At 34.3% G+C, this 72089-nt stretch overlaps 4 protein-coding genes across 5 annotated transcripts in view; 3 read left to right on the forward strand and 1 right to left on the reverse strand.

Moving 5' to 3' along the window:
- LOC110110266 (GPI transamidase component PIG-S) overlaps positions 1-8170 on the forward strand; it is a 47716-nt gene extending 39546 nt beyond the window's left edge. Inside the window, exons 11-13 of the mRNA XM_020841663.2 lie at positions 6959-7031; positions 7165-7268; positions 7807-8170. Of these exons, the coding sequence (XP_020697322.1) occupies positions 6959-7031; positions 7165-7268; positions 7807-7926 (297 nt within the window). The 3' untranslated portion in view covers positions 7927-8170. The remainder of the gene's footprint in view (positions 1-6958; positions 7032-7164; positions 7269-7806) is intronic.
- An 8965-nt stretch (positions 8171-17135) lies between these two features.
- Positions 17136-17690, reverse strand: LOC110110217 (probable calcium-binding protein CML41). The gene has a single exon (XM_020841599.2). The coding sequence runs from the start codon at positions 17688-17690 to the stop codon at positions 17136-17138; it is 555 nt and encodes a 184-aa protein (XP_020697258.1).
- Positions 17691-29500: 11810 nt separating this feature from the next.
- Positions 29501-38697, forward strand: LOC110110518 (RPM1-interacting protein 4). Its single transcript, XM_020842035.2, has 4 exons — positions 29501-29711; positions 37753-38070; positions 38194-38388; positions 38464-38697. Exons 1-4 carry the CDS (start codon positions 29706-29708, stop codon positions 38494-38496), a joined length of 552 nt encoding a protein of 183 aa, XP_020697694.1. The 5' UTR covers positions 29501-29705; the 3' UTR covers positions 38497-38697.
- A 16823-nt stretch (positions 38698-55520) lies between these two features.
- LOC110110280 (uncharacterized RING finger protein C548.05c-like) lies at positions 55521-71120 on the forward strand. Of its 2 annotated transcripts, none has more exons than XM_020841685.2 (5): positions 55521-55771; positions 56504-56761; positions 56981-57059; positions 67731-67852; positions 70557-71120. In XM_020841685.2, exons 2-5 carry the CDS (start codon positions 56567-56569, stop codon positions 70779-70781), a joined length of 621 nt encoding a protein of 206 aa, XP_020697344.1. In that variant the 5' UTR covers positions 55521-55771; positions 56504-56566; the 3' UTR covers positions 70782-71120. The 2 variants fall into 2 exon arrangements, with proteins under 2 accessions (XP_020697344.1, XP_020697338.1); XM_020841679.2 differs by having other exon boundaries at positions 55522-55771; positions 56497-56761.
- Positions 71121-72089: the final 969 nt, after the last annotated feature.

Raw genomic sequence — 72089 nt, forward strand, 5'->3', positions numbered from 1 at the left:
AGGTGATTTAGGTAACATTAAATGCTAATGAAACCCAAACATTTCAGAATTTTGAAAACTGAAATAGGATGGAAATAGGGGTGGCGGCTGCAAGGAGGGAGGGGCCGGTGGACTGGAGTGGCCGGCGGCTGCTGGGTGGGGGTTTGGGCCGGCGGGAGGGAGACCTGGCTGGGGCCGGCGGGAGGGGGTTTTGCTGGGACAGGATGGCCAGTGAGGCCGGCGGCTTGGCTGGGACGGGATGGCCAGTGAGGCCGTCGGCTTGGCTGGGCCCAAGGGAGGCGGCACTAGGATGGAGGGGAAGGGAAATTTTGAAGAAATCTGAGAATTTCTTCCAACGATTTCCTCGCCTCGAATTTTTGCTCAACTTCACCTTCACACTACAAGCATGATTAAATCTAGAACTCACGGAGAGATCTAGTTCTACCTTTGAACTCACTAAGAGATCAAAGGGAATGCACTCACAAAGAGAACAAAGGAGGATAATTTTCATTTCATCAAAAACTAAAAGATTACAATGCATAATGCCTAAAAGAAAAGAAAAGACATAAACGCCCTCGGGGCTACATAAGTCAAACAATGCCCTCAGGGGCAAACTAGGAAAACTAAGAAAAGAATACATGACATAAGCTGTAAAAACTCAAAAGTAGAGGCTCTGGATCGTAGCCGTCAATCTGCGCCGTCGGTTATGGTACACGTGTCGAAATCTGATGTCCCCATCACATTCTTGTTAGGTGCTTACATGAGATGCTAAATTGATAAGAAACACTTGTAGATTTCAAGTAAATCCTATCAATATCAGAAAATCGGCTAGAAACTCTTCCAAACTCAAAAAAAAAAAAGGAACACAGTAATTTTATTGCAAGAATTAAATAGATTAGAAGAAAACAACAAGATACAAGCGATCCTCTATTCGAGAAGAGGATCGATCTCTCCCAATCTCTAGATGAATCTAGAGCCCAAAACCTAAACCTAGGAGATCCCAAAATCAACCAAATTCAAGATGCCCTAACCCTAGGAAAACAAAGTAGTTTATGCATACAAATCAAAAGGAAATCCCTAAACAGTCCCTATATTCAAATTCCCTCCTAAACTTTCATAAAAATCCTTCTTAAATCAGCCCGTTGGAGGTTTGCGGTCCGCTCGGTCTCCATGGGAGAGGCGGAACCTTGGCTTCTATTTGCTTGGGCCGGTCCCGTGTGGACCGGCTAGACCTGTCCAATGGACCGGTCTAACATAAATATATTTTATGTGAATTATTTACATCTTTTTATTAATGTGTCCTTTGGTATACTCATTTTTCTTTGTACCCTGACAATTACTTTAGCTGCCTGTCTTAGTTATGGATGTTTTATTTATTATAATGCACCCAACTAACGGTAATTTTTCTCCACTATATTTAAAATAGATGATACTCCAACTTCTATTTAAATTCAATTATCATGTATTTGAGGTCTTAGATGTAATAGGATTGCAACAACTCAGTAACGCAGAATTTCATTGAGAGCATGACCTTGGCCAGTTCTGAACATTTAGACAACATAAGACTCGGCTCTAGTATTTCAAGTAAATTAGGGTCTTGATTTGATTATTATGTTTGAGGCCTTAACAAATTTTGACATGCAACAATTGACTTAAACAAAGCCTTACGAGCCAAACCTAGACCTGCTCTGAGAATTATTAGAGGTAAAACATGATAATAAGAGCCTTCCAGCCTGGCCATTTCAGTAGTATTTTGGTTCAACCAAACCTTAATCTTGTTATTTATTGAAATCTGGTTTAGCCTAAACTTTCTCATTGCAGGCACTAGCAGAGATTTTAAGGCCGATGTTCAATTGCACAATTGGGTATTGAGATATTTTTCATTCGTGGGGAGTTGCATAAGCTAGCCTCAAGGCCTTTTGAGGCATAAGGCTCAAAATTAAGAAATTGCGTAAAGTGAAAGTAATGGTTAAAAGTTATTTTTATATAATACCCAAATAAATGTTAAATGATGACATTAATTTTCTATTAAATTATGAAATAACAAATTGACATACTTATAAAATAATAAATTGCATAAATCGTAAGGTGGCAAGCAATAAATTATGTGAAATATAATTGAATTTCAAATATTACAATGGGAAAACAACTTAAAATATAAGAATTGCGTATAAGTATCACATAACATTAAGTTCAACTCTAAATTTCTTTCTCAGTTCCCTATTCATTTATATTTAATTCTTAAAAATGATGAAATAGTTGGCAACAACTTAGAAATCATTTGCGCTGTCTCCCTAAGGGGGTCTTTATTTGAGTCGTCGTCATAACAAATTGGTCTCTCCCCTACTTTATCCTGTGGAGTCCAATGTCTCCCAATCTACTTCTTATTCATTTATTTCATTTATTTTCATCTTTCATAAATGTTTGTCATCATCATAAAGATGAAAATAATACTTCAAAATTTTTAGAGAAGAAGATGGTGGTGGTATGTGGCTTCTAAGTGATCCTCACAACGAATATGACAGTGGTGGCTGTGACGAAGGCTGCGGGTTGGAGGTCAAGGCAGCTGAGAGGGAGCTACTGCCACTCGTGGGTGCATGAAGCATGATTTGTTAGGTGCTTTAGTTTAGGATTTATGTTAGTTTTGATAAAAAATATATAAAAAAGGTGAGGCGTACGCCACTGAGGTGAGACATGCCTCATAAAAAAAAGCCCGAGGCATAAGCCTTGAGAGGTTTTTCATTGGAATTGTGTTGAGGCGGGCGTCATAGTGAGCCTCATATTGCGCAATTTTAAACAATGCGTGAGGCCTTTGCAAGAGATTTTTGGAGTGCAGTCTGGATTGGCTCTAGGAATTTCGGAAGCATTGCAGCTGATGGAATATGCATGTGTGACCATGCTAGGTTTTAGAGCAATGTCTAATATGCCCTTGATGTTTGATGCAGATGATGTTGACACTCGTTAGTATTATTGAATACTCTTGCCAAATCCAGATGGCATGTGGCTGATATCTACGTAGCTGGGTCCTCCTTACTCGATTGACACTTTAACTTGAGCGAACTCATGAATCCTTAAAGGCATATTGATGATTGACCAAACAACAAATGCGATGCGCTTCTATTGATCTGTCATAGTGGATTAAGAAGTGTTTAGTCAACCTAGATATCCCATTTTAGCATGCTCACTAAACTATTGTGAAATTGGCAAGGATTCGTGTCATAACACGGCGCAATAGATTTTCCCTTAGAGAGGGGGTATAATTCATAGGCTCTATTTAGCACTTTTTGTGCAGTGTTATGTGACTGATTAAAGTGAATAATTGTTTTTTTTTTAATTATGATCTACAGTGTTGTAAGAGACGTTATTTGATAAAAAGTTATGTGATGCTGATATGAGTGAATAAATGACTAAACAAATATTATTATAAATTATATTGTAGTATAATATGATAAATTAATAATAAATAATATACTATTAATTTAAAATAATAAAATTATTATTTTTATTAAAATAGAACAACTAAATTTCATGATAGTGCTTTTCTATGAAGCCATAATATAGAGCTTCTGTGATATGATATAAGGATTAAATGACTAAAATAAATATTATTATAAATTTATATCATTATAATAATGATGAATTAATCATAAATAATATATCAGTAAACTACAACAACAACATCAAGCCTTTATCCCAGTTCGTGGGATTGGCTACATGAATCATTTTTCTCCATTGTGTCCTGTTAATAGTCAAATTCTCATTTAAATCTAAAAAAGAAATGTCATTTCTAATATTTTCTAACCAAGTCTTTTTAGGTCTACCTCTACATTTCTTAACATAAGCCAAATCTAATACATATACTTTCCTAACCGGGTCATCGAAAGGCCATCATTTTATGTGACCAAACCATCTAAGGCGACTCTCCCTAATCTTATCTTCCACTGGAGCTACTCCAACCTTTTCATGTATATACTCATTTTGTATCATGTCTCTAAGAGTAAAGCCACTCATCCACCTAAGCATCCTCATCTCTACAACACTTCACTTAATATTATGGTTCTCTTTTAATGACCAACATTCTCCACCATAAAGCATTGCAGGTCTTACCATCATCTTATAGAATTTTCTCTTGATTTTGAGGGGGGATTTTCTATCATACAACAAGCCTGATGCATTTCTCACTTCAACCATCCAAATTAAATTCTGCCTATAATATCCCCTTCTATTTCACTATCACTCTGAACAATAGACCCATGATATCTAAAACGTGTACTCTTGTTAATGACTTGATCTTCCAAAGTCACAAACCCTCCACTAGATTTATTATTGCTAAAATTACATTTCATATATTTAGTTTTAGATCTACTCAAATGAAAACCTTTTGACTCTAAGGTTGACCTCCCTAATTCAAGTTTACCTTCAACTCCCTTTCTAGTTGTATCAACTAGAAGAATATCATCAACAAAAAGCATACATCAGGGTACAACCTCTAGCAAATGTCTAGTGAGAACATCCATGACTAAAGCAAAAAGATATGGGCTTAAGGCTGATTATTTATATAATATAACATAATAAGAAGAAACTTGGTCAAACCACCTTGTGTTTGAACACAAGTAACAACACCTACATATATATCCCTAATGACTTGAATATAAGCATTATTAATTCATTTCTTTTCTAGAACTTTCCACTGCACTTCTCTTGGAACTTTATCATATGCTTTCTCTAAATCAATAAATATCATATAAAGATCCTCCTTATTCTCTCTATGCTTCTCTAGCAAACCTCTCAAAAAATGAATAGCTTCCATAGTAGGCCTACCCAACATGAATCCAAATTGATTTTGATCAACATTAGTATCACGTCATAACCTATGCTCCATAACTCCCTCCCAAAGTTTTAAAGTATGACATATTAGCTTAATTCTTTTATAATTACAATCTTATGCATCATGTTTATTCTTAAAAATAAGAATCAATACACTCATTCTCCCCTCACCTGACATCTTTTTAGTTTTCAAAATAATATTAAAAAATTTAGTAAGCCAAGAAAACTCCATCTCCTAAAGCATTTCCGCATCTCTATTGGAATATCATCAGGTCCAATAACTTTTTCACACTTCTCTCTAACTTCGGTTTTACTAATACGTTGATAAAAACAAAAATCTTTATTTTCATTTAGGATGTTAAGGTCACTAAAGTCAATCATATTCTCACAATCTTCATTGAAAAGTTTAGCATACTATCTCATCCACCTTTGTTGAATATTTTTAAATAAAAGTACTTTTTTAATTTTCATCCTTAATGCACTCCATTTGCACTAAATCCTTACTACTCTTATCTCTTTGTTTGGCTAACTTTTATCTTTCGCCCTCCTTAATATCTAATTTATTATATAAATTATTAAAGCTAAAATCTTTGCATCGCATATTGATTTCTTACTATTTACGAGCATCTTCATATCTTTCCCATTTATCAAAGTTTTTACAACTAAATTATTTTTTATAATAAATATTTTTATTTTTAATATTTTCTTGCACATTTTGATTCCAATTTTTTTTTATTATTAGGAGCTTTTCCCTTTAATACTTTAAGCACATCGTTTGTTTTATTCTTAATATAACTAGTTTTTTTCACATAGCATTAGCTTTCTCATGCACAAACAAAATTTTAAAATCTAGAATCTTACTTTCAAAATTATTTTTGTTAATATTTTTCAAAAGCCCCTTTCTAATCTTAGAATAATACAACAACAACAACATCAAGCCTTTGTCCCACTATGTGGGGTCGGCTACATGAATCTTTTTTCGCCATTGTGTCTGGTTAAAAGTCAAATTCTCATTTAAATCTAATAAGGATAATCTTAGAATAATGTTTTACTTTATTTTTCTTATAAGAAAATAATAAATTTGAGTTTTATTATATCTATTTATAAGTGATTAAATGTTCATCTATTTTCTTAAATAAAGTATTAGCAATCGCGGACTCATAAGCTATTGAAAAATTTAATATGATCTTACTACCTTTATTAGTCACTCCAAACTCATAGCCACCATAAATGCTTTTAAATCATCTATCTCTCTACCAATCATAGCATCAAAACAATATATCAGTAATCTAAAATAATAAAATTATTTATTTATTTAAATAGAACAACTAAATTTCATTAAATTACTCTTATGAATCGGTTGGGATAGAATTTTAGAGATTTGCTGACACGTATCACATTTTTATCTGGCTATATATATATCTATATTTGCTTTTCTGAATTTTTTGTGGTGAGATGTATAACTGTTAGCTTTAAGTAAGGTGTTGCCTACTTATTTAGAAGGAAAAAAATTTATACTATTGGTAAACTTTCAAAAAATCACTTTTTTGACAACAATTATACAACTAATTTTAGAGACACTTGTAGTCTCCCCCCAAATGGATCCTAACTGACCGGTAAAAGAAAGCTGATTTTCAGCTTGGTGCGACAGAACTTTATATCGCAACACTAGTTAATTTGTTTAAACAAATTAGCATTTACATATGAACAATCTGATGTCCATGGACCTGGAAAATGAAAGGATCTTAGGAAAGTGAAAGGAAAAACGGAAACACACGAGTCCTTCCTGATTGTGTTTTTTGCAGAAGAGCAGGTGTAATTAATTGATTGAACTTACTTTATAGTTCGTCGTCAATGTAACGATAACCTTGAATTTGCATTAAGTTAAAATTTTCTAGACAATCATTGATAGCTTCATTGAAGCAGGTTACGAACAGGAAATTCAAACTATTATATGTTAGCTGTGTTTTTACCCCTAATACATTCTATATGGTAGTTGTTCAGCCATTTGGAAATTTCTCTGTCCTCGTTATAAGATATTCTTATCATCCTTGTTTACGGAATACTGAATGCAGTATCTACTCTTGCAAGTCATACTTTGTTCAATTAAAATATGTCTCGTTTACTCGCTTCATGTAATCTGCTTACCCAGGTAAAGTATTCTCTTGAAGCTGCAAGTCTAGCTGAAAATAATGCATCTCTTGGGATATATGATGCTTCGGCAGGTAATTGCGGGAACAGATCTTTATTGCATTATACAGTAAATTTAAGATGACAATTTTACTGATTCGTTCAATCCTAATTTTGATTTAGCATCTTCTCATTTTACTGATTCGTTCAATCCTAATTTTGATTTAGCATCTTCTCTCCAAGCAAGATCTTTAGCTGAAGATGCATTCTTCCATCCGTCAATTATGTCAATTAGTTATTCATCTCTGGAGCATTATTTTGCTATATACATGGTAAGCACTCTACTCTTTTTACCTCAAAATCCATCCTTTTCTCAATTGCATATGTAAACTTTCTCTTGTTGCTCAGTGACCTTATGATTGCATCATTTATATTGACTTTCCAGTTCAATATATTTAACCAGATTTGAATTTTTAGTAAGGAATGCACCCAATAAGTTACCCTAAAGAGATATACAAGTGCCAGAGCTGCCTTATGTTTTATCAGAAAAGTACTTTGTTTAACAATCAAGTTTTCTTACATACGTAGCTTTGCCACTATCCTTAAGAACAGAAGAACAAGTCCTACAATTCTCAGAAAAGATGGCTGAAAGGTATTTCACAAAATTTGAACACTGAATAGCAGATAGAGAATTATAATAACTCTCCCAACTGAAACAACATATAAGCTTCCATGAACGAAGATCAAGTTTATGTGTCTATTATAACTAAACCCAGTAAACTTGAAAACTTTTTTTTTTTTAAGTTCAGTATTGAGCTGCAATCATAATTTCATGAAGTGTAACTTACACCTTTTTTATGCGTTTTGTAGCCATTTTTCGCACCTGTATCATTGCATTTGATCCTGGCAGTTGTAAGAGAAATAGGACGGTATAGGAGAGAGCGGGCGAAGTATCTGTCATTCATGGCAGAGCAGGCCAAGACTTCCTAGTTAATTAAGGCACTTGCAGACCCGTTTCTTGGATCAAGATGCTGCAGCAGAAAGAAGTTTACAGGCACTCTCTTTCCACACATTATATCTTTGACAGTTAGGAAGAACCAATGTTTTATGGTAATTTTTACCCAACTATATTTTCGATGTCTAAGTTAACATATGATTATAACTTTGTGTAGTAGATAATCACTGGTGGATTTTTTTTTTCTTAATTTATTTTGTTTTGATTGTTTTTTTTTTTTTTTTTTAAATTTTTTGTTAATTTATGTGAACTATTCTTTTTTTTATTTTATGATGTTATTTTTTATAGGCCTCAGGAAAATGTTAAATAAGCAAACTGATATTGTTGCGATGTCATTGCTGAAGAATTAGTTTATGTTGATATTTAGATTTCGTTTGAGATAAATTCTTACTTTTTTTTAATTTAAAAAATTTTTGTATTAGAAAGTTGTTTTAGACAAATATAAGATAGCTATATTCCAAACGAAGTCTTAATCAATTTATTTTCAATGTGTTACTATTATTGATATATATATTTTCCGAGTTTTTGAAATTTTAGTAATTTAATTTTAGTATTTTACTAATTGTTTTGCAAAGGATCGCAAATTCTAACATTTTTTCAAAGTTTTGTGATAAATTATTATGTTTTCTTATAAATATTAAAATGATTATTTTTTATAGAAAAAGGAATTATAAAACTATTTTTTTTTTTAATTTTTATTTCCTCTAGAAGTTAGAGTAGTCGTTTGATTAGAGAAAATTTAGTGTATTAATCGTTAGATAAGTTAGAACATAATGTATGAGTAACCGTTTAATTAATGATAATTAAAGAGAATAAGGTGTCAATTAATTATAATTATTATAAACAATATCTTTTATTTATAATAGTTATAATTTAACTTTGGCTAGTGGTTGCTACGAAAAAAGGTGTTTAGTTATTGCCTCAGGTTACCTGAAGTCCTGAAGTAGGAACAATTATTACGTCCTCCGATTGGATGCAGAGAAGCATCCGGTCGTAGGCAAAAAAAACTCGGTACCGAGGTGTCTCCCTCCGAGCCAGCCTCGAAGACTCCGGCTCCATCTTGAACACCTCCTCCGACACCGAGGTTATCCTCCACCTTATCGCCAACTCCAACTCCCGTCCTTTAATCTCCCGCATCGTTGATGCCTGCGAGGCCCTCCAAGGTGCCTATTCCCTCGTCTTCCTTGCCAAAAACAAGCTATTTGCTGCCCGCGACGAAATGCCGCAAATATCGATCAAATACTGAGCAAATACCGAGTAGTACCTAGCAATACCGAGCAAATACCGAGCATATTCGTTCCGGGTTGGGTCGTCGGGCCGCACGGTAAAGAATAAGAGCACGTGACGATATATTATAGGCTACCTGATGTATCTCAACGTCAGGTAACCTGAGGCAATAAAAATTCCTCACAAGGATGCTGTCCAATAATATCACAAGTGGAGTAAAAATCAAATGTAAGCCCATCTGGGTTGGGAGAAGAATTTTTGAAACCCGAGATAACAATTACTTAAATTTCTACATTGGTTTTTACCCAAAAAAAAAAATTTCTACATTGGTGCTGAGTATCTCGCAGGAAGTCCATTGGCGGTGGTAAGGACACTCACATCTAGTAGGTCTCATAATTGAGCTCACCTGAGAGTTATCATATTTTACTTGTCAGAAAGCACAGAAGGAAGTCTTTGCTCAAGAGGGCAATCAAAGACCCTCACTGATATGCCACCATAGCTTTTTTTTTTTTATCGTCCATGAATCTCGAGGTATATTTAAGTTAGAAATTTTCAAAATTCAATTCAAGGTCATATAAACTCAAATTTTAATCAAACTTATAGTCAAAATGAACATCTCAAAGAGATGAACTCAACGACACCAAAATCAATCCAATTTGAACACCAATGGGTCCAAATCATGGACCCGAAGATTTTTTTGTTTGGAAATTTCAAAGTCTGAATTGGATGACCAAATGATATCTAAATATGACATGTTTATAGTCGAATCGAGCGGCTCGGCGATACGAATCCAAAGAGCCCAAGATAGTTGAACTTTGACATCATTAAGACACTTAAACATTTGAAACATGCTTTATGATCGGGGGAGTCAATACTGACCATCTGATGGATCACTTCGAACATGCCTTAGATCTTATCTATACTTATGGGGCGTGTCACTCATAAAAATCTATAAATAAACCTCCACTCTCTGCATGAGGGATACCTTTGGATGGAGAGTGGAGATTGGAGAAAATTTGGATGAAAATTGAAGAGAGCTCTAAGGCTTCAAGATATCCAGCAGCATCACCGGCAAACCTCCGTCGGCCGTCGCGGGACCACCAACCAACCTTCGGACTTTCACTTGACCACCGACTATTGCAGGACTTCCACTTGGCCACCGACCATCGTCTGACCACTGCCCCGGCCGTTGACCACCACGGTCGAACTTTTGCTCGACTATTATTGGACTATCGTCGGTCCGCCCACCTTCACCATCTATCAACTGCAATCCCTCCGGCCTTGATCGCCCGCCGACTACAATCCTTTTGTCCTCCATTTCTTGTTGACTATGGTCCCTTAGATCTCTGTCGCTTGCTGCTATGATCCCTCCGACCACTGTCGCTCGCTGACTACGACCCCTCTGTTCTAGGTTGCCCATCAAGTACTGTCCTTCCGACCTCCGTCTCCCACCGACTACAGTCCCTCTGATCCCACAGACTACCATCAAATCCAAAAACTCTCTTCCCTTCTCAGACATTCACCCTCTCATAAACCCTTCTTCTTATACCAACCATGCTTGCCACCATCCCAACCTTCTCATTAAACTATGATCTTATCTCTTATGTAGTTTCTCCTGTGGTGCCTCATAATCTAATTTAAAAGAATTTTTTTTAAGTTACACAACCAGAGCTATCAAATATTTTTTATCGATATAAATATAAATGAAAATAAAACTATCGATCAAAATATCAATCTTCACATCTTCATTCATTTCCCAAAATTATGAAAAAAAAAAGTGTAATTAAAATACTATAATATCAATTCTATGAGGAAGATGGTTTGTGATTTGGATTTATATTGACTCCATAAAAAAAAATTTATTTGACTGGGTTAAAATACAAGCTATTATAGCTCCTCCCACATCCAATTGTTCAAAGCAAATTTCTAAAGCAATTAATCATATAATTATCAACTTTATCTCTATCTACTTTGCTATGGATATGTCATCCTCCTAACCTCTCTCAGACATGGGAAATATTGGTCAGAAGTCTCCTATAAACTTTAGTAATACCAATATCTCTTTTGATCCTCCTAATCAAGGCCACAACTCCTCATTCTTGCACAACCCAGGCCTATAAACCCTTATTTACTCTATCTCTTTTGCTCCCAAAGTGAGAAATATAAGATAAAAGAGGGAGAGGGGGCCCTAAAAGTAAACTAATCTCTTGTGTTTTTTCCTAACATTAGTGCTTGGAATGTTAGAGGATTAAATGATGACGCCCTATGAATGATTACCAAAGTTTTATTAGAGATTACAATTCATATGTGCTTTATCTTACTAAAACCAAATTTAATGAGGATTCTATTGAGGGTGCTTCTGGTTAAAGGAAAAATAATATCTTCAATCAGAAGAATAGTTTCAATGTCTTTCATATGGCTTAAAATGGTCACATTTAGGCCAATTGGGATTCCAACATTATCAACTTCATCACTTTAAAAGATTATCCACAATACATTCATGGTCAACTCATTTTTATGTTAATTTATGCAAGTAATAATACCACTGAGAGAAAAATTATCTGGGAGGCTCTTCTCAACATCTCCATGAATATATCATAAGGGGTGATTTCAAAGATGTTAGAAAGGTTGAGAAAAAAATGGAGGAAATCTAACCCCTAAAATTAAGCTCTGGGATTTCAATAATTGTATATGCAATGTTGGTTTGACTGAGCTTCTTCATAGTGGTTTATCTTATATTTGGTACAATATATAGATTTTCAATCCTATTAGATGCTTGTCGAATTGTGCTCTTTGTAAAAGTGCCAGGATGACCACATATTCTCTATCACATTACAAAATCCCGAGTCCCCTCTACTCATATTACTCTTCTATTCTTCAATTAGGCTCCCTTGTGAATAGTTACACTAAATTTATGTACATCATATCAATGGACATCCTATATATATATATATATATGATCAAATAAAGAGCAAAGTGTGTTTGGATATTAAACAGGGAGTATGATCTTAAGTTTCTTTATAAAAAAAAAAAAAGGAGAGCCAATGTAAACACCATCAAATAAATCAATAGAAGCAGTGGCCCTATAAACTCCCAAAAAGGCATTTTTGATGAAGCCATTAACTACTTTTATACCTTTTTCAATAAATTTATTATCTCATATCATGATGAAAATATCCCCTTGGGCCCTAAGTTCACTTTAGAGGAAAGAAATTATCTAGTTTAGAGGAAATAAATTATCTAGTTCTCCATTGAGCAGATCAAACATGCTCTATTTAAAATTGATAATGATAAATCTCTTACACCAGATGGTTTCTCTCCCAGATTCTTTAAATATTCTTTGAATATTATTGGGAATTATTTTATTCAGCATATCCATCACTTCTTCTAAAATGACTCATGGTAAAGTGAAATATAATGCTACCACATTGATTCCCAAAACTTTAAGCTCTTTTACCATGGCTAGATTTTGATCAATTTCTTTATGTAATGTGACATATAAGTTCATTTTAAAAAAATTGGCCAATAAACTAAAGAGACTCATGCCTAATTCAATTTACCACTCCCCATCTTCCTTTACTAATGGGAGAGATATTGCAGACAATGTCATTCTAGCTAATGAAATTTTGATGTTTCAAGCAAGACTCCATCCCTAAGGCTGCTTGTGTGAAGATTGATCTACAAAAAACTTACAATGTAGATAAAAAGTTTCTATGTAACAAACTGATTAATTTGTACTTCCCTCCAACTTTTGTCAATTGGATTAAGGTCTGCACTGCAAAGTTATCATGCTTTGATATCATCAATTTGGAGATGTAATTATGTTGACTACAATTAGGGCCTAAGACAGGGAAGTCCTCAATCTCTTTACTTTTTTACATTCATCATGGATTCTTTTTTCTAGATTAATGGAGTCATCTTGCTCAAATGGGACATTCTCTCCCATTTCTAAAGCAAAAGTTGAAATTTCGCATTTAATATATTTAATTTATTTTTTGGTCTTTCGGCTTGCTAACATCAATACTTCATCACAATAACATAATATTCTATGTACTTTCAACATGAACACTAGACTATCGGTGAATCCTACCAAATCCAACATCTATTTTTCTAAATCTATTAGCTGTTAAATGTTGGTTCATTTCCATAGTGCTTATGGTTTTAATGTCAAACCTCTTTCATGGAGCTACATGGGGATCCTTAGTAGCTTTCAAAACTAATCTCTCACCTTATACTCTTATATTGGAAAAGCTTATGGATGGTTTGGTGGTTAGAAGCAAAAAATTCTCTCTTTTGCTGGCATTTTTTTATTGGTCTAATCCACCCTTTTGAATTATCTTTACTATTGCATGAGATATGTTTGTCTTTATAAGAAGCTTATAAAGAAGATTACAAGCTTGATTAATAATTTTCTCTATGCAAATGAAACTGACAATAAATTTCATATCATCCCTTTCAATTTTATTACTATCACAAGGGATTACGGGGTTTGGAACCACCATCTATTGACACCCATTAAATTCTAGTTAAAGTATAATCATTTGGAAACTCTGCAACTCTCAATCCAATCTTTCTAGCTAGCTAGTGCACTAAAGTTTATGGTAACACCTTTCCAATCATTCTTCCCCCTTTGGAAATATCTTCAAACCTTTGCTTTAAAATTAAAATATTTGATGGAATTATTTAAGGTGAATTTTGATTGTAAGATCTCCATCTTTTGGGGCCATACTAATTGTTGCGGGCTTGAATATACGTGGCGATAGAGTTTTAATTATACGTCTTAGCTTTGCACGGATATCCAGCACACACACAGAGAACACAAGATTTTTACGTGGAAAACCCTTGAAAGGGGAAAAACCACGAGGCCTAGCCCAGTTGAAAAATGATTCCACTAGAATTTGTGTCGGTTACAAAAGACTAACTCGCCTATGAGGGCGATCAGATTACAAGTAACAACTGCTTGAAAGAAGTCTTGGCGTTGGGCATTGGTCTGGCAAATCTTCTGACCTTTGATACTGATTTAGTGAAGTCAAAGGCATCTGGCGAAGATGAGGGCCTCTGGCGAAGGTGAGGGTCTCAAGTGAGGGCCTCAAGTGAAGGTGAGGGCCTCAAGTGAGGGTCTCAAGTGGTGGTGCGGCAAGATTCCGGCGGTGGTCCGGCGAGATTCCGGCGGTGGTCCGGCGAGCTCCTGCAGTGGTCCGGCGAGATTCCTACGGTGGTCCGACGAGCTCCTGCGGTGGTCCGGCGAGGTTCCGACGGTGGTCGAGGAGGAGCTTTCTCCTTCTCTCCCTTCTCTTCTCTTCTTCTCTTCTTCTTCTCTTTCTTCTTCTCTTTCTTCCTTGGATCCCCTCTCATGAGAAATGAGGGCTTTATTTATATATTTTCTGGAGTGGCATGGCTCGTAAATAGACGTGAGATCAAGGACGAATAGGGAGTGATCGAATAAGTAATGGAGAATAAATTAACTACTTTTATGGCCTTTTCAATAAATATATTATCTCATATCATGATGTAAGAGTAGCAGTTTAATTAATGATAATTAAAGAGAATAAATTAACTACTTTTATGGCCTTTTCAATAAATATATTATCTCATATCATGATGAAAATATCCCCCCATTGGGCCCTAAGATCACTTTGGAGGAAATAATATCTTGTTACAGAGTTCTCCATTGAGGAGATTGAACATACTCTATTTGAAATTAGTAATGATAAAGCTCTTACGTCAGATGGTTTCTCTCCCAAATTATTTAAATGTCTTTAAATATTATTGAGAATTATTTTATTCTGCATATCCATCACTTCTTTCAAAATGACTAATGGTAAAGTGAAACATAATGCTACCACATTGATTCCCAAAACTTTAAGCTCCTCTATCATGGCTACATTTTGATCAATTTCCTTATGTAATGTGACATATAAGTTCATTTCCAAACTTTTGGCCAATAAACTGAAGAGACTTATGCCTAATTCAATTTACCACACCCTATATCTTCCTTCACTAATGGGAGATAATTTGTAGAATGATTTGACATTATGTTGGCACTATGAATGGAAGATATAATTCACTATGAAAAGGAAGTTGTTGAGATTTTTATGGAAGGTGCCGAGAAAGCCGAATTGTTGAAGATGATAACTAAGAACATATTCCAAGACGAGGAGAGGAGGAGAATTTGATATTTAATTTTTAAAATATATTTTAATAAATTTACGTCAAAATTCAATTTGGATGGTTGAAGTAGAGGAATGCAATGGGGTTGTTGTGTAATAGTAAAGTGCCTCTCAAACTTAAGGCGAAATTTAAAAGATGATGGTGAGATCTGCAATGCTTTATGAAGCAGAATTTTGGCAATTAAAAGAAGTGGATGAGTGGCTTTACACTTAGAGATATAATGTGAAATGATTATATATGCTAAGAGGTTCGAGTAGCTCCAAAGATAAATAAGATAAAGACTTCGTTTGAGACGACTTTCTTACTGCTTCTCAAAACATCTTTTTAGTGGAAGATTTTTCTTTTTTTTTTTATTAGAAACTGCTTTAAAAAGCAACAAAAAAAGCTGTCCCAAACTAAACCTAAATTTGGTCAGCTTTCAGTTTTAAGACATTTTATTTTTAATATTTGAATTTTTTTAGCAATGGTGACTAAAATCAAGATTAATGATGCCTATTCTGATTAAAATCTAGAAATCAAATTATGCCTAGTATTAAATTTATATATTTAATTATTAGCATCAAATGTATAATTAGTTGGGCATAATTAAAGCTGCATCACAGCTCGAACATGATAAGAAAATTTATCAATAAGCATACGAACGTATTTAAAACTCAGATCATATTATATTGCATGTGAGAAATTAATTTTAAAAGAGAATTTTTTTTTTTCCCTAGAAGAAAGCTTATAAGCTGCTAACTTCTTCCCAAGAAGAAAAAATGAGTAAAATAATTTTTTTAAGCATAAAAATCTATCCTATATATATATATATTTTATAATGGACATAGGTCAAATATAAGAATTAAAAAAATGTTTACAAATCATTGATGAAAAATAGACCACAAATTCAGGCATAGATGGACAAATTTAATAAATAAAAAAAAAGATTTATATTTTTATCCTTAAAAAATAAAAAATTGTATCTAGCTGGCAACGACTGGCTCTTTTAATATAGTCGGTCAGCTGACGTGGCGTGGTGAGCCATATGGAGAGGCGACGATTGGCGCGAGTTGTTCGGAGAGGGAACGACTGGCTTCGCACGAGTAGTTTGCCTTAAATTATTTTTAAAAAATGTTAAATATTTTTGTCTACATAAAATTAAATAAAATATATATTATATTAACTAATTTACTTAATAAAAATAATGGAACATAATATAATAATAAGTTTATTCTACCAAAAGTAATAAAAAATATTAAACAAAAGGAATAATTTGTTTATCACAGAAAAATATAAATTATAAAAAAAACATATATTCATAATTAACTTAATTTCTCATAGCTCTACTTAATTTCATGTAGCTCTTCTGAAAATTGAAAAAATTATCAAAGAAAACAATTGAAAAAAAAAAAAACTCTTACTATATAGTTAAAAATAAAGCAAAAATCTCCCACAAGATATAGATATTAAAATACATATACGCGCACATAATCAACAAGAAAAGACAGCCCTAAACAACAATCGAGAAATTATTGTGTATGGAATCCGAATGCATTCGGAGACTAATTCGGATGCGCCATGTCACCGGATGCACTGGGCCCGGTGACATGGCATGCCCGAATTCACCTCCAAACATATTCGAATTCCGCACACAATAATTTCTCCTAAACAACAGCTTACTATATAACCTCCTAGCAACTAAACTTTCCATATCACGATGCTCTCATGCACATCCAATGACTGCAGAGAAGCTCAGATCACATTAACAACCAACGAAAAGCTTAAAATCCTCACCAACTACAAAAGCCTAACTCATCATCCTGCGAAACTCATAATAGTCAAGCACACCATTGCCATCAAGGTCATAAACCCTAATCATGGCAGCACACTCCTCCTCCGTTCTCTTCTCCCCAAGCCTTGCCAAAACCCTCTTTAACCCATTCGGTGTGATGCACCCCGCCCCTTCCTCCCCTCCGAACATCTCGAAAGCTCGTTGGAGGTCTTCCTCATGGTCCCTTTCGCCTATGTTTTGTCGGTCGCCACCTCCCACGAGGCGGACAAATTCTTCGTAGTTGATGAGGCCATCGTCGTCTGTGTCGAGGTCTTGGATGAGGGATGCCGCCTCGTCCGCCGAGAGACGGTCGCCGGCCCAAGCCAAGAAGGACTGTAGCTCCTCGCTGGATATGCGCCCGTCGCCGTCGGAGTCGAAGCGGCGAAACATTGTCCTGAAGCAGTCATGGGTTTGTACCATGGCTGGCGCCGGAGGCTTCTTATTTGGGCGACGAAGGCGGTGGAGGCTTAGTTTCATGAGTGCTTTGCTGGGAAACCATTTGGAGTTCTTGACAGGGCTTGGGTTTGCCATAGTGTGGAAGAGAGTGAGGGAGATAGAAATGAAAGAGGCTAGAAGCTATAACTTTTGGTAAGTAGATGAAATGAGTGTGGTGGTATATATAGTTGTTGAAAGTTGAGAGAGGAAAGAGGGGGAGGGGGAGGAGAAGTTGCAAGGATGTTACGTTGAATGAAAGTGTATTGGAGTTTCTCAACGTGCATGGGAGTACGAGCACTGCGCAATAACTTGTGCAGGAAATAAGGCTGCTTTAAATATCAAAGGTTTTAAAACTCTATTTCATTCTCATCCGGATATGTGTGAGACTTTTTTTTTTAACGGGTTAAAGATTAATTATTCTGTGTTCACACCAAACATCATCTAGAGACTAATTAAAATGCGTCACATCACTTTTTTATTATGTTGAGGTTCGGTACTGCTCGGTGCTACTGTGATGTGGCTGCTCCTGATTCGCCTCTGGATGTAGAGCTGCGTCTGGCCTTCACACAGAAAAATTTCTTCCTTAAATGAGGCACATAGCAACATAAATAATCTATCGGTGGGTCTACCAGCAACCAACCCCATAGGCGAAGGACCACACAGTTATTTTATCCCATTTATGCATTTTGATATTTAAGGTTTTTTATTTGTAAAAGTAGTTCTTTAGTTAAAAATTTTTTCTTAGTTCAAATTTTTTGTATATATTGTAATTGTTTTAAAAACCGATAAAAAAAATTATGCCAAACTAAGTCTTAATTAATTTGAGATTCATGCTTAGCTCTTATTTCCATTATTTTTTATTACTAAGTATTTTTTAATAATCAAAACAAAAATATTATCAATTTTTGGAAATATTGCAACTAAAATTGATCTGAAACTACCCTAAAATTGATTTGAAACACCAAAAAAAAAAAAAGGTTAATGTATTATAATATAGTTTTGAAAACTTTGCAAGACATTTTTTTCTTAAATTTTTAAAAATAATTATATTATAGATATTCTAAACACTATGAGATATCATTAAGAACTTCAATTAATACAATTTGTTCAAAATTCTATTATATTCAGAATAAATTGGTGCATTGGACATTGATAGATTGGCGCTTACAATTTGGCTATTTGAGGGTGAATGAAACATGAATATATTGTTCTTTGTGATGACAAAAGAGAAGATGCACATAGAAAGAGCGAAAGGGGGGGACTAAGAAATTAACTAAGGAGGAAGGATGGGATGTTGCTTCCAACAACAAAGAAGTTTTTGTTCATAGAAGGAAACAAAAAGTTGTGCAAAAGATTATGAACTGTGGGACTTTTTTGGAGGCTTTGAGGAAGGATAGAGTGTTCCTTCCATGCACCAAGGAAGCTTTGTCACTGGCAATAGGAGCCAGAGCCAGCAGAGAGGAATTGTTCCAGCAAACATAATCATTAGAAACTCTACTTCTTTAAATATTATATGATGAAGATTGCTTTTCTTGTTTGTGAATGCTTGAAGTATATTTTATGTAATGGTTCTTACTTTTTCTTCATAAGCAAGTCCTAATAATCAATTGAAGCGGCCATTTCCTGCTGATTTAGGCTTCGTTTGAGACGACTTTCTTAATACGTATTATAGCAGCTTTTTAATTAAAAAATTTTAAATTTTAAACTAGAAAACTGAGTTAAGTAGTAGTAAAAGAGCCAGCTTTCTTACTACTTCTCAAAATAACTTTTTAGTACAAAAAGTTTTAATTTTTTACTAAAAAACTATTTCATGAAGCAATAAGAAAACCGTCTATCCCAAACAAAGCCTTAATGGAACATCTTTTGTAGAGCAAAAGCAGCACAAGTGGATACATGCATTTACATTCGTGCAAAAAGACTAGTACAGGTCGTCCATGCAGGATATGCCAAGATCAATAACCAAGGATGCAAGCATACAAGAAAGCCCCCCACACTTGGAAGCTACCTAAGATTTTGGTACTTCCTTCTAAGTTTCTTTTCAAATAATTCACTAATTTCAACGCATACTGTAGTGCAAACAACAGTGTTAAGCCCTTTGCATTTACTATTGTTAGATTGTACAGTTTTGGATTTTTTGTTTGTAAACTGCCAGCAAGAGAATATCTTAGTAAAAATGGTTTTAATTATTAGATGTAACAGTAATTTGATTAGTTTAATCTATTAAATACTGCTTCTATTCGAAGTTTCTACTTTATATATTAAAATAGATTTGTTTCCAATCCCAATAGAAATACATATATTTAACACATTTGATAATGGTTGGTTTTAGAACAAGAAAATTGTTAAATAAAAAGGCACAATTGACATTGAAGTGTTAATTTTAGTAGAATATAATTAAGATTAATTTAGATTTGCTGAGTATAACAATTAAAAACTTGGGCCAGGTCACTTTTATATGTTATTTAATTTGCTTATCAATAAATTATGTGTTATTATTATACTTAATCATGGAGAGTATGAGTTAAGACTATATTATAATGGACATGCAATTCTTTTTGTACATCTATTTGTTCTTGATTAGGTTAACCAAAGTTTTGTGAGGGTGTTAGCCAAGTTCAAGAAGTTGCTCATTGAGAATTGGTTTGAAGAGTTTGTCAAGGGAATTGGCTCTCAATTTGAAAATCACCTAAAGTTCCCCTGCCTATTATGCAAGTATAGACCTAATTTGCCTATTATGCAACTAGCTAGCCACAGCAAGTATAACCTACACATTCTTCATGTAGCAGCAATGGACACCAACCATGATTCTTGCTTATAAATAGAAGTTTATTTGTTTAAAATAAGCATATTGAATATCTATTACAATTTTTATAGAGAAATCATATAAAATCTCACTAGCATTATCTATAGGGCTGCAAACGAACCGAGCCGAGCCGAGTATGTGAGTGTTCATGTTTGTGTTCATTTAATATCAGCTTGTTCAAGTTTGGTTCATGTTTGTTCGAGCTTTACTGTTTGTGTTCATGTCACAAACGAGCTTTAATCGAACCGAACAACGAGTAGCTCGTCGAACGTTTGGTTCGCTTGCAGCCCTAATTATCTATGAAATCACTTCCTCACTAAAATTTGCCTTTATAGCTTGGTAACACTCACCCTTTTTTGTTTAGAGGTTTTGAACAATTTTTGTATAAATCAATCTTTAAAGAGATTCATTGATTCTTAGTTTCTCTCTCTCTCTCTCTCTCTCTCTCTCTCTCTCTTCACTTTTTTGCAGACTTCATATTTATTAAGTAAAGTCACTGCATGATCTCCATAAGAATCTTCACTATAGGAAAACCAGCTATTTGTAGCACCAAAATCCTCCACAAAATCGGAGAAATCCATCGCAAAACTTGATTTGCGGCATTTTTCGATGGATATGATTCCAACAGTAAAACTTCCGTCACAATATTTTTGCGGCGGATTTGTGACGAAATAATTGAAAATGAAACGACAGTTTTTTTTTTTTTGTTGTGTTCCGCAGCAAATTTTGTCATGAATTGAGTCAGATTTGCAAAGGATAATCCGCTGCAATTGTGACAGATTGTCTCATCAAAAATCTCGATACCATAACAACGTATCAACATTTGCGCCATATTTTCCACCTCAAATATGTAGCATAACAAAAAAAAAAGCTCCTACAAACATTATTTGGGCTTTCCAACATTCACAATCCAAACAGTTATAAAAAATAGTTATGCAAAATAAATATAATCAAATAATGCTATGCAAATTGTGCAAATTAATGAACAAACAACCATATTCAATAAAATTCAACAATAGTTATAACTCTATTACAATTTCAACATAACTTATACATCAAATGACATCAAGTGTATCAAAAGCCATCTTAGGCGACAATCTAATCAAAATATGTATGCTCGTTGTCTTGCTCAGCCGATGGAGGTGCCGGTTGAGTTCCGCTAATCCGCTTGCTTAATTTTTTAAGCTCCTCCAATATCAAAGTGTTAATGTCTACTCAAGTTTTTCGAAGATTTTCTAACTCTGCTGTTAAGTTAGCCACCTGTTGGCTAACTAAACTCTTCTGGTTTCCCACTGAATGGCTAGTGGCAAAAGAGGATTGCCCCTCATATGCGGAGGCTTGTGAGCCTAATTTATAAATATTTGCCCCTTCTACATTCCGCCTACCATCTACATCTAATTGTGATAGTTAGAAATATTTGTTGAACCCGCAGAGGATCTCTCTCCGGGCTACCGGCTAGATCTCTCGAAGCCGTGTATCATCATCCTATGAACAAAACATAATACAAGATTAATCTTCTTATAATCGTCGCTTACAATATTTCTGTAAGTATAATATTTTCATATGGTTACATATGCCCTCATGACTCGCACATCTACCCACTTCTGATCTTGCTGACGCCTATGAGTGTGATGTATAACTCAAATGTCGTAGTTTTTTTACCGCGCATGTCCTTATGCAATATATTTAGATTAGAATGTATATACAAAGAAATTATTAAAATATATTAAAGTTCTTATCAATCATCATTTATGCTTAATGTGTGGAATTGCTGACAATAAAAATTGGCCAACATTTCAGTACTGCTCTCATAGGTCCCCAAGATAGACTCATTAAACCTTAGTCTTGCAAATGATTATATATATATATATCATTTTCATTAATTTAATTAATTATATATAAAGTTGAAATAACTTGTCAAAATACATACTACTTTTTAACTAATCTAAAAATTCAGATTACACTCTCTTTTTCTACTCTAATTGTGATATTGTATTCAGCCCTTTAATGAACTTTCAACAAAAAAATTTGAATTTAGGGTCTTTATGTATGAGTCCATAGAATGTATAGAATTCTAATTGGAGCTTACTCGAGATATAGCAGAACTTCAGCACAACTAAGTAGTGTGTACGTGAAAACTCTCATCTTCTTATCTGTCAAATAACACATATTACAAGTGCTTGTTGCCTCACCACTTCCGATGTATACTGATATGTTACTGGTTGATGAACATATATTTGGATTACCCAAAATTTGAGGTTAAGAGTAGTCCTTGTCGAATCTAACTCTGTGCCAAAGTAGTATGAGCAAAATTGAGTAGTCACATATATCAAGTATGATTCACATATTGATCCTTCGGGATGTGTTTTTGTTCCTTACAATCTTCTTAAATTTATTTAAATACCTAAATGATGTATGAGGGTAAATTAGAAATTTGCTAATAAATTTTTATATGTTATGTTTGCATAAAATTACCTCTCAAAAAGATACAACCACTGATATTGAACTGGCTCACCAACTCTAGCCTTGTATGATAAATACACGAGTAGATGTTGCATAGAGTCAAAATATTCTGGAGGAAATATCTTCTAAATATATAGACTTGGACGATTATATATTGTGAACAACTACCTAGAGTTTTGAAGAATTAGCAAAGGCATTGATTCACGTGCCTTAAACCGATGAAGAATGATTGATTAGCTTTTATTTTTGGTCATGTGGAGTCATTAGAGAGCATTTTAAGTTCTGATTTGTATGATATTGATGATAGAAAAGTTCAGTCTAAAACATTATAACATATTCTACACATATGTGATATTTATGATATGGATCCTCTCCACATATGTACAATCTTTGACAAAACCACGGTTTCCCACTTTTTCCCCTAAATCCCAGATTTAGTAAACCCTTTAGTTCAGTAGCTTTAAGGGATTTGGCGGAAGAAACACGCAAAAGGGAGAAAGTTAACTTTACTGCGAGCGTGTTTCTGTTGTTGCTTCCAATCCCAATGTAACAGGGAAGGACATCATTGAAGGAGCAAAGTCGAATAACGATGAAGACGATGAAGGGAGAATGACAAAAGTTAGTGAGAGACTCGCGAGCAAGGAGTGTCAGTAGTGGGGCTTGTCGCTACGTTGAGTGAATGAAAGAAATGAGCTGGATATCGGTTTAGATAAACTAATTTGTGATGGATTTTTTGCCACAATTCACGGAAATCTTTGTCGCAAATTCGTTGAAATTTTGTCAAAAAAATTTTTTTTTTTGTCGCAAAGTGCGCTGCAAATCTGTTACAAATCATTGATTTTCCCGTAGTGCTTAAGATCCAACATGCTCCTTGGTGTTGCATGAGTCTCAACTCATATTATATTATTTTGGTGAGCATAAACATAATTCGGCTTAATAATTAATTATATATTTTTTTGAATTATTGCACTTGTTGCAGGAAGTAAAGTTAACAAATGCAGCTGTAGAAGATGAAATGTGGTTGTGAACATGGAACTAAGATGACAAAAGCAAGGTTGTTGTGGATTAGTTCATGATATTGAGACAAATTAAGATCAAGGAATCAAAAGTCGTACATCAAGTTATAAATGATCCAAACGATAAGGCAATATAAGCCCAATCAATAATTATACCTGTTGCGTCTAGGAGTATTCGCGACGGTAGAGAAATATCATATTTAACGTCTTAGCATTGTACGAAAATCCGGCACGCAATCAGATAAGAAGAGAGGGTCTAGAATTTATGAGACACCAAGATTTTTACGTGGAAAACCCCTATAAAAGGGGGAAAAACCACGGGGCCTAGCTCAGTTTGAATGAATCCACTAGTATTGCAGTCGATTACAAATGAGGCCCTTCCTTGGTGGAAGGTCTTAGCTTAATGTACATCTTATGGAGTACATTACAAGATGTAAATACAAAGAGCTATTATCGACATATTCGCTTTGTTAGAAGGACTGCAGTCGGCGTGCAACGTAGGTCAGGAGGACCGTAGTCAACTGGCGACAGAGAACTGTAGTCGGCGGGCGACGTAAGTCAGGAGGACCGTAGTCGGCGGGCGACGGAGGTCGAAAAGACTATAGTCGGCAGGCGACATATGTCAGGAGGACCGTATTCAACGGGCGACGGATGTCGGAAAGACTGTAGTCGGCGTGCAACGTAAGTTAGGAGGACCGTAGTCGGCTGGCAACGGAGGTCGAAAGGACTGTAGTCTGACGACGAAGATCAGTAGGACAGCGTCAGGTAGAAGTACAGCAATGGAAAGAAATGCATCTTCGCATAGACGTCCAACTAAGTCCGATAACCGGTAGAAGTCCGGCGCCGGGTAGAAACTTGGCGAAGAGTGAAGGTCCGACGTCGGGTAGAAGTTCGACGTCTTTGATGGCAGAGGAGAACTCCGGCTTCACTTGGGCGGAGTTTCGGCGTCATGAGGGAACTCTGTTGTTAATTGGGAAGGATTTCAGCATCACGTGGAAGTTGTGCATAATTCCTGCGTTTCCTGAAAATCCGGCAGAGTTCCGGCGTCTTCAGGCGGCAGGAAGAGCTCCGGCGGTGGTCGAGGAGGTGAGGAATCTCCTTTTCCCCTTTCTCCTCTTCTTCTTCTCTCTCTTCCCTCCCCTCCCCTTGGTGTAGAATGAGGGCTCTATTTATAGTTTTTCTGGAGTGGCATAGCCCGTAAATAGGCGTGAGATCAAGGGCGAATTGAGGGTGGTTTGAATAGACGGCCGATATCGAATCATTTGATCATGCACCGTTCGTTGGTCATTTAGAAAACTTAATGAAGTTGGAATTCCATGATCCTAGGCTCGTTGGATTTGCCTCGTCGAGCTGTTCGAGGTCGGTTCTCCCGTCCGCACTCCGCACCTAATAATAGCTCGTATGAATGAGCCCCAAAAAATTTACTTGCACTTCATAAATCCCCAATCCACCTCCTGCATTGGTTGCAGTCTTGCACCGAAATTATATCAAGATATTTTAATAAAAAAATATCAAGATAAAAAAAATATTTATTTACTTATTTCATATATATTTTTTAATTTCTAAATGATTTCAATGTTGTATTATATTTTTGTTAAAAGTTCAATAATTTATACAATATTTTCTTATTTTTGAATAAGAGAGTGAACTTATCATTGAAATTGTGATTATTCACAAATTCAATACAATTAAAAAAGCTTGAAGTAGTAATTATTGCATTAATGCATGATACAATAAAATTATTAAGAATTGATATATCAAAAAATTCATCTGATCAAATATTGATTGTCAAGTAATAACAACACCTGCCATCTCTATCACTTGATACCATTCATTGACAAATATTGACACACAATATCACTCTCACATGATATTCCACATTGACCTTCTGCCATCTATCAATGACAATTGTTTGACATTTGTCACACTTCGACCTCTTATATCATCATACGAGTTACATGATCTCTCTTTCTATTAGGATAATGATTGAGCTTATTAGTTTTGTGTGGAATCTGATTGTGTCGAGCAATTGGGTTGTATTGTTGCCTTGGGCCTCAATTACATCGGTTGGGGTCATTGGGGGGGTGCAATCCCTCTGCTTGGGTTCATGTGCAAAGCATCCAAAAAAGTATTTTCATACAACCATACAGCGATGTGGCGTTGTGCACCTAAGCACCACGACATTGTATTGTCTGGTTGGAGGCAGACAAAGAGTGAAGTGTTGCTACGCTTCAAACCTCGGAGCTACAACATTGTTTAACGTATTTGAGACATAAAACAGAGCGTCGCAATGCTCCAAACATGGTGCCGCAACGCTGAAAGACAAGCCGTTATTTTTTCTTTCTCTTTTTTCATGAAGGGTTGTGTCCCTTGGTGGTTTTTATTGTGTATCTCTTTATTAGGTCTTGTAAGAGGACATTGGAAGAGTGAAGAGAGATAATGACAGAGTGAGAGAGAAGAGTGAACTATAATATTTCTACTAAATTTTCATAGTGAAATTTTTAATGTGGTGTCATTCTGTAGTTTTTTCTCAGTTTCATATTTTTCTGCTGTAAATCTTGGTGCTTTTTCTTTTCGTGGCAATTTCTGTTTTGCTATGTAATTTTACTTTCCCAACATAGTAACCACTGGATATATTCTAAATTATGATGTCTTTTCACCTATTATCTGATGCTTACTAGCACTCAATGCCAAAGCATAGTAATTACTAATGCTCAACAACAATCTTATTATTCACCACTCCATTATGTTAGGAAAACAACTAAATTAACCTCCTAAGTCATCTAGTTTCTAATATTTTTCGTCAACCGTCATCCAACACATACCAATGACCAATGCCTAATGTTTATCAACTACTGATGTTTAATAACCATATTATATATCTCATATTCTCTCCTCCTATCAATAGAATGATTGAACAAACCATAAACATTGATTAACATCGATGCTTGTTATTTTGATCTCTCATAATAAGAGTATGGCAGACTCAACTGCCAACCATTACTGACATCTTATATTCATCATTGAATGTCATATACTCCTTATGAATGATTGATGTCTAACATCTATCAACTATTATAGTTTGAAACCTACCTTCATGATCACTAAGTCTACCCTTCAATACCGAGAATGCCCAAGTTAGTTGCTAAACACAGCCCACTTTTTAAGTTCGTTATCAAATATTACCGAATACCGGGTAATGAACAATACTCGATATCTATCAATCATCAATATCCTATACCTGGTTTACTTTTCTTTTGATCTTCTTTCATATTAAGAGAATAAACATTTGACTAGTAATGATCACCCAACTACAACCATCACTCAACAAGAATCTTGCTAATTGATGCTTGACAGATATCTTATATATTAGTCGCCCAATTTCCCTTTCTATTGCGAGAATGATCAAGTAGATTGCCAATTATCTAATCATCATCCATCAAATTATACCGATTAAATAAATATTGAAAAAATTCATATAATATATTTTTTTTTCTTCTTCTTTTTTGAAGGGGTTTCTCGCTTTCTTCACATATTATTAATAAGCTAGATAGTCAACTTCTTATCCGGTTTCATCCGTTTTACAGAAACGCCCAATTTGAATCAATTATTGTGTTGAAGAGTTCTTCGAAGGTAATTTTGTAAATTTTTAATTTTTAAAATTTTAAATTTTATGTGTGTACTTCTTCCTTAATTTTATTTTTGACCGTTAAAAGAGCCAAAGAGCGTCACTATTCTATGTTATATTTTTATTTGTAATTTGAAGCCTCATCAACCATTTGCAGACCAGCTCTCTATAACCAAAATCACCAAACACGCAGAAACAAGCAAATTCCCAATCATTAGGGCCTTCCTATTGGTTATAATATTATATTTAGAAATTAAAAAATTTATGAAATAGTTATAACGATTAAATAAATATAGAATAAATTCATATAATAATAAATTTATTAAAAAAGTTATTTCAATTGTTAATTGTTCATAAAAAGAGATATCTATGAAGAAGAAATAGTCATGGGACATTATAGATTAATACATTAATGAGAAATTTTATTTTAATATAATAACGATAAAAAATATTTAATAAAGTAATATAGAATTAGACTTGAATAGTGATTGCGTGCCAGAATAGTTGTGACGATAAAGAAATAGAGAGTTTAATGTCTTAGTTTTGTATGAAGATTCAACACACAAACAGATAAAGGAGAGAGGGGGTGCAAGAGACATACGAGATATTATAATTTTTACATGAAAACCTTAAAAAGAGGGAAAAAATCTTAAGGTCATTCCCAGTTGAAATGATTCCATTGTTATTTGTTATTGGTTATAAAAGATGGTGGTCTGAGTACTGTAGTCAGCGGACGACAAATGTTAGAAGGGCCGTAGGTGATGATGTTATGAGGACCATAGTTGGTGGGCAATGAAGGTCTGATGGGCCGTAGATAGGCGATGGGGACGGAGGAATCATAGTTGAGCAATTGAGATAGGAGGGGTTGTAGTCAGACAATTGTGATTCGAAGACGTAGTTGGTAAGCGATAGATCGAGGATAGAAGGACTAAGTCTTGTTGGTGAAGAAGGTCGAAGGGACCATAGCTAGCGGGTAATGGAAATTGGAGAAGAGCCCTGATGGTGGCTGCTGGACCGAGGATCAACAAACGATGGTTAGGTGAAGGTCTGGTGGCGATAACCGAGCTAAGGTCCTACGGCGGGAGCTGGTTGGACCTCTAGGGATGATAAGCTGGTAAAAGTCCAATGGAGCATAGATATGAAGAAGATTTGAGACAAATTTGGAATGCCCCATCGGATGATTCATATTGATTCCCTCAATAATAGTGTATGTTCATCATTTAAATGCTTGAGTGTATCATAATCAAGCAATCTTTGTCTCGTTAGAATGGTCTTGTAGAGTTGCTCGATTTGTCTATAAGTCTACTATATTTGGATATCATTTGATCACTCAATTAAGATTATGAAGCTTTAAAATATGCTTAAAACTATTAGTTTGAGCTATTTTTGGTTCAAATTAAACCGATTTTGATGTCGTTGGGTTTGTCTTGTCGAGACGTTTAGTTTGACTATCGTTTGTTGAAATTAGAGTTCATATTATCCTGAATTTAATTTTAAAAGTTTTCAATTTCAATATCTCGAAATTCGTATATGATCAAGATAATTTTTGATAGCTTACCAAAAATAATATTAACTTGCTATTAAGTTATTTAAATAATTTTTAAAAAAAATTAAAGAAAAGTTGTAGCTTAAATTATTTATACAATATATTTTTTGAATTAAAAATTATTGTTCTTTTCTTGGCATATATATTTGATATAAGCCTTTAATCATTATTATTTTTTAATTTTATATAATTAGACAGTTAGATGATGTGTCAGATAAATGATATAAATATTTGAAGGAAGCATTCTTATAAATGATATAATTAATTCTTATAAATATTTGAAATGATATATTTTATTACAAGGAAGCATTCATAAATCATGACGTCACTTGATATATATATTTTTTAATTTTAATTTTATGTATTGATTTGATAGAAGGAATTTGAATTGGTAAAACTTTTCATTGAAAAACTAGTCATCGTCGGTCCTGCTGAAACGAGTTGATGGGGATCGATCAGCGGGAATGGGTTCTTCCATCAGACCTTGGAGTCAAGCCTCTCTCTTTCTCGCCCTTTTCGTCTCTGGATTTGTTTGCACTGTTTATAATCGGGGAAGTATGCTTCTTCTTTCAATCGGAGAACGGGGAGGACGGGAAGAGAAGCGGATTTGAACCCTTTGAGCGGAGCTCTTCCTCTTCGGATCTTCGTCTCCTCGATGTCTGTAAGTTTTTTTTTTTTTTTTTCTTGCATAGACTTTTGAGGTGGGCTGTTTTTGTTTTAAGAATGCTGTATATTTATGATTTTTAGCGGTTTTTTTTCTGGTAATTGTTGGTGCATTGCCAAATTGTAGCAGGACAATTTTGGTCTTTATTTTTATTTTTGTTTATTATGATTAGGGATTGTGATTACGTACCTTTGGGAAAAGTTCGAATGTTTGGATTTTTATTCCAACAGTTGCATCTAATCATGAAGGATTTAAAAAAATGCTTCTACTCCCAATTTTTCAGTGCCTTAGTGATATGTTTGGGAAACCGATTACGTGATGCACAGTGATTTTACCCGTCACTGGTTTAATGGGCGTTTCTGATTTAAGTATTATTAATTTGGGAACGTGCTTATGTGTCCGTGAATTTGGTATTGTATGGGCATTAATTCAGTTGATAAAGGTCCTACAACTTATTGTTAAGAATTTAAAATGGATTTCTATCTGCATCAAATTTGTTCTTGTTCATATTGATTTTCTTAAAAAAATTAATAAATAATTGGGCGTCCTGGTTTTAGTTTTTGAGGATTGAGGGTGTTCTTATCTTTTAGGTAGTGTATTTTGATGAGCGAAAATTTCTCTCCTCTTAGATGGTCTACGACTAAGTGTTCTATTAGACCCTCTTTTCTTTTGGAGGCAAGGCAAGAGCATACTTTTCAATCCGATTTTAGCCTCTTTGAAGATGATCCCAATCTCAAGAGTTACAAGTTTTAGAACTTCTAAGAGATAAATCTAGGGTTTCTGACTGCCTAACTTGATTTTTCCTGAATACTAGGCTTGTTAGTCTCATTAATGCTTTCTCTTTTGAGATCCCGCCATTGGTTTCCCTTCCATTTCAAGTCGGAGGTCTCTTTGATCCTTCTGAAGCAATCGCAACCACAACTTCCGCTTGATTTTGTTGAACTGCATTCAGCAGAGCTCCGATTCCTGCAATGGTAAAACTAATACATGTTTGAAGAAATGAAGAAGAACAGAGAGCAAGCCAAGACTCATATTCATATTACTGTTTATCGTCTTTTTACATAGCATTGCATAGTATATATCCTATTACCATGAGTGCAATCAACGGTAAAGATTAAGCAGTTAAAAAGGAACTGTGATTAAGAGTTTGTCAGAGTAATAATGGGAGCTCTGCTAGACAGAGGTAGTGGACATCCGATTATAAGCACTGTTCAATTTATGAAAGGTCGGCTTGCTTATCACCTCCCCGCAAGCTAACAGTGGCTTCGGCAATGTTAAGCTTGTCACGCAAATCCTGAAATCTGGGTATAGACAGAGCTTTAGTAAATAGATCCGCTAATTGATCAATGGTATGAACATGTGATATGCGAAGCACATTGTTCTGAATGCATTCACGAACGAAATGGAAATCTATTTCAATATGTTTCGTTCTAGCATGGAAAATAGGATTGTTAGCAATTGCTATGGAGGATGTGTTATCACACATCAAGACTGTCGGCTTGGATGAAAGAATTTGAAATTCCTGTAATAACCTACGAAGCCAGATAATATCCGTAGCAGCCGTAGAAAGAGCACGATATTCTGCTTCGGTAGACGAACGTGCGACAGTCTTTTGTTTCTTGACTTGCCAAGAAATGAGGTTGCTACCAAGAAAAGCACAAAAACCAGTAGTTGATTTTCAATCAAGAGGGTCGCCAGCCCAATCAGTATCTGAGTAAGCATGAAAGTCAAGACTTGTTGCAGTAATCGGCAAAGCAAATTTAATAGTGCCTTTAATATAACGTAGAAGACGTTTAAGCAGTTTGAAATCAGTATCATCAGGACTGTGCATATGTTGACATAACTTATTCACAGTAAAGGCAATATCCGGACGCGTAAGCGTCAAGTATTGTAGAGATCCTACCAAATGCCGGAAAAGGTCTGCTATAGCGATATTCAGAGGAAGAGCAGGAGTTGTTGGATCAGCAACAAGCTTAGACGGAATTGGAGAAGAAATCGGCTTACACTCAGTCATGCCAGCTCGGTGAAGAATAGAGGCTGCATAGTTAGCTTGAGATAAGTGTAAACCGCTTGCTGTATAAGAAACCTGCATGCCGAGAAAATAGGAAATTCTGCCCAGATTCTTCATGCGAAACTTATGAGAAAGACCATTGAGTAGATGATTAATAACAGTTGTATCATTGCCAGTAAGCAATATATCATCAACATATATCAGAATATAGAGAACAACTGATTGTTTGTGGTAAATTAATAACGAAGGATCGGCAGTACTATGTTTGAACCCATAAGTAAGCAGGTAAGTTGAAAAGGTCTCAAACCACTGTCGGGGAGATTGTTTCAAGCCATAAATAGACTTCTTGAGAAGACAGACATAATCAGGATGTTAAGGAATCCTTAAAACCAGAAGGTTGGGACATGTACACAGTATCTTTAAGATGCCCATGAAGGAAGGCATTTGAAGCATCAAGCTGAAGAATATCCCATTTAAAAATAGTAGCAACCGTAAGTAAAATCCTAATGGTAGGAAGCTTGGCAACAGGACTAAAAGTTTGAAGATAGTCCAAACCATATTGCTGACTACAACCTTGGGCAACCAGCCGAGCCTTATATCGTGCAATTGTTCCATCAGTGTTCAATTTGGTCTTATAGATCCATTTAGAACCTAAAACATTCTGACTGGGATGTGGTGGAACTAATATCCACGTTGCTTGCTGCTGAAGTGCATCAAATTCATCTGACATAGCCTTTCTCCAAACCAAATGTTTTATTGCCTCAGTATAAGAAGTTGGATCAGTTGGAATAGAGATTACATTCATACTGATAATATGTTTTGGTTTTGTCTTCCCTGTCCGAAGCCGAGTTATCATTGGGTGGAGAGAGGGATTTTGAGGTGATGGTGGACGAGTTACTAAAACAGGGGATGAAGATGAGGAATTAGTTGATTCAGAATTTAGTGGTGGCATAGGAACTGGTGTAGAGGAAGGTGAAATGGATGGATTGGATACTGGTAGAGTAGTAGAACAGCCAGGTGAAGAATGTATAGAGGAGATAGCTTTGTCTGTTGAAAATGTAGGAGTAAAAGATTGTATAATGTAAAGAATAAACATGGAGGGTGGACTATATGAAGATGATACAGCATGTGGAACTATAGGAGAATTCTTGTTTGAGGAGAAAGGAAATATATTTTCAAAAAATTTCACATGTCGAGATGTGAATATCTTTCCTGTTACACGATGAAAACAGTGATAACCTTTTGTTGGAAAAGCATACCCAATGAAGATACACTGTAATGATTTAGAATGAAATTTGTTTTTAATGAGATGAGGAAGAAGAGGATAACATAAACAACCAATTGTCTTAAGAAATGAATAGTCATGTGGTTGACCGTAGAGTAATTGAAAAGGTGAGGAGGATTTTTTTGAAAGAGAAGGTAATCAATTTATGAGATAAATTGCAGTCTGGACAGCATGAACCCAGAAATGAGAGGGTAAATTAGCTTCATGAAGAATGGCACGAGTCGTTTCAAGAATATGGCGGTGTTTGCGCTCAGCAACACCATTTTGTTCTGGTGTATAGGGACAGGTGACTTGATGTAAAATGCCATTTTGAGTAAGGAAATTTTGAAATTGGTTTGATGAATATTCTCCACCTCCATCAGAGCGTAAACATTTGATTTTTTTTTGAAAAATGTCGTTCAGCAAATGCTTTGAAATGATAAAAAACAGATGGTACATCTGATTTAGCTTTTAGAGGATAGAGCCAAGAAAAACGACTGAAATCATCCACAAATAACACATAATATTTGAAACCATTCAAAGATACAGTGGACGAAGGTCCCCAAACATCACTATGTATTAAATCTAAAACAACATTTGATCTAGAAGTAGAAGGAGACAAAGATAACTTGTGACTTTTTGAAAGTTCACAAGAATTACAGTGGAAAAATTTAAAACTAGAAACTAAAGGCAGATTTGTTGATTTGCATAATTTTTGAAGAACTGGAGTTGACGGGTGACCCAAACGGCGATGCCAAAGCTGAATTGTAGACGAGGTTGCAGTATAAGCTGAGTGTGCAGTGGAGCTCGTGGAATCAGTATGGATGGGATAGAGGCCTCGACGAGATGGACCGTGAAGGAGAATGTGGTTGGTCTTCAGATCCTTTATTTTGTAGCCAATGGCGTCAAACACAATGGAGCAAGAATTGTCAGTTGTGAGATGATTAACAGAAAGAAGATTTTGAGTTAGATTAGGAACAATGTGAAGGGAGGAAAGATGAAGCTTACGGTGAGGGGTTGGAAGTAAACCTTTACCAGTATGAGTAATTGGCAGAAGATCTCCATTACCGATCATAACTTGTTGATGGCCAGCATAAGGTTTGGGATTGTAGACTTGAGCAGGATCTGATGTCAAATGCGAAGTTGCTCCTGTATCCAACAGCCAGTCAGATGACGGCTGTGAGCTATCAGCGGTATACGCAGGTATAGGCGGTGGAAGAGAGAAATCTGCACGATACCAACATTTGAAAGCCGAATGACCACCTTTCCCACAAATTTGACATTCTACAAAAGGTTGGGAGGAAGAAGCACCACGGCCAGATGAGCTGTGGCCTCTATAGGGCCAGAAAGAAGAACGTCCACGAGAATTTCGACCACGTGCTCGACCTCGCTGAGTTGTAAAAGCTTGAACCGGCTCAGAAGAAGGGGTTGTAATAGATAGTTCACGAACAGACTCAGCTGCCAAATTTAGCTCTTCACTACAGAGAAGAGAGTATAAATCATCCAAACTAATGGGATTCAAATTAGTTCTTATGGCTGTTTTAAAAGCCTGATAAGTACTTGGTAATCCATTCAGCGTGTACAAGATTATATCCTCTGTCGGAAGAGGAGAACCGGACGAGCCAATAGCATCAATCTTGTTCTTGATTTCTGATAGATATTGCATCATAGATTTGTCCTTCATAGAAATGTGATGAAGTTCATTTTTGAGTTGGAGAATGCGAGAGCGGTTTGTTGATTGTAGGCGTCTCTCAATGGTTTGCCAAATCTCCAAGCATGAGTCAAGATTGAGAACATAAGGAAGAAAAGTTGTAGAAATGGTGGAATATAAAACGGCAGCAAGGTTCTGATCAACAAGTAACCAAGTGTAGGGTTTGGAACAATTTTTGGATCAGTAGACAGAAATTTCGTGGGTTTTGGTGTAGAACCATCCAAATACCCGTCAAAACTGTTAGCAGTGAAGAGTTTCAGAATCTGTGATTTCCAAAGTGGATAGCTCTCGGCAGTAAGTTGAATATTAAGAACAGATTTGACATTTGTCATTAAAAACTTAAGCTGTGAAGGAATGGCAACATCTGCCATTTTTACAACCGCCAATGTTTGAGAGGAGGTTGAGGATTGAGAAGGAGTCTCCATTAGTAGAATAAAGTAAGAAACAGAGTACAAGAAAAAATCAAGGCCGGAGGGCACAACAGCTCTGATACCATGTTGAACTGCATTCAGCAGAGCTCCGATTCCGCAATGGTAAAACTAATACATGTTTGAAGAAATGAAGAAGAACAGAGAGCAAGCCAAGACTCATATTCATATTACTGTTTATCGTCTTTTTACATAGCATTGCATAGTATATATCCTATTACCATGAGTGCAATCAACGGTAAAGATTAAGCAGTTAAAAAGGAACGGTGATTAAGAGTTTGTCAGAGTAATAATGGGAGCTTTGCTAGACAGAGGTAGTGGACATCCGATTATAAGCACGGTTCAATTTATGAAAGGTCGGCTTGTTTATCAGATTTGAGCTTGTGCTTGGGAATAAATGGATGAACCAAGCTTGATTTTGTTGTAACTTAAGTTTGAGTCATCTCGACTCATTTATACCTCTAGGCTCCTCCAACTTGTTGAACTCTTTAATTGAATACTTTGTGAGAAAGTGCCCCATCTATGATGCTCTTGTTGCCATGTTGAAGAAACTTTGGAAGACTAAAAGTCATATAGATGTTCAAAATGATAAATTTTGTTCTTCTATAAAATTAAATAAGCTTAAAAGAAAAGAAGATATCGAATCTAATTAATATAATTGTTAATTTGTTCTTTTATGAAAAGAAAAAATAAACATAATGAATAAGGAGAGAATCTAAACAAATTCATTATTAAAGACATTTAAGTTATGCTTTTCATGATTAAAAGACTCCTATTATTCTTTGATTCTTCCATGGTTCTATCGTTCCCATCATTGGTATTTTACTCAATTGACAATACGTGTGTTCAACATGTGTGTATTTACTTATTTATTTATTTATTGTTTTTTAATTGGATACTTTGTTGGCATTTTTGACATGTGTCGGCTATGTGTTGGGGGTTTGTCATGTCCTTTGATAATATTTTGATATTATAAAATATTTGTACATCATAAATTCCCTCACATCATAGAAAAATATTGAATGATTTTTTTCATAATATTTTAAAATGTATTTGAAATGCTATAATTAAAATCATCATTCATTTTGCTTTTGTGTTCACTATTCTTGAATCATTGTTAAATCTAAATCTTAAACACGCTTAGTTGGCTAATTAACCTTGGAATCATGATCTTGCAATTGAACCTTCTTAAATTGAACTTGTTGAGCTCATTTTAAGTTGTAAGTGCTTCTAACAAGTCTAATTGATACGATCATCTCCATGACGAGGATTTACATTTCTCATCTTCATTTCATTTTGTTAGCAACTATTGCATATCGGGTGTTTCGGGTAAAGGTCATCACCTGAGTTCGTGGGAGTCATCACTTTGGGCTCATGGGGCCTATTAGCTTGAGTTCGATTTGATATTAAAAGTTATCGTACCAATAAGGTAATTGCAAAGGTACTTACAACATGTTGGTCAAATCAAGTAAGGGATATTCATCCTGAGCTCATAGGAAATCATTACCTTTGGTTCATTGAGCAACCTATTGGTATATGCATATCGGCTCACGGTTGAGCAACATATTGGATGTGAATCCTTTTAGTGTTGTGCAAGGGGTAAAATCAAATTTTAGGGAAGTTGCATCCCTGTACTAGCATGAGGCTTAGATTGTTATTTTGGTGATCTATTTTTTTTTTTTTTCATTTTTACTCTTTTTAGAGTTTTTGGTTTGTCATCATTGGTGGATTTTGTCAAATTTCATAAATTTTAGGTTTTTTGTTTCTGATGTAATTTTTGTTCGACATGTACTATTTTGTGGTCTTGAATTTTTATGCAAAATAATTTTAATTGATGGCAGTGAATTGGGAATTTTGACCCTTGTGTGTTGTGTATTACATCATAGTTGAATTAGAAAGCCCTAGATTCTAAGATGGTTTGCATGACCTTAGCTCCTGACTAACATAGCCTAATTAACATGCTTATTCTGATCTTTTCTTCTTCTTCTTAAATGATTGGCTTTGTTAATCGCACGTCTCTTCTATTCTAAATCTGGTCTAACACCTTTTTTTATTATTAATCACGGAGCGTTAGAGGCTTAAAAATGTAAACAAAACTCATCTAATGTAATGCTCTCATGAAGGGCAATTTCCCATTTGGTGATTGGAAATACTCGGAGAAGAAAAATATCATCAATGCTGCTCTCCAAAATATGTCTATACACTATGGATTGTTTTTTCCTTTTTTTTTTGCAGTTTTCCTTTATTTCCCATCTGAGATATTTTGAAGCTAATTCTATTCAGTATTTTCACTTTGACATAAAATGCTTCAAAGCACTTCATTTTAACTAGAATGATAAGATAATTCCTGGTGCTATCATTCCTTAAGATTCAGGCTTCGTTTGTCACGGCTGTTTTTATACTTAAAATAGTTTTTGAGTATAAAATTTTTAACTTTTGTATTAATAAATTTTTTAACTTTTGTACTAAAAAAGTTGTTTTAAGAAGCAGTAAGAAAGCCATCCCAAATGAAACATCAATTTCTTATATTGTGGTTGTCTGCATGAACAGGTTCGTTATTTCTTTTGATATATATATAGATAGATAAGTTCTTATGTAAATTTTGATTGCACAAACGGTCGCAGGCATCTAAATGGAAGTACTCTGAAAGTCCACCGATGCATATAACATCAGGGACAATGTTCAACCCAAGTGGCCCAAAGGGGAGCCTTGGAAAGAACTCAGCCTCCCCTCAAAGGCGGCCAGCCGGAACAAGCGAAAGCCATGAAAACAGAGCTGGGCTCTATCCTCTTCGCCACCACCATCATCATCAAAGAGTTGCAAACAAAGTTGGGGGACACTCTCCCTGGGAAAAGAAAAGTCCTCCAGAAGGTGGCCACGTTGTAGCTCCTAGCACTCCAGGAAGGTCTCCACTGAAAGTTAGCAGTCGCTCTGATGAATCAGTAATAGTTACTTCTTTGCTTCATCTTCATTTATGCCTTGCTTGAATGAAAAAGGAATGATTACAGAGTATATTGTATGTGTTTGAGAGTTTTAAATGGATGAATTTGATTTCTCATGGACAGCCTGAAGAAGGCATTGCTGTGCCGAAGTTTGGTGACTGGGATGAGAGCAATCCATCATCGGGTGAAGCCTTTACTGACATCTTCAACAAGGTGCAGAAAGAGAGGCAGAGTAGTGCAACAAAAGTTCCTATGATCATTGATGATTCATTTTATCTCAATAGTTACCATCATGAAACTGCTAGCAGCAGGCCCACTGTAAGTGTCTTATTTCATTTGGTATAATACTAATTGGTAAGTTATCTAACTTTAAAAACATTCTAATGTTTCCAGAAATTTTGCTGCTTCAGCTGGGGAAAGAAGTGAGGATAGTATGGCATAAAGTAATATCTTCAAAGGTTAATATATTTTTGAAGAGGTTATGTATCAGGAGTTTCATTCTTTTTAGTATGTGTTTTTTATACAGAAAAGCTTGTTTTGAAGAAGGTTTATTCTTATAATACAAGGAAAATCTGATTTTGTGTATCATAATGCATCTATTTCAATAAATATGCTTTTATATTTTTATTTGGGAAAATGTACCAAAAAATTCATTTTGGATGAAACAACTCTTTTATTAAAATGTGAAGAATACTCCCTCATAGTTATGTGAATTTTCTAATAAGAGTAATTCTCAAATTTCTCTCTTTCATGCATCTTCTTCAACGATTTCAAAGTTAGAATGAATGTAGCCATCGACATTGTCTTTTGGCTTGATCACTTTCGTATCAAAGCCTCCAACACGCTCTTTAAAGCGATATCTTTCAATGCCTATTATAAAGGTTAGTGTTGATGTATTTTTTCTTATTTAGGTTAGAACATAGGCTATAATAGGAAAAGGACTATATGTGAACCTTAGGCTAAAAAACAAGCTTCAAAAGATTTGATTATTGTTGGAATACATAATAATATAATATGGGATATGAGCTTAGTTTGAAGAACATTAAAGCCACACATTATATGTTTGAACTTTATTCAAACTTCATTTTGAAACCTAGTATTTAGTCATTAGATGTGAAATTAGGTATGAATTGGCTTGAAACATAGGTTCAATTCAGGTTCAAATACCGTTCAAGCTTTTAATATTATGTTTAATTCTTGTTCAAATATTGTTTGAACTCAATAAACTTAATATTCGATCATTAGATTCGAAACAAATATGAACTAGGTTAGAAATTTTTTTTTAATTGAATTGGAACTACTATTTGTACATTTGCTTAATAGAAGAATCTCAAATAAGATTTCAACATTATGAATTTATGGAGTGCACTACTAGGAAAGATATATGAAAATTAGGTTTATACTTTATTTTTGATGTCATTCTGCTCAACCATGAGAGGTATAGCATTGTTTTCACTAAGGGATTGTTTAGTTGCCTGAAAAATAAATGCAATATAAAGTAAATGCAGTGTAAAAAAAATATAGTGTATTTATAATACTTCATAGCTGTTTAGTTGTTTGCAAAATAAATGCATGAAAACTGTTTTTCTTTTTTGGTGAGGTATACACAGTGCAAAGTAAAAACAATGTATTTTGAATACTTTTAGAGCTGTTTGGTATGATGAGCAGTATTAAAGTATAATATTTAAATGGAATGGTAATAACACTATTCAATGAGCAATCAAACATACTAAACAATATTATCAATGTTTTATAAATCCAAAATACATATGAAGGCATTATAGAGCAAAATGTTTATATATATAACACAAAACAACTCCAAAAACATCAAGCTATTATAACTCATAGTGCTAACAATTTGCACATCACTAATCATTTTTCTAACTCTCTACACATCCATCTAGCCTTCGACTCCATAGACTTCGAGAGGAAAAATTGTATCATTGTCGGATTCTTTTATAAGTTGTTGTATAATGTATCAGCCTCTTATTCAGAAAATCCAGGTATGACTGATAGCTCAGTCATAAGTTCAGTGAACATTTTCTTTTCTTAAGAGGTTATTGCTGTAGTTGTATTTTGTGTAGCGTTTGCAACTTGATTGAAACTATCGACCATCAACACAATATATTCTTGGAGAGTTAGATTAACAACATATACTTTACTTTTCTTTTTGGAGGCACTAGCTAGTGTAGATGAACTTAATGGTCTCTTTTTTGTTCTTATGGATTCCTCTTTAATCTCCACATCAGGCCAATCATTAGTTAGAGATACATCCACACCAAGTTCCATAAATACTGACTCGTTGTCGTCTTCTACATATATTTGCTGAGTCCCAAGTGAAGTTTGAGAATTACCAGCTTTGGCCCACTCTTTAGTTACATGCCCTTCACCGCATACCTTCTCCAGCTCAACATAATTTGGAATTGGCATATTCAAATCAGCAACATCCTTTGGGCGTGTTACTAATTATTAAAACATTCAAAATTTAATGAGACATTGTACCTTTTACTACTTTTTATCCATCTGGTCTTTATAATGCATCTTTAAGCACTATTGCATCACGAGCAGATCCTTCCCAACCAGCGAGAGCATAGGTGAATCTCAAATCAAAGTTAATTGCTGCTAAAACATTTTATGTTGGGTATGGTTTCCTTCCTCTAAATGAAGATTCATTCGATTTAGGAACTCTAGTTTTGATGTGTGTTTCATCTATAGCTCCGACACAATCCTACTTTTGATAAAATGCATCTTTAGAAGACCACTAAAAAAATTGAATATTATCAAATGTGATTCGATTATACGTACAAAAATTGGCATGAACTTACTACTTTTTTGAATCTTCCAAGGAGTTTCGAGACTTGGAGGCTTAATAAATTCATGGCATAGTTCCCCTACAACATATAGTGCAGCTTTAAAATAGCTACTAATTGTTTCCTCGGAGCGTTGTAAGTTAAATTGAATGACTCAGTTACGAACACTATGTCAGAGTGTATGTAAAAACATAGCCATTTTTTCTTCAATCAAAACATAAAATGTTTCTACCAATAATCTTCATGTCCGTGCTAAGTCACATAGTTTGAAGAAAGCTCTTTTCTCATGCGTATCATATCAATACAAGCATAATCAGATTCGTCATATAACCTAGAAAGATATGTGAGCCGTTGTATATTCCGTTGTGAATTATATTTTTTCCTTTCTCTGTCAATTTGACGTAATAACAAGCATATAATAGTAAATGTAGCATAAACCACTGCTTGTGTTGCGGAATAAATTTATGTTTCATCTACACATGGGACACTCAAATGCTTATCGAAATTGGATAGTTGATCTTCAACATCTTGTAATTGTTCATCCATAGCTACCTATAGTGATCTATAAGTTTCCAAAAAGAAAAAGGTTGTACCTAACAATTTTGCTACAGAACTTGCTTCCAAAACTAATAACCAAAGATTTCAATTGGGAAAAAATAACCAAATATGTAGAAAATCAAAATGCAATCTATTTCTTTATTCAAAATTTAAAAAAATGCTTTCTCCTAATGTTAAAGTGAGAAAGAATCCTACAAACACCATTTTTCAAATCCATTTCTTTCTCCAATACATAAAAGAAATTTCACAGAATGGCTCAAGAGCCCTACAAATGAGTGATGCCGAAGATTCCAAGTGAAAAAAGAAAAAAGCAAAATGCAATTTTTTTCATCTGATAATTCGCAAAACAGCAGGAAGAAACCACAGAAGAACAACCCAATCTTTTCATCTATCATAATAACAAGTCAAATAAGAAGGAAGAAAGGAAGAGACGAACCTTGGTAAGCAAGGTATGAATAGACGAACGTTTGGGCTTTGCGAGATGCTCCCGAACGGCTGGACTTCATTGCACACTCTGAGGAAGAACAACACTGAGGATGAAGGACGAGCACGATGAGCAAACACCTGGATCGAGCAATCAAACACGATGAGGATGACAGACGAGCACGCATGCAAGAGGAGGATTTCAGGAGGAAGAACAAAGTTGTTTCTTGGATTTCTTTCGTGAGGAAGACACGGACACAGAGTCACGCGCGCCCCGTTCCTGCGTTCCAGAATTTTGTATTCATAACTCGTCCAATTTGAGCTGGTTTGGAATACACCAAAAATACATTATCCAAGGAGTTTTAAATACTTATTTACTTTACATCTACTTTATATCATATCAAACACAAAAAAAAAAACCCTGTATTTACTTTACAGTACCCTCTAAATATTGGCCGCAACCAAACAACCCCTAAGATTTTTAGCATTGTTTGAAGATGAAGAAGCATTTTTTGGATACCTATGGAGAAGATTATCATCAAAGATGATCGAACAAGTATCTAGTCCACAATGAGCGAAATGTTTTGATGGAGAAAAAGAAGAGTGGTAGGAAAGCCATAGGTCAATAAATTGTCAGTAGATATATTATATGGTTGCAATTTTAGACTTATGAAATAATATTTAAACTAAGGAATACATGCATTGAATATATTTGAGAGAAAGCTCCTAGGATGCTAAGTTGAAAGTAAAAGTGATCACAGGAAAGATATCTTATTATTAATAACGGATAAAGATAAATAATAAGCATGTTATAATATTTGAAATAGTTGTTTAAGTTAATTAGTTGCAATAAACTCTTAACAATAGTTTAAATTATTTTCATAGGTTATTATTAGCTTTACAATGTATATAACTGATGAGTTCATGCTCCCTCCAATTAGTTTAAGTAGTTTTTTTATAGTTAGGAATTTGAAGAATAACCAATTTAAATCAAAAAATGATTATCCGATATTAAAATTAAAATTTTATACTTTAATAATTTTATTTAGTGATTTGTACATAGGGATAATAAGAATAAATGTGTTGATTGTGGTACTTATGTAAATGAGTAGAAGGATAATGAAGGATTTTAATATTGATTTTGTCATTCATAATGAGATGGAAGATGATGTGGTGAAGGAGATTGAGGATGTTGATTCATCTCTTGATGTTGTAAATAAAGATTGTATATTTTATAGATTTTAAAGGAGGATGCTGAATAATAAAAATTATTTTATTGAATACTTCATAGATCCATATGGCAAGAGGCACAAGTCAACATATCCATGTGTTAGTTATCCCCTTTGAATGATTGATGAAGAGTAGTTCTCTTTCTTGAGACTTGGATAATAAGTTTAGAAGAAAACTCTTAAAAACGAAGATTGGAATGAGCAGTGAAAGCGCAACTTGATTTCAATTGTTGAATAAAATCACGATTTGACTGGATAGTAAGGTAACTATTTTATTAGTCCATTGATTATTTAATAACTTTTTTTAATTATATGAAAACACCCACATTAAAAGAGAAGCATAATACTAAGTTAAGTGTGGCAGAGATGAGAATGCTCAGGTGGATGAGTGGCTTTACCCTTAGAGATAGGATACGAAATGAGCATATACGTGAAAAGGTTGGAGTAGCTCCAGTAGAAGATAAAATTAGAGAGAGTCGCCTTAGATGGTTTGGTCACATAAAACGACGACCTTTCGATGACCCGGTTAGGAGAGTAGAGGTATTAGATTTGACTTATGTTAAGAAAGGTAGGGGTAGACCTAAAAAGACTTGGTTAGAAAATATTAGGAATGACCTTTCTTTATTATGTTTAAATGAGAATTTGACTTTTAATAGAACACAATGGAGAAAAAGGATTCATGTAGCCGACCCCACGTAGTGGGATAAAGGCTTGATGTTGTTGTTGTTGTTGTATGAAAACACCCACATCCTTGCTCATTCACAAACACCTTCACACATTACCAATGCCCCACATAATGGCCTCGACCCTCCAAGTATTTGGCTCCACATTCTTCTTTTAATTCTAAATTTCACATACCTTCATTACTTCATATACAAAAGACTTTAGACTCCAAACCTTCTCCTAACAAACTCAACATCACATATTCACCTCTTACCATAACCTTTTATATCACATTACATCACTTAAAATACACCCTTATCTCTGCAATTATTCCTTAAATTTCATGGTGAGCTCTCAAGTTTCATACCCTCTAAGAAGCTCTAGCCACCCTAACTCCTCCCCAATCTTCCACCGTCAATCCTAGCATACTCACAAAATCTGTTTACGCACTACTTAGTCATCTAAATATTGTTTAATTTGGTAAGGTGTAAATATTGTTCCCCTCAAGTACACGTGTCATGTAAACTAATAAAATAACAAGAAGAGTTTCGTTCTCAAGAGGAATTAAGATTTTTTAAATTCACTTTAGTACTGCTTAACGAAAATATTCTAATTATTCAGCCGATTGATTCAAAAGAGGTTGTGCAAATTAAAATAAAAAGCTACAGTTGCAAAAGGTAAATTCACTAGTTGTAAACGCTTTTAACCTATGCTATTTAAAAAATGCATATTTGTATAAGAGTAATTTAATACCTATTATTGTTGTGAATCAGATCATACATATTCATCATCTCTCTCAAGCTCGTTGGAGAATTATTATGATTCCATCTAACTACAGTTTTACTATCTCCTTAAGATCTCATAACCTTAAGCACCACATGTCTATGTTATGGCAAGATACCTATTAAAATCTCTAATTGTTCTTTTTCGAGACTCTAGATCACACTAGATTTAAGTTTATGTATAGCCTATACATAAACTAAATTAATGAAGTTTGGAGGAACTAAAAATAGCTTGAAGTAAATTTTAATTATCAATCCTACTCTATGCAATTCATGATTCTTAAATAATCATAGATTCAGAATAATGAGATTATCTACGCATGGAGATACAACTAAACATCACATACATTTTCATTTTACTAACAAAATAAAATACAAACCATAAAATAAAGGCTAGAAGTGATCCAAATCAACAGTATAGAACCCCTTTCCACCCCTCCACTTTAATCTACACTAATACACGACTTAACACAAGTGCACAAGAGCTAGATCCCCACCATAATAGTCTTTCTCACACACATCTCTCCAAAGTATGAGCTCATTCACATGAAATTCAATGCTGCTATTTATAACAATAAAAAATAACTGAAGTGACGTTGGCTTGATGACATTGCGGCACTATCAATTGAGGCTTCATTTGATTGGAAGTTTTTGGTGCTTATTCCGTTTTAAAACGACAAATTAATTTCTTCTTTATTGTTTGGTTCGTCAAATCACGTTCCAAATAACTCTTTTTCTTTCATTTTTCTGTTGTTTTGAAAAGGCTTTTTATATATGTTTCTCCGTTAGAAAACTTCATTTTATGAATCAATGTTAATTTCTTAAAACTGTCTTTTACAAAAGTACCAAATAACCAAACGAAGCCTGAACTGTCTCTTGTCACGGTGCTGAGCCATTTGACACTGTTACGCTCTATCTAGTGTTGCGACACTTCTTGGATAGAACCTCAACGTTTAGCTTGCCATCAATTTTTTTGAGGCCTCTCAGCTACGACACTGCAATGGTGGTGATGCGATGTTGGGGGGAGATATGGTGCTACAACATTGAGTTTGTGGTACTGCAGTGCTAGTTCAATTTTCATAATTTTTAATTTGTTTTGTGCACAAAATATGTAAGAAAGAAAAGCAGAATAATCATAATTTAGACATAGTAATTTTTCGCTTATCGAATTCCTCAAAATTTTAAGATATTACTTGTCCTCTCAAGTAATGTTTATTTTATTGGGATAAAATATCTTTTGCATTGAATATAATTTTTGGAAAGAAACAAAAGTAATAATATAAGTATTTATAAATTACATAAGTCGGAAGATTTTTTTAATAAAAATAATTTATAAAATCTCATTCCTTTTATTTTTAATTAATATTCTTTCTAAATTAGACTCCTAATGGTGTTAGTAAAGAATTTTGACTAACTTACTCAGTTTTGCTAAAATGTTCAGAATTAATGAAATTACACATTTAATTAATCCTTTGATCTACCTATTAGCTTTTTTTAAGTATTATGATTCTAATTATTCATTTTTAGGAGCATAGAAGTGGGGCTAGATATTGAAGATATCAATTTTTGATATTCTAGTATTTAGTTTTTCTCTTTTTCTTTAATTTGACTAAGTGCTTTATAATAATTTTTAATATTTATTTATTGCCTCAACTTGCTATTTTTAAGTGGGGCTAGATATTACAAGTACAAATTTTTAATATTCTAGTACTTAGTCTTTTTTTTTTTCTCTTTTTTTTTTCACTTTAACTCTATTCATTTATTTGTTTAATACCTTATATTATTTTAAATACCTATCTATTGCCACCACTTAATATACTTTTCTAAAGTTTGTTAAATATTTCATAATTCTCTACATACTTACTTTTAATGTGATTTAGGATTAATCTAATAAGTTAATTTACATTAATCCTAAAACTCAATAGTCTTTTATAAGTAGTCAAATGCTTAAGTAACTTCTAAGAATTTAACTTATTCAGAATTACTAATTTTAAATGAAAAGATTAATTGTTACTTTAACTATTTTATTTAGAAAAAATTATAAATTATGTACTATTCAATACTTACGGACTTTAATTTTGAATTTTCTATATTTTATAATTCGAGCAAAAAATTGCAATATAATAAGGCAAGTAATTTATCATAAAATAAGGAAATTAATTATATTTATTTTTTAAATTATAATTTATAAAAAATAACAAAAAAACACATGAAACCAAAATAACATAAATCTTAAATAAAATAAAAGTACAACTAAATTAAAAAAAAAAATAAAAATAAAACAATAACAATAATAACAGTCGAGCTTTCCCTACTATTGCCTGTGTTGTTCATGCTGATTATATTAACAAAGGTTCTGCTCCTGGGTACATCTCAAAGGGGGTGGGCCTAGAAATTTGTTATAATGACCATGGGAGTCCATCTCCCATCTCCTGAACATGCCAACCAAAGATGCGTTGTCGTCAGCCTGGTATTGATACTGCCTTTGATGCTAAAGCATCATATGGTCGTAACGGGCGTACATCATCTATTCTAGGCCTGTTAGTTGCTCCTCAAAGTGATCAACAGAAACACCAATCAGATCAACTCTATCCTGGAAGTCTGCCATTACTGGATGAATTGGGTTGGTTGGTTCGATCCCACTCCTCACTTTGATAAGGAGATTTTGAAGAACGCGATTTTGGACCTTGCTAGAGCATAATCATGCAGGACCTGCTCCTTCCTTGGGTTCCATACTTCCCGACATTTTCACACAACTCAAAAACAATATAAGGATGCTCTAAACCCATAGATGTTGACCCCGTAGCATATGTTGGATAGAGTAGAAGATAAACTTTTAAAAATCAATAGTCTTTTCATTTTTAATACAAAAAAAAAAAATTAAAACTACCATATCCTTCATCACTTAACTTATATTCCTACTAGGCATAAACTTTGCAAAAATGAAGTAGTGCAAGGCTTTGGACTCATGGGTGAGTGTTGACATGAAAAAATTAATGATTTTATTATCTCTTCTCATCGATTGGGTATTTCAGTCTCTCCAGGTCAGGAACCTAATTACGTCCTCTTAATTTATAGTAGTTGTGCAAAAATTCATGTACTCGTCACCATTAAATTGAAAGTAGTGGGTTTGAAAAACTTGGTTTATTACATCAAGAGTAAAGGGAACCCAGTTACCACATATATAAATACATTCATTTTGGGGCTCCTTTGCATTCACGAAGAATCCCCTGACTATACAGTCATCTGTAGGACAAGTTTGGAACACTAGAAAATCCTAATTTTTCTTTATTATTTGAATATGAATAACCCCCACTTAGGGTTATCAAACCCCTGCTCCGGAATAATTGACTTACCAAATAAACTATTGTACAACTCATTTGTAGCAACACTAACGAATCTCCAGGCATTGTACGAAGTGGATCCATCGCTCATTCTACTGGTAGAAATCTTATGTGCCACTCTATCAAGAAAGAATGAACTAGGAATCTAAAACACGAACAAGTGGAGGCTCTAAGAGTGCAAAAGTGCAAGTGAAATTGAAATGGTGGCCCAATTCCTATTTATAAATTAACCATCACTGTGAAGCTGGCTTATGTAGCTTTACGGTACTGAGTCAATCTAATCAACATGGGTACTAGCACTGAGATGTTAGGGATAGGTAGTGTTGTGACGTTCATATAGGGAATTAAAATCGCATGCTTTTTACTGTGAGACTATTGTCATGCTTGACACATAGTAGCAAACGAAGAGACTGTCTCCACATCATTTCATCCACCATATTAATATTTTAACTGAACACTGTAGTGCTAAATGAGGAGTTGTGACGCTCAATCGGATCAAAATAATTGGGTAGCTCAGCACTGCAATGGTGTATTGACGACGTTGCGGCACTTTAAAAGGATATATATTTGGTGTTGCAGTGCTAGATTTCTCATGTGCTATGGCGTGATCGACTTAATTAATTTTAAAATAATTGCTATCGCGCTACGGTACTTCAGGGTATAGCGCTGTGGTGCTGGGTTGAATTTTTTAAATTAACTCATAACACCCTAAATCAATACTAACGCACACAATATTGATGTAACTCAAGTGAAATCTAACTATAAGATTTTCTGAACACAAAACAAAACACCAATCACTCAAAATTTAATAGCAAACAAGGACGATAAATTGGCTTGTCTCCCAAACACCTCTAAGTTTATTTTCTTCAACCAAATTATGCCAAAATTCTATCCAAGATGATCCAGCTATACATAAATCTTAAGGCGATTAATATCTTCTCCTATATATGGTTTCAATCTCTGATAATTAACTTAAAAATTTGGATAGTTTTATGATCTCTAACATTATTAGCTCCATAAGGATACACTTTTATAGCAATGAACAAACCTGACCACCCTAACGTAAGCTTCCATGAAATAATTTAAATCTTGAATTATACAACTAGAATTACTGTCCAGGTTCAAATTCTTTCTTAATGAGTTTATGATCATGTCATTTTTTTTAATTTGCTCTTTATATAGCTTAACATTCTCGTAAGCGTCATTTTTAAATTCTTCCAATTTATTCAACTGTATCAACCTTTTTTTCTTCAGCATTCTTAAGGTTAGAATTTAATTCTTTTACTATCTATATAGCTTTGTATTCTAACATTAGGGGCAAATGACAAGCTTTTCTAAAAATCAATTTATTGGGATACATTATAATTTAAGTTTTCTAAATAGTCCTATAACTGCATAGTGCATCATCTAATCTCAATGACCAATCTTTCATATTCAGACTAACATTTTTCTCTGAATTCTCTTTATCTTTTTATTATTGATCTTAGCTTGAACACTAGTTTGGAGAAGAAAAATAGTTGTTATCATATACTTAATTCCATATTTAAAAATAATATTATAAACACCCTTGTTACAAAATGGTTACCCCTATCATTTATGATGACTTTGGACAATCCAAATCTAGAAAATAAGTTTTTCCTTAAAAACTTAATTACTATTTGAGCATCAATTTTATGAGTTGATATTCTAGAGACATAGTCAACACTATCAAAACAAAATATATTGACTTCTAAAGTATTGAACAAAAGGACCTATGAAGTTTAAACCCCAACCATAAAAAATTTTAGCTTCAAGCATATAATTAAGGGGAATTTCATTTCTTTTAGAAATATCTCCTACCCTTTGACATCTATCACATCTTTTAACATAATCATTTACATCTTTAAATAGGGTAGGCTAATAAAAATTCAGATTAAAGATCTTAGAAGCAGTTCTAAATACTTCAAAATGTCCTTCATACTCAGAATCATGACACTGACTGTTGATGTGTTCTATCTCATTTTTTAGGGACATACAACGTAATAATTTAATCTTTACACTTCCTAAATAGGGAAGGCTCATTCTCAAAATATAATTTGACATCGTGCATGAATTTACACCTTTGGGTGTAAGACATGTTAGTGGGGATAACACCATAAATAATGAAATTAATAATGCTAGCATACCAAGACATCCTTCAAGAATGCAATGAAAATAGATTTTCATCACGAAAAATTTCCCTCTCTAATCTAGACTAATGTTTAGCCACCAAATTTATAGAATCTTTCCTATCCAAAATTTTTACATTAAATTTTTGTAGTAAAATCCACCCAATTAATCTAGGCTTAATGACTTTCTTGGTTAACCGGTATGTGATGGTGTAGTGATCGATAAAAATAATTACTTTGATGGCGTTTAAATAAGATATAAACTTATCAAAGGTAAAGACTATTGCTAGCAACTCTTTTTCACTTGTTGTATAATTAATCTGGGCATCATTAAGAGTTCTACTAGCATAATAAATGGCATTAAATTTCTTTTCATGCCTTTGCCTTAAAATTGCTCGTATTTAGTTTCTAGCATCACATGTTAACTCAAATTAAAAAAAAAAAACATTGACATGAAATAATTATGAGAATAGTAACTAAGCACTTCTTAAGCTTCTCAAATGTAGCTAAGCAATCAAAATCAAAATCAAAAGGTATATCATTTTCAAGAAAATGATATGGCGGTTTGGTAAAGTTTGAATTTTTTTTTATGGAACGCCTATAAGATCTGACATGACCTAAGAAACTCCAAACTTACTTAATAGAAGTAGGAGGTGTCTAATTCTCAATAACTTAGATCTTTGCCTTATCAATCTCTATACCCTTCTCAGAGATTTAGTGTCTAACAAAATTGCTTTCATTTACAATGAATTGACATTTCTCCCAATTAAGCACAAGGTTAGTTTCCTCATATATTTTTAAAATTAATTCTAAATGATCTAAGCAAATATTGAACGTTGTTCCAAAGACTGAAAAAATCATCCATGAAAATCTTAATACCATGTTCTATTAATTCAAAAAATATCGACATCATACATCTTTGAAATATTGTAGGGGCATTGCTTAAGCCAAAAGGTGTACGCCTAAATGAAAAGGTTTCATAAGGACCAGTGAAAGTTATCTTATCCTAATCTTATGGGGCAATGTGAATTAGTTATCTTATCCTATTATATATGTTATTGATTTATCTTTTGACATATTAATTAGTTTAATTTTAGAGTTAAGGATTTTTTTTATTATTTAAAATGGTCAACCAGCCTCAAAGTGACGTCGCTAATCCTTTGGTAAGAGATATTTCTAACAATTGTAGCTATAGGTTTTCCCCCCTCTTATAGGAATTAAAAAAATTCTCAAGCCTCTTTGTAAGAATTGGCCAAATTAGGGCACCCCTTAGCCTAGTTTTGTTCTCCTTCTTCTACCATATTCTAACTTATTTGATCTTCACAAAATCTCTAGATTTAATCTTCACAGACTCCTCTAACACTTCTTGGTTCTCAAGCCCACAAAGATTATTAAAATCATCCCTCAATCTCATATTTCAAGATAGCCAAAATAATTCTAAATTAGGCACCTTGGCCTAGCCACCATTACATGGTCTTAAATTTCTTGGATCTCCACCAAAAATTTTAAGTCACATCCACTTACATTCACTCATCATTTATAAGAAGATTTGTGCGTAATAAGACAAGGCTTGAGAAAAAGAACATCTTTAGCATGTACATATTATTAGAACTTCTAGGTTATTCATAGATGAGGGAATCATGATGAATATTATTTCAATAGACACCATCATTATAACTAATTTGAAATTCAAACCTCTCCTAGAATCTTTTCATATTAGTTGGGTCAATCATGCCCCTTTTGTTGAGTACACATATTTGCAATTATCAAGATGATCACTATCAATATAATGAGTATTTGCCACTTAGATATGTATATAGAGGCAAAATGTTAAGTGGGTATGCCATCAAATTGTTAAACACCGAAGGTTATATGTCTTAGTATTCTGAAGATGTTCTTTGACTCAAAATTTATTGGTTTTTGTGGTTGTGATAATCTCATGTTAAGATATATGTAAATTATCAAATTCATTTACATTCCTTTGTAACAAAGTTTTTTTTTGTACCATCTCTACTGCTTTCCAATGGTTCTTTTGGTGTTTTTAAAACTTTCTAAGGTATCAAAATATCTTCCCAATTCTCTTAAAAGTTAAAACAACTATAATGATTTCCTTAATTGGATTATTATTTTAAACGAAAAACAAAAGACAAAATCCTACGGAACAATTTTCATCCTAGAACTCATCACTGTAGATCATCCAAATCTCTCAGGAAAATTTGTAGAAGAAGAGTTCATAAAGAGCGTTTTGGCCCTCGTGCATCTTCTACCACTACTATCACGTTACAGCTGAACAACTTTTTGAGACCAGCTTTTGTTTGTAATTGGCATCCATTCAAAGTCATAGTACACATTGCAAAATCTTTTGTCAGCTAAAAGTTCCCAATAACTATCTTCTTCACCTCAGCAAAAATCTTTGATTTTTCTTCCGGGGTTGCAACTATTCTATAATAGCTAACTTACTTTCCTTGTCTATTAAGAGATACTGGTTGTTAAGCAAGCAAAAACCTTCATGTTTAAAATAGTTCTTAGAGTTCTCTCTTAATTCAAAATATTATCTCTTAGTTTTGTTGGTTCCAAATTTGTATGTTGGCAACATCCAACCCTACTGAAGGTCATAGTGGGTTTAAGCTAGAGACCTAAGTGAGGAAATGAGTATGTATGGAGAGTAAGAAGTTCTAGTACATCTATGAATAATTCAAACAACACAGCATAAAGTCCAAAATATGCAACATAATGGTTCATGGTAAAAGGATTACCTCACTAGAATTATTCTCAAGACATTGACGTGAATGATCCTTCGAGGTTGTAGCAAAGGTTGCCCCCCAACAAAGAGAAGTTTCCAGTAGATGGGACCAAACTATTACATGCTAAAAAAATTGAGCTAGTAAAGTATGTGTTTATGTTTTAGTGTTATACAAAAAATTTGTAAGCACAGATAAAAATAATAAGACAAAAAAAAAATTTATGTGAAAACTTGGAAAGAAAAATAAAATAATTGGGCCTAGCCCAATTGAAAATTCCACTATAGAATAGGTGATAGAAGAATCCTTCCTTCCTCACAGGACAAATAAGAGGAGATTATTTGAAAATATATGCCTGGTCTTTTTTAAGGGGGATTACAGAAATCAAATGTACATAGATAGACAGTTAGCACCTAATAACATGGCTTGATTTCTTTTATAGGGATTATAGAATATTATGTCCACAAGAGGTCAATTGAAGCCCAACTATAGGGTTAAATATTGATAAGATTATGAAAATAGAGGCAATTATTGTCGGTGATCGCTGACGATGACGGTGGTGGTCGTCATTGATAATTGAAAATTTAAGAGAGCTAACTAGTTCTCTCCTTTTTTTTTTCCTTTTCATCATGTGGAAAATGGGCTCTATTTATAAGTTTTTGGTTGGATATTTTGGTAATTTGAACAAGAATCCAAAACATTCTGTCGTGCGGTTTATATCAATTCTCTTGATCATGAAGCATTTTTGTGTGCATTTAAGTGTATTAATGTTGTCCGAATTGAGTGATCATAAGCTTGTTGGATTCATCTTGTCGATCCTCTCAATTCAATTATAAGCATATCAAATTTGGATTTCATGATTTTAGTTTCAAAACATTTCATTTCAAATATTGCCTTGAGATTCATGTATATCATATGAATTTTTTTAGAGTCATATCAATAATTATTTGAACTATTTATTGAATGAAGTGAGGCAATTTTTCCTATCATGAATTATTCATTGTACATGATGTTAAGATATTATATTTCAACAAGTAATAATTATCTAAAAAATTAATTTGTTTTTATTTTTAATAAAGTTCAAATTATAGGAAGTTCGCTATAAAAAATTTCCATGGGCTTTGTGCTAAAGCAGCTCGGGCCTTATAAGTCCATTGTTCTCTTCTTTGCAATTTGGTCAAATAATGTGAAAGGTAGTGGGGCCCATCCTCCCTTTATAACGTCTATTCTAACAATTTATCTTCTTCCTCGCATTGCTATCATCGAAGTAAAATTTCACACTTTTAAATATAGCTATACAAAATAATATTGATTGGACCATTAAAAAAATTATTTTTATTATCATTATTTATTTAGAATTAATCAAGTAAAAGCATAAAAAAATGACCTAAGACTCAACCTTCAAAAATATAGGTTCAAATTAACCCGCTTAATATACAGGTTGAATTTGGGTATGAAATTTCAACCCAATTAATCCTTGCCGTAAAAGTGATCGTTTAAGTTTTCAACAGGTTAAATAATAAGCTGTCAACAGATTTGCGGATTCAGATTGATTGGTTGATTCATTTTGAGCTGAAGTTAAACCCAACTTATTATCCATTTTGACCTTCATAAATCAAGCAGACTATGCTCCATTTTGACCTTCATAAATCAAGCAGACTATGATGGCCCAACGAGGTGAAATTATTCTGTGCAGTCACGGACTCAATCTATAAGCAAATCAGGATGTGCCAAATCTTTTTTAAATTGTGTATCCGTGCTGTGTATTATTGTGTATCAGATGATTTGATTCATTCTGATTTATCTCCAAATTATCTAATGACCGCATGAATAATCTCTCCCTAAAAAGAACATGAAACAAAGAAATAAGAACCGAGCCGAACTGATCAATATTCTCTATACTAGGGGTGTCAACTTCGGGTTGCGAGTCGGGTTTGGGTCGAACCCGGAACTAGCCCGACAGTATTCGGGTCATCAAGAACACAAACCGTTTTTACAAACGGGTCGGTTTTTTCGGACCCGAACCCGACCCGCTTCAGGTTCGGGTCAACCCGACCCGACACAGATTTAGGGATTTTCTTATTTTGCGAGATGCCGAAACGAACTCACGTCGCTACTTCCGATAGGGAGCTCCGGAGCTGCCAAGCTCCCGTCACTATTTTTTCTTTCGATAGGGAGATGACCGGACGACGAGGCAAGGATTGACGAGCCGACGGTTGACGGACGTGCATGGCTGGCCTGGGCTGCCTGGCGAACGCCGAACGCCGGACGCGATCAAGAATGCAGCGATCAAGTAACTGACGGGCGCTACGACAGAGTGACGCAAGGCATCGACTGGAAATAGCAATTGATATGAGGAAGTGACTGTCAGACACGATTGACTACCTGACGCGACGGAAGGGACAAAAAAGTTGGAACAACTGATCCGGGTCAAAACAGGTCGATTTCGGATTTTTGGGTCAACCCAGACACGACCTATTTTTTCAAATCGGTTGAAATCTTCAACCCAAACCCGAAAATACTGAACCCGAAATTTTCGTATCGGATTCGAATTGTGTGAAATATTGACTCTACTCTATAGGAAACAGTCGGCGGGCTTCCGCGGGGCCCAAGGTGTTTCTGCTACATAGAAGGCTTTGTAGAAACAAAGCGTTTCTTGGCTTCTACGTAATTACCGAGAACGGAGGCACTTTTATTTTTATTTTTATTTTTGGGTAAAAGAGCACTTTTATTTTTATAATATCGGAAATCGAAAATATAACAAGAACCCTCGCCCGTTCTCACTTTTCATTCCATCCATCGCTCTCCCTCTCTCTTCATTGCTCGCGCACAAAATTCTTTCCCAACAATGAAACCCTAAGCTTTGAATTCGGCTAGGATCTCCTCGTAAATCCTTCTTTTTTCGGGAACCAAGAGCCGGAGTTGAAACCTCCATCTTTATTTGTACAGAGGGACCTCCTCGAGACCAAGACCCGTGCCTAGAAGCCGTTTCTCCACTAACCTGGTCCGTTTCTCTCTCTCTCTCTCTCTCTCTCTCTCTTTCCTCCCCTTTATCTGCTTTATTACTCGAATGGTTCTGCGACTTGTTAATTTGATTAGGAGTCGGGTGAGTGATTCGGCTTCCAAATGTCATTTCTCCGTCGAATCTCAATCTGTTGGGGATTTTTAGCCCCCATGCCTTTTTGTTATTGCTTTCTCTTTTGAAGGGCTTTGATTATGTGTACTGAATGTTTGGTTAAAAGTTAGATTTTGCTTTGGTTTGACTCGTTTATCTTTCTACGTATTTCAATGTGTTACGGCCTGATCGCGATGCGTATTATGATTTTCTTCATTGAAAATTATTTTATTGACTTGTTATTCTTCAGGGCTTAAAGTCTGGAAGTTTATCAACTTGCTGTTTGTTCCACCTAATTTTTTTTAGCTGCATCATAAGTTTTAGAGTGGTTGATTACTTTGATTCATCATCATCATATCTATATTCTTGTAAGATTATTATTTTTTTGTTTTTTTAAATATCGATCATTCTAGTTTCGATCCATTGGTAGGAATTTGATTCGTGTTTTTTCCCTGTTGGGGTTATAAGGCTCTAATAATACTCACAGAAGGTTTTTACCCTTATGCTTCATCTTTTTCCTTGTGTCTGGAATATGAGGGCTTTGCCTCTTCTAGAGTCTGTTATAGTTGACTAGTTGAGATTGTTGTAGCACTGATAAGTTGTTTTTGTTCTAGTGATTAGCATGCTTTGCTCATTGTCTTAACAAGCAAGGAGGGACTTAATTGATAGTGAAATCCGTTAAAGATGGTTTTGAACGTTGATCTGAATGACCGTCCTGCTGAAAGCTGGCAGTTTGAGGATGATGTTGCTCCTATTGATCTGCAGCATGAGCAGATAACTATTATGGGAACTCCTGGATCCTTTCTTTCACCAATTGATGCAGATGCCATACCTGATGATGATGTCATTTTGCTACCTTCCTCTGCGTGGGTTTCTCCGGTAGGTTTCAACCTTGATCCATGCTCATTTCCTACAGCCTGTTTTTCCAATGATCCAGTAATTTGCTAGGTATGTTGATTCATTTGTCACATATATGTTGTTACATGATACATAAAGTACATCCTCAACCCGAAATAAGTTTTCTTTATATTTATCCTTTTATATGTTACTTGTCAGTCTTGCTGTATATTCATTATTTTTTTTGGGGAATATCTTTAGGCCAAAAGCCAGTCAAGGAGGAAACGGCCAGTTACAGTTGTTATTGATGAGGGCATGGAAACAAATACTTGGCAATCAGGTTGGTCTTCTTATGGCTAGTGTGTGCCCCATATATATGTAATCTGTTTGAGTATTTTCTGCTCTTTGATGCTTAATGAAATACTTAAGGTGCTTATGTTATTCCAACATGTTTCTATTAGCTATCATAAACTATAACCATTGTGTGCATCAGTAGTAGCTGTTTTCTTTTAGTTTTGAACATCAGATAATGAATAGTACTATTGGATGAATCACAAAAGTATTTTTTGTTCTCTTTTAATTTCTAATAAAAAGGAATTTTTGTGATGTGAATACCAGATGATGTTGAAGCTGTCAAATTATATTTAATAATTATGTGTTATCATGGCCACTTGATGATTTAACCTATTATTATTTTGATTGAATCATTATGGCAGTTGTAATATTGATTGAATGAATATTTTAAAACTTAGCTGAAGAAGATTATTGTGATTGCCAAGTATTTCTTACTGCATATTTTTGCTGCCTCATTGTTTCATACAACACAATCTGTAGTGTGTGTTCATTTTTTTTAATTGTAAAAAATCTATGGTTTCCTTCTATCACTTAATGCTCTAAAGATACATTTTATGGATCCCAGCTGCCTATATTGTCTATTTAATCATGCATGGTTGTCTAATAGAGCTAGTAGTTATTCTTAGTAAGATAAGTTTGATGCAATCAAGGTGCTGTGTGTGCTATTTGGAATTCCTAATAAGGTGTTTGGAATTCACTAGGTGATGCGTGTGATATAATATATATATGTTTGTCTATGTTTATGATAAGAGAGACTTTTATGTTGCAATTTTAATGTAATTTTTTTGGTTGTACCAATTTGGTATTAGAGCCTAGGTCATGTAAGTTTTCCTTTAAAAAAAGTCAAAAACAAAAAAATGGATAATCTAATCAATCAAAAAAACAAAGTTTCAAGTCATGATGCAAAGGAGTCCCAAGATTAATTTGATCATGCAAATTTTAAAAGTCAACATTCTTTGCCATCTATTACGGATGAGAAAATTCCAACAACTAGATGAGTTTCGTCATAAGGATGTTTTACTGATCCACTTCAGAATGAGCATTACAAAATAAGAGAAAGCATTTTTGTGCTGAATGATATAAAAATAGGAAGCTTCAACTTTTGTCTCTGAATTTGAGCAAGAAAAGGAGATCATCCGAAGAAAGTACGACACGATAATTCAGGAAATGGAAATGCCGCATCTTCAAAATTTTGAGATGATCTCATCAGGAGATGAGAATTCTCCATGATGGGAGAATTGATGCAATCAAGGTGTTGTGTGTGCTGTTTGGAATTCCTTAAATGCTATTTAGAATTCCCTACCGTGTATGCTGTTTGGAATTTCCAAACAATTGTTTGAACTTCTCTAAGCTGATTTTCAATTTTTGTGTTCATTGGTTGTTTTGTTTTCCCCTTGGCAGTTATCCTTTTGGTTTGGGCTGTTGTCCCTTCGGTTTCTGTGCCCATTGGCCTCTGTTTTGATGCTTTGTTTTCCCCTTGGCTATTGTCCCCTCAGTTCCTATTTGCTACAGATTTCGAGGAGTTTCTAGTGGCAGTTTGGGTGGTGCTTTAACTCCATGTATTAATTATTTTTTCCTTTTTTTTCTCCCCTATAAATGAGGCTGTTTTGTGACAGTTTTATGAAGATAGGTGATGATTTTTGGAATGTAAAACCTGGTGGTTTGTTTTAGCTTGCAAGCTAGCCTCCTTTCCCCTTCCCCTCTACTATTTCGTCTCGGTTTCTTACCTCTTCTTCTCTATCCACGGTTCCCACCTCATCTATATCTTTCTTCTCTATATTAATTTAAGTTGTAAGGTGTTGTGTTCTAGTATTGTTATATTATATATGTGTTAGTCTATATTTATGTTAAGGAAGACTTTTAGTTTGCAATTTTAATGTAATTTTTTTGGTTGCACCAAGATTTTGTGGGAATGCAGTTGCTGAGAAAGGGATCTCCTTTAATGTTTGTATTGAGCGTGAATACACTTGACATTTGTCCAACACATGCATGCGCATGCGACATTCTCATTGACCAATATTATCATTTTTTCCTTTCTCAACCACATGAACAAGCTCCGATCAATATAACTTGACCTGTGCTCACATTGACATTGAGATCTTACTCTGAAGTGAAGTCATCGCAGTCATCATTTCTATCATTTTTTTATATTCTAGAAATCTGGTCATTTTTTATTTTAAGTGAGTCACAGTCATCGCATCCGGTTCGGTGGAGCACCCTTTCTCAATAGCAACATTTTGAACACCAATGACCCACTATCGGTCCCTCTATAAGGATTCTCATGTCGACCAAAAATATATCTGCTAATACATCCTCTAAGAGATCATCGCACTCAAGATCCAACTTAGTTGCTACTTTTTCATTGATCTTCTTTAGACCAGCTTTTAGTTCATTGATCATTTATTTGATTATCTTTTTAAAAGTATAACGAGGATCTACTAGTACATATTCCTCATAATTACTCATTGACCAATATTATTTTTTTCTTTCTCAACCACATGAACAAGTTCCGATCAATCTAACTCGACCCGTGCTCGTCGTGGCATTGAGACCTTACACTGAAGTGAAGTCATAGCAGTCTTCATTTCTTTCATTTTTTCTATATTCTAGAAATCTGTTCACTTTTTATTTTAAGTGATGTCACAGTCAAGCACCATTCTCAACAGCAACATCCTGAACACTAATGACCCACTATTGGCCCCCTCTATAAGGATTCTCTTGTGTCGACCATAAATATATATGCTAATACATCATCTAAGAGAACATCCCACTCAAGATCAAACTTAGTTGCTACTTTTTCATTGATCTTCTTTAGACCAACATTTAGTTTATCCGTCATTTCTTTGGTTATCTTTTTAAAAATATAATGAGGATCTACTAGTGCATATTCCTCATAATTATTCATCTCTGTGTTCTCTCCTTTTGCATGCTACTTAACAATAGTGGCTTTTGTAACAGGAATGTCTACCATCTTGAGTTTATTCACGATATCTTCCTACTTAATGAAGACAAAGATTGAATTGGGGACCTCAACTTAAGAACATTAGAAAAAAAAAGGTTTATTGTAATCCACAATGTGGATTCTACAAGTAATTCTTAGAGTTCTTTGATTGCAGGAGTGTCTTCTAAACTTTGATGAAACATCGGATGCTAAAGTGTGGGTAGGATAAGTAGCCCTCTGAATCACTTGGGACACAGAATTCAAGCCTAAGGCTTTCGTGGTACTTATTTTAGTCTGTCACCAACTAAGAAAATATTGCCTAAGTGAGCAAAAGACATCCTAGGGACTATAGTATCCGCCAGTCAATGCCGAGGTTTGCCAATTTTTTATTAAATTTTCTTCTGACCACCCATGGGGTTGATTAAACCACTACACAAGTATCAACTCGTCCCATTTTGGATTTATCTTCAACCCTCTTACAAATCATTCCTTTTATACTTCTTACATAGTCTACTTTAGATTGTCTATACACTTCTAATTAATCCCTCGGAGTAAATCATTAAACTTCTTTTTCTTCTCTTCCTTAGTCTCTTGTAGTTTGTAGTGAAATGGTCGTGGTTGTGAGTGGACTATAACTTGAAAAATATTTTCTTCTTGAGTAGCAGAGAGAAGCTGAATCATGTCACCACCTCTTGATTTCATTTTTGAATGAGGTTGACAAAATATTTATGTGCTTAGCCTTAGCTCGGAGGATCCTTTCTTTATCATAGATCCTTCTTATAGGACCCCTTTAAAAGGATTCCTAATGATATAGCATTGGCTAGCCATAGAAAACCTAATACTTTAGGGTACCACATACCTTTTATCGGACTCTTGAGATCCATAGATTAAATCAACTCGAGCTCAGCTTGGTGGTGCCAAGGACCTTAGGAGTTCATTAGGAACATTGTTAATCTTTTAAGAGCCTGTTTGTAAGTGGCTGAAGCCAAGTCAAAAACCAAAAATCCAAAGAAAACCCTTGGTTGGCTTTGTGAGTTTAATTGGGTTATCCATGGCCCAGTTAACTTTAAATTGTTCAGAAGCTGCTCAAGGACCTTAGGAAACTAATGATGACCCATAAATAGGTTGTGGACCGTACTAGGTCAAATCTAAAATCTTAAGAAATCTAAAACAACCACTCTAGCCTACGCACACGCACATATACATGCATGCCTATATATGTACATGAATCTATTGAAATTTTTGTCATAACTAACCCCAACATTGTCGAGACACCTCAAAACAACATACCTACATACACACACACATATATATACACACACACATGAATATATTGAAATTATTGTCCTAACAAACCCCAGCATTGTCGAGACACCTCAACACAGCCCATATACACAATATTATTGAAGTATATTTTCTTATGAGCTAGTATGGAAAGCTATTTTTAATTGATGATGAAGTTTCTTTTGAAGAAGACATTACAGTTAGTGGTAATGAAGATTGCGATGCTATGTATGCTTTTAAGTCAATTAGGGTTACAACAAAGTTTTTTTTGGGCATTTTGAAGTTTTTATGGGGACAGCTTGTTTTGAGATATTATTAGAATATTGCATGTATAATACATGAGTTTAGAATATTTAAGTGTTAGTTATGAATATAAATCAAAAGTATCACTTTTAAGTGCTAAGGAATTTAGAATACCTCAAAAAATGCTTTTTTTGATAAATATGGAATTGAGTCAGATTGGGTGAATTCCAAATTCATCGTTTACTCCCAATCACACTGATGATGAGGCCATCACCGCGATCCCTCCACTTTGCATCTCAGTTTTTCGCATCCCTGTCTATGTCACGATCATGTTGACCTCTTTGCACTCACAGCCTAGTCGATCTTGTAAACTTTTTGAACCCACCGACAATGTAGCAGTTGATATGCCTAAATTCAATTTAAAAGTAAAAGAATGTATTAATACCTATGATGCACGGACACGGACACGAGACACGAGACACGAGACACGACATTTTTTAAAAATATAGGACACGGGTGCGGTGTGGACACGGCATAATAATTTTTTAATATAATATATAGAAATTAATGTAACATTATATTAAAAATGGCAAGCAATAATACATCAAAGTTTTGATAATTTGAAGGTCTAACTACTCAATAGAGGGAATGATAGAATTAGATTCAGATGTTGGTCTTTGGCCTTCAATATCATCATCATTGAATATCATTGCTTCCAATTATGGTTCATCTAGAGAAAGATTTGCAACATTCAATAATCCCATATCATCAAGGCACTCGAACTCATCTCCAGCAACATCCCACATCTTATTATCTCCTGTCATATAAAGTGGGGTTTTCCTTGATAGAAGACGAAGATTTATATGTATATAAATTAAATTTTCAGCCCGTTGTGGAGTTATTTTATTCCTTTTCATTCATTGAAGAAATGAGTATGTGCTCCAATTTCTCTCACAATAGGAAGAGGATGATACTTTACCAAGAAATTTTATTGCTATGATTTGAAGAAGCGGTGCTGAAGCTCCATGAATCAACCACCACATTTTTGGATCCATCATCCATCTATCCAAAGATTCTTAATCACCAAAATTCTCTAAATATCTAAAAAATTTTGCAAGTTCTATATTAATTTTTCTTCTCTCCTTCTCATTTGGGAGATATCGTTTCAAACATATCTTTCTCATATTTGACACTTCTAAATTTTTTTGTGGTGAGACACTTTGAGGGTCTTCTTGAAACCATTATTTACTTGAATATCTTCAAATAATACAAAACATATAAAATTATTTATTCATTTATAAAAAAATTTAAAATTAATTTAAAAGATGAATATAAATGTACATTGGATTTAATGAATGGGTCAAAAAATATAGAGGTTGTTGCTTTTGATCCACCTATTTTTAAGAATGGTATAGACAATGCTTCAAAAACTTGAGTCTTTATTATGTGACGTTCTTTCATGTCTGTACATAATTTCTTTCACTTTTGTTAACATAGAGTCCCACATCTCATAAATCAAATGTAGTCATGATTTATCTGTGTCAGCCTCTCTCAACATGCCATAAATCAGATTAGTGAAAGCCAAAATGTAATCTACATCATCCCACCACAAATCATCTAAGACCTTTTCTTTCACATACTTTGCCTTCCCAACATCATCTTCTCGATAGCAAGACTACTTCTCACTAATCATCATAGATTGAAGAGCATTTTTTATTTATTTGAATCTTCTCAACATGATTATTACAGAGGCAAAACGAGTTTCAACAACAACTAATATTCTCAAATGTGAGAAATCATTAAATATTGAAAGTCTCGTTGAGTGGTTCATAATGAAATTTTTTATCAAAACAGCATCATCTGCAACCACTATTATCCAATGACATTCAGCATATATGATTTCATTTGCCTCTGTATTATTTGCTGCACAAATATTTTTTAGAGCAAGATTTAAAGTGTGTACAACACATAGAGTCCAAAATATATGAGGATAAGTTTACTCCACCAACAATCCTGCAGCTCTACACACCAGTGCATTTATCTGTTATAACTTGCACAACATTTGAAAGCCCAATAATGATTATCACCTTTTTAATCAAATTGACAATAAAATATTTATCCTTGTATTCTCCTTCACAATTCACAGTTTTAATAAACATTGGACAATTTTCTGTAACGGCCATGAAATTAATGAGTGGTCTTCTTTGAGGATTAGTCCAACCATCACACATCAAAGTGACTCCTTTTTCTTTCCACACACCTTTTATTAGTTCAGGCAATGTTTCAATATACGCTCTTTCCCTTTCCAATAATTTTGATCTTAATGCATTGTAGCCATGTGGTATATAACCTACAAGGTTGTTATTGCATGCAAAAGTGAATGCATTTTTGTAATGAAGATTTCTTGCAAGGTTGAAAGGAAGTCCAGCTGAAAAAAACATCCTTGCAATTTCGCCATCCAATTCCTCTCGCTGTTGCATGTTAAAAGCCTTCTCTAAAGCACTATTGGCACCTCTTTTTTCTTTTCTTTAAATCATATCATTAACTTCTATATGATAAGGAATGATCAATTCTAACAGATGAGGAAGAAATGTGGGATGAACTATGGGTATGACAAAGATATTTCTTTAGGAAGTGCCCTTTTGATCCTATATTCAACTTCATCAACTTGTCTATTCAATTCAATCAATTGTGACGTAGTAATCTTAGGACACATTTTAATTCCATGGCCAAAAATCTTAAGTAGATGTGCTTTCACCCTAGAATAAGATCCTTTATAGGTGCCACCACAATAATTGCATTTGAATGACACATTCCCTCCTCCTTCAAAAGTTTTTCCTAACTTTGTAATATGAATCCATAATGACTTATCAATTTCTATAGATGGCTGTTTTGAACCACTCCCACCTGCACTAGAGCTCATTTTGCTTTTAAATTCACAGTTGAAGTAGAATAAATAAAGGCTTAATAAATTGGGTGGCATATTATAAAATAATAAAAAATTGCCAAACAAAGTTTAAAACATCTTGGATTAAAAATTTGCAGCTAGCCAGGGTTCCAAGGGGGGCGCTGCCCCTGGCGGGGTTCGACCAATTGCCAAACAAAAATTTTTTATTGTAAGAATGAGAGCGCAACAAAAGCGCAGTGAAAGCACATTAAATAAATAAATTTTTATTGTAAGAATAATTTTAATCCAAACCAAATAAAATACTTTTAAAAAATATGCTCTTCTGATCACAAATCTACAGAATCATTGATAAATGAAGAGAAATGACGAATGCAGAAAAAATAACAAATTCATGAAATCAACTTACAGGTTTGAAAAATTTTCTATGGTTTGGCGTCGGCTTCGCTCAGTTGCGCATAGAAACTAAGGAGGATGGCTTGTTGCTTACGGCCGGAAGGGAAGATCGACAGACCAAGGGTGCGATTGATCTCCAGTTGACCGCTGCTCGCCTCAATCGCTGGGGAAGACCACGAATACAAATAGGAATATGAGATTAAGGCGAAGACGAAGACTCGGGCGTGAATCGGCTAATATGAAATAACGGGATTAGGGTTTTATTTATTTATTTAATTATACAATAGCTGGACACGCTGATGAGGACATCGTCAGCATTTTCGACGCCGGAGATCGACGGCCACGAGCATGACTTGTATTTTGTCATTTTTATGTAGTAGCGTATTTTATTTTGATGTTTTTCCGTTTTTGCCCTTATGGACATTTAGTCGCTTATGTAGCCCGGAAGGGCATTTGTGTCATTTCTTATTTTCTCATTTTGGCCTATTTATATGAGGCCTCATGCATTGTAATGGCAGTTTTTGATGAAATGAAATTAGCTTTGTGTTCTCTTTGTGAGTACAACCCCTCTCTCAAATCTCTTAGTGAGTTTTGAGAGGAGCTAGATCTCTTTGTGAGTTCTAGGCCTTCTCTTAGTTTGTTTTATAGTCAAGTGGTGTGATAGTTCAAGGGAATTTCATCCGGAACAACATCTCCTTGAAATTTCCTTTCCCCACAACCCAATCCCCTCAAAATCCCGCTGCCCCCACTCTGCTCGGCCGCCAACCTGCAGCTGCCCCGCCTCCAGTCGGCCAGCAGCCTTGCTGCCGCCTTCCCCTCCCCATCCCAGGCCGCTGATTGAAGCCCCACGGCCATCCACAGGCTCCACCACCCAAGCCATTGATGCACCTGACTGCCTACCGCCGGCCCGTCCAACCTCCAATCCTTGGGCAGCCGGCCTGGTAATCCTCCCGTGCAACTACCCCTCCTCTTCCTGCTCCCAACCCCACGGCTAAACAGCCAGCCGTGAGCCTCCAGCCCCGTCTACCTGCAGTTCTCTTGCAGTCGGTCAATCCAAGCCCTGCCCAAGCCGTGAACTCCAATCCCTGTGATTTAATTACCTGCCTAATCAAGCATTCATCCTAAGGCAATGTAATTAATGACATTTAGAGCTATTTTGAAATTTGAAATTCTTTTCCCTCTCATATTAAACCAAATTGGGAAGTTACTTAAGGCCCAATTAAATCTGAAATTAAAATTCAGATTTAATAGAATTTCTTACTTAAACTTGGGCCCCACTCTCATAACTCCTAAATCTCTCCCTCTCCTCCTTAGTGGGCCGGCCACTCATAGTGGGCCTCTTTCTCCTTCCAAATGACATATGAACACCACAAATTCAGCCCAAATTTCTTCCCCCTTCACCGCCCCATTAAACCCATTTGGATTAATTTGAATCCATCAAGTTAATTCCCTCCCACCTCTATCAAAACTGAAATTCCTGCAGGAATTTTCAGTTTTTGTCTTTGGAATCTTCCCCCAAGCAACCACATCAAGCACTCAGGATAATTCTCCTCCACCACTCCGGTCACCTATCCAAGAACGACGATCTTATGCTCCTTCTTCCTTGGAGTGACCTCGCTTCTACTGTGGAGACTCTTCTTCCGCTAAAGCCTAGACTAGTTGAGCGTATGGGCTCCAAAGGTGAAAATTCTCATTATTAAATTATGGATTCTTGTGGCCATTGTAGTTTTACAATTATTCTTTGTGCTTCTTGAATTGTTTGGTTGATTGATCTTGCTCCACTTTGCCTAAGCAAGTTAAAAATTAAGAGTTCTAAGGATCACTCTTTTATGACAATGATAATTTTATTTTGGGTTATTATGCTACAATTGCTCTCTTTAATTTCTTAAAGTAACTCCATCATCGCATGTACGTTTCACATCACACACGTGTCCGGTTTATTTTTTTTTTTAAATGGGACACACTAATGACGTGTCCGACACGTGTCCTTGCCGTGTCTGACGCGTGTCCGTGTCCGACACTGCATACCCTCTTAAAACGAAGTGTCGGTGCATCAGAGATTAATACAAATGATATATTTAAAAATATATTAATACAAAATTTAGATTCAGTTTACTTCCAATCAAACAAAAGAAAAAATATTTACTTAATTTTTCTTACGTCCAACCAAACAAAACAAATTAGATTTTATAATATATTGAAATATAATTGAAATTAAGTTGATATATATATTTATTGCTTATCCTTAATTTTTAATGTGTTATATATGATTTATACTTTACTCTATAATACTTTTTGATAAAAACTATTAGTGTTGTCAAATCAAGTTCACTGTTTGGGCTTGGGTTCGATATAAAAAAAAAACGATAAGCATGAATATAATAAATCCGACTGAACCTGATATTACAAAAACAATATTTACGTTGTGATATGTTAGTGTCAACCCAAACAGAAATAAGTATGATTACCTGATTTGAACACAACTTGGATGAAATAACAAATCTCTATAATTTCATATTTAAAATAAAAAAAATCGAAGTCTTTATGTTCGGGTGATGTGAACCTACTTTCTCGAGTCACTTAAGTTGACCGGAATTTGACTGGAATCTAATTGAAATCATACATGGATTAACCCAAATCTGTATTTTTTGTGCCAAATTTGAGTTGGTTTTCATGTTTGGTCTTATATTGACACCCATAGAAAATATGGTCAGATTACAATTTCATATTATTGCTTTATACAAATGTGTTACCGGCATGTTGTGTTTTACTTTCTTATGGTTATGCCTTGAACTCCTGTTTATGTCGTTGTTTGGACGTCGTTATGTATGTCAGTTTCTAATTAATTTATTTTTCAAAAACTAATTTTTACGAATTTATTAATTTAGGAGTTGTGGAGGAACCAGTAACAACTTTGTCACTTAGTATCCAAAAATTGCATACTTCAATTCCTTCAGGAAGAACAATCATTGATTGCGATTTGAATGCAAATGAAAAATGCATTCCGAAGGTAATAATGCATCTCTTACATGTCTATCTTTCAATAAATGTTGATTCGATTTCTTTATGAATCTGATGAGGCATGGCCGCCAAAATGATCAAATGCAAACTCAATATTTACATTGAGATAATTTACTTTAATTTATGACTAGATTTTTTTCTGTTTGTCTTTAAGATATCTAAAATATGGCCAAATTAAAATCAGGATTTTCTTAATCTTGAAGGTTTAGAGTAGATAAAAGGGAAAAAGTTTTGATCATCATTAATTATTTGATGAATTTAGCATCATCATTCCAATTACGATGACATTTGACCAAATAATGCATTTTAAAGATTAGAATACTATTTGAATATTACTGCTTTCTTGATTATAACACATCTAAATAAGGTCAAACAGGTTGGATAACTACCATGGTGGGATAAGAAAATTAGGAAGATATACAATTTCTATTTATATCCTTTGCTCTTTATGCAAGGTGGCATGCAAATGAGCTAGCACAAAAATATTACTACTAAATGTAAAATTTTATGAGTCATATTAAGATTTTATACCATGACAGATTTTATAGTAATTTTAATTGATTAATAATAGATTTTGATTATCTGAACTCACGAATTAGTTGAAATTTGAATTGAGTTTAAACAAACAACAACAACAACATCAAGCCTTTATCCCACTACGTGGGGTCAACTACATGAATCCTTTTTAAAAGTCAAATTCTTATTTAAATTTAATAAAGAAAAATCATTTCTAATATTTTCTTACCAAGGATTTTTAGGTCAAGCTCTACTTTTCTTAACATAAGCCAAATCCCAAATCTAAATTTAGTACCATTTTTCACACTTAAGCTACTTCTAGTATGACTCCTACCAGCATACCATAGTTTAAAACTTAAACTATTAATCTTCTTAGCCTTCTCTCATATTCATTTAATTTCTTGAATGCATAGAATATTTATCTTCTTATGAATCTTAATATTTATTAATTCCATTAATTTGCCTATAAGGGAACCTATAATTCAATTTCCTATCCAAACTTTAGTTTCATGGACTAGCTTCTTTGCCCACATCCGTCCTTGAAACCCTTGCCTATGTAACACTGTACCATCGGCCATTGCACACTTCTCACTGTATTCAGGCTATACAACGTGTCTCTTCTAAGGAACGCCCTAGCATTAACACAATGTATTAAATGATTCATGTTATCATTATTCAACAAATTTTGTGCTGGTTGTTGACTATCTATCACAACCATCCATTTTTCTCAGCTAGGACACAGGATCTGGCAACGATAATGTTTGAATTGAGTTTAAACATTAAAGGAAAATCTCATTCTTAAAGATGCAACATTTAACCAAATACTGCATCTAAAAGACTAGACTTCTATTTGAAATAGTATTGCTATCTTGATTATAACAAATCTAAATAACTTCAAACTTAAACCAGTCCTTATTCCTTTGGATCTTCTTGCTCAATCCGAATTGCTGTAGTATTTAACTAGTGCATACATTTTGTTAGCTGACCAAATAAACATATATTCCTTTGACACAGAATATATATTCCTTTGATGTATAGGGAAATTGATTTTCTATCTGTTGCAGGAATTTATAATATCATTCCTGCCTAGATCCTTGAGCTGTCTCTTAGATGTGTAGAGTACTGTCTTATTGAACAGGTCGAAGTCATGTTAAATATTGCACTCCTTTCAAGTTCCACCCCTTAACTAGGTTGTATGGTTTTGAAAGCTATTCCCTGGTCAGTTATGTAGCTCTTTTAAGAATAAATTAGCAGTTTAGGATGGAGAGTCTAACTTTTGTTCTGATACCTCTTCTCTAAAACTTGCAATAACCATGTTTTGAAATGAATTTTAGAGGCTGTTTGGTTGAAAGTATTAGGAGTGCAACATATTTTTTTCTCCTGCAATTTAATTTCGTGTTTGGTTTGTGGCAAACAAAATGTAAAACATAATTTTGAGTGGTTTCAAATACCCAAAACTCTTCCTAGGAAACTATCCAAATTGTTTGACTTAAAAATCCCGTGTGGTTGTAGCTCACAACTCTAGTCCGCTACTATACATGTCGTTGGCCGCAACCTCATTCGCATGCCACCCACTTTTCATCACCACCACAGTTGATCATGCCACCCTCATCACCGCTACTCTTGACCATCGCCAGTGAATTTTTAATGCATTGAAATATATCATACATAGAAAAAAATTTGCGTTTAATTTTACTTCATGGATTTTTATAATGCAATCATTTTAATTATTTTGCATTTTTAACATGTATTTCTATAAACATCCAATCTAACAGCCCCATAATGGCACTGAGAAGAATATTTATCTTGTTTATTGTGATATTACCATTAAGGTCTGTTGTAAAAGTGTTTGTTAGAATATCAAAGCGTGTGAAGATTTTTCTGTTATTATTTGTACCTGTTTGTCTATTTTGAATGGCCAAGTTTGTTAGAATATCAAATTTTCCTTTTTACAAGAACATTTCTTGCAAGTCCTTCAACTCCAATTTATTATCAAATTTGTTTCATATACTTACTAATGCATATTAAATAAAAGAAGCACAGTTCCATGGCGAATAATTCATGTAAGCTGTTTTCCTGTCTTATAATATCAATGAACGGTTTTATCTTGATCGATATGGCACTGAGAAGTTATTTCAGTTTTGTTCTAAACTCAAAATATCTTGTTATGAAATAAGGAAATGAGGCCAAATCCTGCGACGTGGGAGGCTTCAGCACCAAGCAAGGAACATAATATAACATGCCCTGTATGCTTGGGCTCATTAAATGAGCCTTCGACCACGATCTGTGGTCATTTGTTCTGTCGTAGCTGCATTGAGACTGCAATCTTAAAGCAGAAGAAGTGTCCTACATGCCGGAGGAAGCTCACAAAGAGGAACTTCCACAGGGTCTACCTCCCATAAAGTTAAGGGATTTTTATTTTTTCCCTTTGTAACATCTCTTGTAAACGCCTTGATTCAGCTTCTGGAAAAGAAAATTAGCTTGAGCAGCAGAACCTCGTGGATCTGAAGAATTTGCTGCGGTGCTGTTACTGGAAAGCGTGTAACCATTATTGCCTCCAGCTTTGCTGTTTTAGCGGATGACCAATTTTGATAAGTGGGTGGAGTTCTGCTGTAAGGAGGTATCTTGTTTTAATTTGGTTTTGGTAATAGTTTAGCTATATTGCAGAAGGAAAAATAGTGTAAGTTACAAGTGAATTGAAGATTTATTCAAATTATTATGGCATTGCTTCCTTTGCTCCAGAGTTCATATGTTTTTTAAAGTCGCATAATTTTTCCTATTTGTTCTTTTGCACTAATCAACATATCTTTTTTTTTATCTCAGGTGGATTTGTTTGGTATGTATCATAGTGCTGTAATATATATATATATACTAGAAAATCTAATCACCTTAGCTCTAGTGGTAAATAAGATTAGGAAGAGTCGTTTTTGATGGATGGGTCATATAAAACACCAGTCTTTTGATGATTTGATGGAGTAGATATAGAGGTAGATTTAAAAAGATTTAGATTTTGTTTGGGATGACTTTCTTACTGCTTTTTAAAGCAGCTTTCTAGTATGAAAATTTTAAATTTGTATTAGAAAGCTGCTTTAAGAAGCAGTAAGAAAGTTGTCACAAACGAAACTTTATTTAGTATTAGAAATGATATATTTTTTATAGACTTAAATGGAGAAAAAAGTTTGATATAGTTGGTCTCATATATGTTTTCTAAAATTCTTTAAAACTAAGATATATTGAAGTTGTTGCATTTCTCTTATGCGTTTCTCTTATGCTTTAGATAGTTATATTTAAATGGATTTATGTGTAATATGTACAGCTAATTTGTTATAAAGATTACTTTATTAAATCTTTAAAAACTTTTAGAATAATTTTTTTCTTTAGTATTTCATTGCGATTGATCTAAATTTGATTTATTTTATTAGATCTTGTTATCATATTATAGAATTTTTATATATGATTCAGGTTGGATTTTTGTGTTGTGATCAAGGTTGTGAAAACTGAAAATGAACTGATTAAATGAGAGGTTCACGGTTTGATCGCTTCGATCGATCGAACTTGGGTCAAATTGGATGTTATAATAAATAATAATATTATAAAAAATTAATAAATTAACATAATAATAATGTCAATTTAATCTAAAAAATTTCATCATTATAAGAATTTTGAGACTAAAAATAAATAAAATTTATACATATATAATATATTACATA

This window comes from Dendrobium catenatum, unplaced genomic scaffold, assembly GCF_001605985.2.
Source record: "Dendrobium catenatum unplaced genomic scaffold, ASM160598v2 fragScaff_scaffold_421, whole genome shotgun sequence".
Taxonomy (NCBI): domain Eukaryota; kingdom Viridiplantae; phylum Streptophyta; class Magnoliopsida; order Asparagales; family Orchidaceae; genus Dendrobium; species Dendrobium catenatum.

What these genes read in the sequence shown, in the direction of transcription:
- LOC110110217 (XM_020841599.2), bottom strand. Translation starts at nt 17,690, where the DNA reads ATGGCAAACCCAAGCCCTGTCAAGAACTCCAAATGGTTTCCCAGCAAA.
- LOC110110518 (XM_020842035.2), top strand. An exon ending in GCAGTCGCTCTGATGAATCA is followed by an intron (nt 38,071 to 38,193) that starts GTAATAGTTACT and finishes TCTCATGGACAG; the next exon opens with CCTGAAGAAGGCATTGCTGT. An exon ending in CTGCTAGCAGCAGGCCCACT is followed by an intron (nt 38,389 to 38,463) that starts GTAAGTGTCTTA and finishes TAATGTTTCCAG; the next exon opens with AAATTTTGCTGCTTCAGCTG.
- LOC110110280 (XM_020841685.2), top strand. Translation starts at nt 56,567, where the DNA reads ATGGTTTTGAACGTTGATCTGAATGACCGTCCTGCTGAAAGCTGGCAG. An exon ending in CCTCTGCGTGGGTTTCTCCG is followed by an intron (nt 56,762 to 56,980) that starts GTAGGTTTCAAC and finishes GAATATCTTTAG; the next exon opens with GCCAAAAGCCAGTCAAGGAG. An exon ending in AACAAATACTTGGCAATCAG is followed by an intron (nt 57,060 to 67,730) that starts GTTGGTCTTCTT and finishes TTATTAATTTAG; the next exon opens with GAGTTGTGGAGGAACCAGTA.